This window comes from Miniopterus natalensis, chromosome 12 (assembly GCF_054644295.1).
Source record: "Miniopterus natalensis isolate mMinNat1 chromosome 12, mMinNat1.hap1, whole genome shotgun sequence".
NCBI lineage: Eukaryota > Metazoa > Chordata > Mammalia > Chiroptera > Miniopteridae > Miniopterus > Miniopterus natalensis.
In genome coordinates this window covers 4812686-4883021 of record NC_142092.1, presented here as the reverse complement: position 1 = coordinate 4883021, position 70336 = coordinate 4812686, and the positions used below count along the sequence as shown (strand labels likewise).

At 52.4% G+C, this 70336-nt stretch overlaps 1 protein-coding gene across 4 annotated transcripts; it reads left to right on the top strand.

Annotated features, from left to right (window-relative positions):
* The first annotated feature begins 25324 nt into the window (after window positions 1-25324).
* On the top strand, window positions 25325-62205 carry SYK (spleen associated tyrosine kinase). Of its 4 annotated transcripts, none has more exons than XM_087823115.1 (14): window positions 25325-25729; window positions 27780-27940; window positions 33582-33720; window positions 35723-35804; window positions 36181-36227; window positions 37750-37818; window positions 44308-44317; window positions 45275-45352; window positions 46541-46718; window positions 49519-49728; window positions 50888-51077; window positions 55539-55679; window positions 56610-56722; window positions 60974-62205. In XM_087823115.1, exons 1-14 carry the CDS (start codon window positions 25325-25327, stop codon window positions 61044-61046), a joined length of 1896 nt encoding a protein of 631 aa, XP_087679241.1. In that variant the 3' UTR covers window positions 61047-62205. The 4 variants fall into 4 exon arrangements, with proteins under 4 accessions (XP_087679241.1, XP_087679242.1, XP_087679240.1 ...); XM_087823116.1 differs by lacking the exon at window positions 44308-44317 and adding an exon at window positions 44207-44213; XM_087823114.1 differs by lacking the exon at window positions 44308-44317 and adding an exon at window positions 39620-39622 and having other exon boundaries at window positions 45268-45352.
* The last annotated feature ends 8131 nt before the right edge of the window (window positions 62206-70336 follow it).

Sequence of the window (70336 nt, the reverse complement as noted above, 5' to 3'; positions counted from 1 at the left end):
CTCGTATCTCACCCCACCACTGAGCGGGTCTTTATTTTTGGAGGGTGCCCTAAGATGGGTCTTTTAAGGCTGGATCTGTTGCGTGGCCCTGTCGCAGCCTGTCCCCATGAGCGAGGGGGCAGGTGACCTGTGCACGGGGAGGATGGGCCAGTAACCAGTGGGAGGGGACCAGGCTCCCTGCTCTTTGCTGGCCATGCCTGCTCTGCACAGGAAGGCCTTCCTGCAGAGGGGCCTCTGCCGCTCTTTGGGGAGCCACAGCTGAGGGTTTGGAGAGGGCTTGGCTGTTCCTCCCCACCCCACCCGGGCCCGGCCATGTCCAAGGCGTCTCCCGTCCCCACAGCCGCCCCGCCTGCACTTGCGCTGTGGTTTCCCTCTTCAGCTGGAGCCCTTCTTGCTTTGTGTCCGTGGCGCTCGTTTCCAGGGCATCAGCTTTGCTCCCCGAGTGATCATGGATTTATGTCCTGTTATTGCTTCTGGTGCTGCTTCTTTCTCTGCTTTAAAGCTGCTGCTTGGGCTCGCAGCGGAAGTCCACCGCTTCCTCTTTTGCTTTTTTAGCAACACCAATCAGCTGCTGGCGGGAGCTGCGAGGGGAGTGACGGGTGAGAGGGAGAGGGCTCGAGGGCTCGAGGGCGCAGGGCTGGGTCCCAGCACCCGGCTTCTCCGTTGCCCTGGGAGCTGGGCTCAGGCAGAAAGTGTGTGTGAGGAGAGGGCAGCATTGTGAGGCCTTCTGGTTCCAGGAACCCCCAACGCACACGCGTAGTTTCTCAGCAGCCTGTGAGGACACCCTGAGTGTCAGGGGTGGCCGTGGTCGGGGAGCCCTCTAACCCAACCTGCGGAAAAGCAGGACACCCCGAATGTTGCTGCTAGGCGAGGCCTCAACCAGGTGTTTCTCGTTCAGAGCCAGCATTACCAGGACTCTAATGAGAGTGTAAAGAAGGGCTGCCACCGCACCAGCGCCAGCACCGAGGCGTGAGGGCCTGTGAGCGGCCCCGGGAAGCCGCGAGTGCAGCGTGCGGGGCGCTCTCAGCTGCACGTCAGTTTCCCGCGCTCGCCAGGAGCTCTGGGAAACATAGTTATATAGTTATCTTTATAGCGTTGCGTTGAAAACTTAAACAAATTCAGTATGAGTTGGACCAAAAGAATCCCAAATCAGTGAGAGTTTACTATGAAAACATCCCTTGCGCTCAGAGGAGGCTGACGCGCCCCTGGCCCTCCAGCCGAGCCGGCCCGCGGGCAGCTGCTGGGGAGGACGCGCGGCCAGCGGTGCACACAGCGGCTCCGCACGGCCGCCCTCCCGCCGCGCCTGCCTCACACGGGGCAGGGGGCTGCTTGCTGCACGCGTCACACGTCACTGTCACGGGGCCGGAAGGACAAGGTGTCCCTAAGGGTTGGGCTAGAGCAGGGGGAAGAGGACAGTTTCAAGTTCATTTCCATTCCATGTGGAAACACTGGTGATGCAGGCGGGATTTCGGCAGACATCTGCCTCTCGGTTCGGAGGCTAGGAGCTCGATCCCAGGGTGTCACAGGCTGGTTTCTCCTGAGGCCCTCTTGGCTCTGGATGGCGTCTTCTCCGGGTCCTCACAATATCTTCCCTCGGGGTGTCTTGTTCAAGTTCCCCTTTTATACGGACAGCAGTCATATGGGTCAGGGCCTCCCTGAGGACCTCATTTTAACTTAATCAGCTTTGTGAAAGCCTGTGTCCAAGAGTCCCATTCTGAGAATGGGGTTAGGACACCAACGTACGAACCTGGGGACCATGACGACTCAGCCCGTAGCGGGCTGAGTGGAGTCTGGCCTCCCTCTCGGTGGCCTCGTGCGGGACAGAAGCTGTCGTGCCAGCTGAGGTGAGCGTCACATGGTGATGGAGCACTGCAGACGTAAACACCAAACACACTGAGCAGGCACGATGCCTGAAATACAATTTTTCTACCTAGATCGATGAAAAAAAGCTCTAAAGGAACTTAGGAGAACACCCAGAGAAAACATAAAAAATAGGGGTGATAAGGGGAGACAAATTCTACAAGTTCTACGGCAAAGCTGCAGTGTAGACCCAGATCATTTGTGGAAAGTTAGTGCAAGGCAAGGAGGGCATTTATTTCCCAGCAGCCAGGGGAGGGAGAATGGGCTGCTATCAATTAATTGTCTTGGGAAAATTTGCTAATACTCTGGAAAAACATAAAGCTTTGCTCTTTATACCAAAATAAGTTCCAGGTTGAACAAAGAATAACAATATAACAGTGAAATCATAAAAGTTCTGTAAGAAAAGTTATGTGAGTTTTTGAGTAATTGTGGAGAAAAGAAAGCCCTTCTGAATATGACAGGAATATGAAACCGCAATAGAAGAAAGGCCAGTGAGCATGGTTTCTAAAGCTTTGAGCAAGTCCCCATGTGAATGAAAAATACATATAAATACGTGGGAAAACTGTAAGATACGTGTATTTTTAATGCCTGTGGTAAAGTGTCAATAGACTTAATATGCAGTGAGTTCTTTCAGATCACTGAGAAAAGTAAATACAGTCCAGTGGGAAAATCAGTCAAAGACACTAAACAGCAGTTAGACATGCAGAGGGACCCGAGGTGCTCAAGCACCCCTGCTCCCCGCAGGTGACCAGATGCTGGAAAGCTTTATGCCCAAAAGCTGGGGCACTGCCACGGCTTTTGGGCAAAGTCTTCTGAAGTGTTTGTTTATTTATTTGTTTGTTTTATTGCTGGCACTATTTCTGATGTGCCCATTTCCCCGTTTCAACGCACATGTCCTTTGACTCAGCAGTTTCAATGTTAGGAACCTGTTACACACATGAAATGACAAAGGTGGAGAAACGTGTGCCTGCAGTAATTCATTGCAGTGTTTTATTTTGTAAGGCAACAAAGGAAGAAGAAAAGGAAAGGAACCGTGTGCCCGTGGGGGCTGGTAAGTCCACTAGGGAGCGTCCATGCCCTGGGCCCCCTGTGGTCTCTGTAAAGCGTGGAGTCCTGTGAACCAAATTATGAAGATGCCCAAGTGATACTCAGCTAAAAAGCAAGATGTAACTAATTCATGTTTAAAAATCACATACATGTTCTTAATGATGTAAGCTGCAGTGTTATTTACTACATACAGATGCAGGTCTGCCTGTACAGGTGTGTGTGTGAGAGAGAGAGAGTGTGTTAGTGTTTGGGTATGTGAGTGTGAGTGGGTGTGTGCCTGAGAGTGTGTGCACAGGTGTGTCTGGGTGTGTGACTGTTGTGTGGTTATGCGGCTGTGTGAATGAGTGTGTGTGAGTGTGGGGGGGTATGGGATGTGAGTGGGTGTGTATTTGGGTGGGTTGTGAGTGTGGGGGTGTGAGTGTGTATGAGAGAGAGAGAGGAAGGGAAGGAGGGAGAGAGCGAGAGAGGGAGAGACAGATTGAGAGGGAGACAGAGAAGGAGCCCAAGTCTTTATGTTGTGGACTCCGTTCCTTGGCAGCTGCAGTCAGCAGGTCAGGAGGTCTGTGGAAGCTTCAGAGGAAGGCTGCCAGGTGAGATGCCAGGTGTCCTCAGCACATTCTGTGAGACCTCAGGAGACAGGTGAACGGGGCTGGATTCTCAGAGACAGAACGAGTGCCTGGTCTGATGGAAAACCCACCTATAACATTTCTACACAAGACTATTCGAATGGTTTCCATCCTCAAGAAGAGTGTTCAGCATTTTCCCACTGTAGTTACTTTCTGCCAGACAATTTGCTGTCCGACTGTTCCTCTTTCTCATGAGGACATGAGCAGTCTCATTCTGGCCGGGAACTGGGCCGTGGTTTCTTGGTGTATGTGGCTTGGCTTCTGGGGCTTAGGGCTGCAGCAGATGGCGACATGAGGGCCATTTGGGGATACTCTGTAGCTGTGTCCTCCCTGGCCTGATTCTGTCTACACACACACACACACACACGGGAACACCATGCAACCCTCACGTGTGTTCCTGCATTTATACTTAGTAATAAAACTTTTAGGAGCAGGGCCTTGAAATATAAACATCCAGTTCCAGAAAGTGGCTCTAAAGGCCCTTTCTGGGGGCAACGTAGTTGGCAGAGGCAAACCGGGCACATGGCTGTGAATCCCATCGTTTGTTGAAAGGGCTTAGGCTCTGGCAACTCCACCTGCAAAATGGGGCTGCAGATGCCTGGCCCCAGGGGGTCGTGGAGCTCAGAGACAGGCTGAGCAAAGCCTTGAGCAGACTGGTATGCAAGGAGGAGGCTCTGCCAGATGGCCCTGGTCGGCTGCAGGAGATCAAGGAACTAAATAATCTCTGCTTACCTGAGGACTGAAAAAACAGGTGTTTTAGGGAAAAAATGATTTTAGAAGACCTAGTGGGAGGGTAACGGAAACAGGTGGCTCCCGCCCAACAGTGTCAGCTGACTGAAGCAAGTCTGGTCCCTAAGAGTTCGTTTGGGAACCCTGCTGGGCTTTAGTGCACTGGGAATGTTTCCCTCCCCAGTCTCCTGTTCCCAGTCATCGCATGGACACCCCTCCCCAGGGCTCACTGCACCACTCTTCCTGCAGCGCTAAAACACTTTGTGACCGTTTTGGCCCTGGTCATGCACTTTGAAAAATCCAGCTGGAGCCTGTGCTATAGAAATCCCTGTGCTCTGTGTGCCCAGCATGTGGCATCTTTGCCCATGCAGGCACTCCTAAAGTTCCTTGCTTGCATTTCAATAGGTCAGGTGTGATCTGCAGATACAAAATCTAGACGTCTGGAGTAAAACGTGTCTCTCCTTAATAAAAAGAACACCTGGTATCTCCACGTTTGGCCCAAGTAGGAGAAATGTCGGGGGGGGAGGGGTTCTGGACCACACAGCCTGTTCCTTGGGTGAATTTGTAAGATTCCCTTTGTCCACCTGCAGGCCCTTCGCCTTGGTCCCAGGGAGCACTGTCTGCTACTCCGCCTCTAACACCTGGCCCAGGCGAAAGCAGAGGCCTTTTCCCAGCCTCCAGGCCAAGAATCTAGTGCCGCACTGTCCCTTACATCCCCACAGCCAGGTGTGGCCATTTACATCCAAGCACTTAATACAATTTAAAATGCAGTTCTCAGTCACACTAGCCATACGTTGAGGCAGGAGCCACATGTGGCCTTGGCTTTGTGCGGGGCAAAGTAGACAATCATATGGTCATCTCAGCCTGGTGTTGGGACAGATCCAGATGCCACATTGTACCTGAGCCACACACAGCACGTTCTGGGACTCAGGGAGGGAAGCAAGCTTCTACCCCTCACACCTTTCCTCATCTCAGTGCCACTGAAATGGCATCATAACACTCCCCACTTGTCCAAGTACGGACCCTGAGCATTTCTCTTTCTTAAGGGGATCTGACCATGGGAAATGACTGCAACACCAAGAGACCCCAAGTCTTGTCCACAGGATCTGGCCTGGCTCTTTCATCCTCAGCATAGTGACAGTCTCCTACTCAACACGGCAGCCCCCTCCCCCGCACATGCATACACACAGCATGCGCACACAGCACATACACACAGCATACACATACACAGCACATATGGCATATGCACACAGCATGCACACATACAGCACACACATGCAACACATGCACACAGCACATGCATGCACAGCATGCACCTGCATACACAGCACATGCACACAAGGCACAGACACAATTACAGTCTGGCTCAGTGACAGGAACTAAAGTGGTTCCCAGGGTTTCCCTGGAGGAGCCTAATGGGAACTTAGCCTCGGAGGACGTTAATTAATGTATCTTCAGGCTAAGCACTTGGTTCAGTATGGTTTCTGAAAGAATAAAATAGTTTTTGTTCAAGAGGATTTAGAGGTAATGGAAAAACCTTAGTACTTATTAATTTCTCTGCAGTAAAAATAAGCCCAACATAATTTTCTCAGATTATTTGGGACCCAAGCTTCTGTCCATTTAAAAGGGGGATTTGAAGAGGGAACGCGCCCCTCACGAAGGTGAAATGAGAAGGCGCGAAGCTTATGGTGTGGCCACGTCTGTTCTCTCAAGCACGAGAGACAGGACTGTCATTTCGGGGACTGCGCGCCATGTGCTCACCGGGGAACCTGGAGAAGCGCAGGAGCAAGGGCGAGAGACGGGCGCACCTGTGCGAGGCAGGCCCACCTTGGGAGGAGCCTGTGCTGGCAGAGGCGACGCGGGGACCTGTGCCCTGGCTGGAGGCCTGGCTTCCCCTCTTCTGGGTGGTGGTGAGAGGGGCAGTTTGCTGTCTCTGGAATTCCGGAGCTGCTGAGTGTAGGAAAGATAAAAGACCACAGAGAAGCAGTTTGGAAGGCCTGTGAGTTACGGGCTTCCTTTCATGACTCAACCCGACATCAGGAAGTGGGGCAACACATGTGCCCTTCCTGCAGCGGCCTCAGCAGGGCCGTGGGCACAGGGACACGGGCACGGCCCTCCCCTTGAGTAACTGTGGTAGCAAAATTAGAGAGTCTGAAAATTAGCGTGCGGGTGCGTGCGTGCGAGGGGGTTGTTAACTAAAAGTGCTTTCTTGACTTATGGCTTTGATATTGCTTTCTTCCATCTCTCTGTGAAACCCTCGACTGTTGACCTGGTCTGGGTCTGGCATTCCCCTGCGCCCCTGCCCATTTCGACTCCTTGGCTCCTGGACCTCCACTGTGGGGGCCATCTGGCTGGAGCAGTGATCCTGCGTCCTGGCTGAGGGGAGCATCACTCGGCAGCTGTGAAAATACTGATGTCTGGGCCCCCAGAGGTTCTGAGTGAGGACCGGGTCACCAGCACTTCACAAAACAGCACCCGCGTGACGCAGCCTGCAGAGAGGGGAGAATCCCTGTCCGCCTAGAGCGTCTCTGCTGCAAGTCCGGCTCGTTGATGAGCAGCCACTTTTACAGTTGTCTGTGCATCAGAAACCCCAGGGGCCGGGCCTGTGTGCACAGGGTTCAGAGGCACTGGGGGATTGGGAAGCTGGTGTCCTGGAGGCCGACGCCCTGCTGAGGCCTGATGCTCCGCAGAGCCCGCCTCCTTCCACCCTTCACCCTGCTTTCGTCCCCGCTGAAACGTGCAGCGCCCAGCAGCCCTTGCACCAGCCTCCCTCCGTCCGCTCCTGGGGGGGGGGGGGCCAGGAGGCGCAGGAATTCACTTTCCTTGGTTGGCTCCTGGATAAGAGAATCCAAGAGAAAAACTCTCTTCTATTTCTGGACATTCACTTATTTTAACTCTGAGGGTGTGTTCCTCTTCGTTACTTAAAGTCTCTACTTCGGGGACATCCGTCTTCATATTTTTGATCTCCTTTGTCCTTGTATTTTTCTGTTGAATTCGGTCACTCTCTGTTAATTCCATTTCATTTTTGGAAGCTACTCCATCCTGTCCGCTGTGTTCTTTATGATTTAATGTCTGTTCTCTTGCTGTCGAAGTAACACCACCATTTCTCTCCTCCTTTGTTTCCTGATCCCTGTCAGCCTATTTCTGATGACTTTTCTCACCTCCCGTCCTCACCCCCTAACATCTGCATCTCTGATTGAGCTATTGTTTTATTAACAAAGCGACTGCTGTCTTCAAGTTCTTTGATTTCGTGGCTCCGTGTGTGGCCTTGATTCATCTGCTCCTTGGAAGGGTTCTCTGGCAAATGTGTTGTATGTACCGTGTGTTTCTCCTATTGCGTCTCTCATTTTATTTAGTGTAATTGTACAGACTTGGGGTCAGGGCCTCACCTGGGAAATGGCTCATGTTGGGGAGCAGCCTAGGATGTGTTCCAGCCTATCAGAATATTCTCCTCAGCCTCACCAACGCTGTGTGTGTGTGTGTGTGTGTGTGTGTGTGTGTGACAGAGCAAATGGGTGGAATGTTTCTCTCTTCCCAGAGAGGCAGCTGGCCATTCAGAATCTCCTCTCTACCCTCGAGAAAGTGCTGGCTCCCCAGGGCTGTGCACACCCAGCTCGCAGGCTTAGTCTGAGGTCTGAGGCCCCCTCTGTGGCAGTCTTCCCTGAGGGTCTTCACACTCCAGGTCCGGCCTTTGCTGCTCGGGGCTCTGTTTGCTGTAGGTTTGGGGCTTGAGGTGTCTACTAGTCTCATGGCAGTTCTCTGTCTTGTCCTTGGTGAGTGATTTCAGAAAGAATGGGGTTGTGAAACCTTTATTCTGTCAACACCCAAGCTAGCTGACATTTTGATATTTATTTTACAGAGCAACTTAGAGTCTTTGGTATTTTTCTTGAACAACTAAGTGTCTGCAGGAGCAGTTTAGAACAAACAAATAAGCACAAAACAACTTAAAAATGTCCAAAAAAGTTTACCCAGCTCTCTGCTTCCACTGGCCTCTCTGATCAGTGTGGCCAGCCAGGGCCATGGTGCTGCCGGTTCTCTGATCTGTTCAGCTCGTTGGTTTGGTGGCCACTCCTGCCGGCCAGGACTGCTAGGTGCTGGGGGCACAGCAGCGGCCAGCAGCCTTCCCAGCACTCGTGTGGTTTACAGTCTGGTTGAAAGCAAAAGTAGGACCGAGCACCAGGCCTCGGTCAGGTGCAACCTCGTTTATTTTTCACAGCAGCCAACTTAATAATTTTTTGAAGTACAGAAAAGAGCAGTGCCTCTCATAATTAACAAACTTGTATTTTCTCATTTTTGCCCTTATTTCTCCTAAAATAAGAGCAATCCAGATAAAGTGGAAGAGTAACTTGTGAGGGCCGGAGAGCTGGAGAGAGCAGGGCTGCGCCCGGCACCCAGGCGCCTCTGGGTGTGGAGGCTGCGTACTCTTACTTGGTAGAGAAAACTCCTGTTTCTGAGAGCACCAAGGAACACTTGCTGGAGCCTGGACAAGCTCAGGAGATGCTCTTACAGCCCTGAGGCTCCCTGAGAGTGGAATTTTCCAGCAGTGGTGCCTTCTTACCCTGGTGCTGGTTTTCACAGTAACCTGCACTTTCCCATCATGTGTTTGTGACCAACAGGCCCCTGTGAATACTCTCTGGTTACCCACAGTGGATAAGTGAGTCTGAGACCCACGGTCAGCCCTCTGTCAGTCCATCCTACGCTTGCGCATTCGCAGGCCTGTGCTGTGAACTGGCCTGCTCGCTAGGGTTGGTTTGAGGCCACCTCTGTCCTCGTGGTGAGTGAAGCCCGAGTCACCCACCAAGTGTGCACACGCCCGCTGAGCTGAAACACTAGGATGCCGTGCCCCAGTGTCCTTTCATGTCAACTGAGTGCCACATTTTTGAATGTTTGTGCTTTTTGTGGGTGACTTTGCTGGGAAGTGTTAGATGGGCTTGGTTCACCACAAGGTACAGTGCTGTCGGCATGAGCTCAATGCTAAGTAATGAGCACTGCATATTAAATGAAGTGTCTTCAAACAGAAATAGTTGGTCGAAAGTCTTGTCACCAGGGGCCTCTGGAACCTTGGTCTGTGTTCTCCCAAGAAGCAGCGTCTCTGTGTCTCTGATTCTGTGTTTAGGGCAGCGTCATAGGGCAGCGTTTTCACAAATAATCAGAATGGATGGTGTTTTTTTTTTCTTTTACAAAGTAAAGAAGTAATTTTTAAAACAAAGTCAAATTTGACTGTCTGTATGAGACTTGACTGAAACAGATCGACTATTGTATAGCACAGCACAGACCTCTTAGCCTTGTGTTTCGTGCTAGTTGGCTAAGTTGGCAGATTTTTCTTGAGTTCCTGCTTTGTGCCAGGATGTCAGTGAGCTGGTGCAGAGATGGCATCGGATTAAAGGCAGTCTCATCACTGGATGTTTCTGTGTACTTGTGGCACCAAGCCCAGTGAGTTCTCCTCAGAACAAGGATCTTCTCACTCTCACACCATATTTTTCTCATGAAAGAATAACTTTTCATAGCCAATAGTTCTAAACAGACGTTTTTCTCATAGCCAGAGGCAGGTCTACTTCCAGCTCTATGCGTGGAGACTGGAGATGTGATATACGCACCCCCGGGCAGTGCCAGGCTCACGGGAGCCGGGCCCCGGCCCGCAGAGCTCACGTGCGCGCGGCTGGCCAGGCCGCAGGCCGGAGCCCTCGTCCCGGCAGCGGGCAGCCGCACTGGCGCGGGGGGCAGGTCCACAGCTGGAGCGGCCCGGGGTGCCGGGTACGCCTTGAACGCACCTAAGGCAGAGCTCCCATGTTCCCACCAGAAACATGCAGGCCCAAAGCTGTGGTTTTATGGGATATTTATGGCTCCTGCCGTCCAGATGCCCGTTCCCCAGAAGCGATGCTGCCGGGCAGTGGGTGGGGCCACAGCCAGGCGAGGGAAGGGCATCCTCGGGTGGGGCAGCACGGCTGTTACCAGCAAATGCTGAACCCAGGCCACTCGTGTGATGGACCATGATGATCCTCGGAGGTAAAATGCTGGTCACTTTAGCAGTCGGAGGTTTTAGTGAACAAAATGCTTTAGGTACTGTCATAACAACGGAGAATTCTTTTCTGTGTTTTCCAAGCTTGTCACACACTCTTCTTGGATCCTCCTGTCACCCATGTGCTCAAGGGCAGTGGGTCTACGGTGCAGTGTTCCCCCACTTGTCTGGTGAGATCCGTAAACACGGAGTCGTTACTGCTCACTGTGCCCGCTGCCCGCCGTGGATGTGCCCATGGTGGATGTGCACAGGACTCATGCAGGGGCCTTCCTGCAGTCAGAGCCATAACGGATGGGCCAGGCTCTAAACTCCCTTTAAAGCTCATGCGATGTAGGGGGAGCTTTATGCTTTGTTTTTATATTCCTGCATGAAAAACTTACATTTCTGGTCATGAATATTTTCTAACATGCACGTAGAGAATAGTATAATCACCATGCATGTAGTCATGACTCAGATGTAATCTTCCGCCACATTTTTGTGAAGTGTTTTTTAAAGTAAACTGAGATCATAAAATTTCCCCCCGTAAACACTTCACTATACCTCTCCTAAAAATACATCATGAGAATAGTTACCCCACTACGCAGTTAGCGCAGAACACTGTCATTCTGGGGGATCCTACTGTAGATGCAGGTGAAGAGGAGTGTGGGGCCTGCCTTCCCAGTGGGGGTGAGGAGTCCACCTGAGGAGGTATTCCCAGCCGAGTAGTGCGGGCGAGCCCTGAGTCACCGCCCTGCCTGTTGCAGGGACACCCATCCTCATTGCCAGTCCGAGGCCTGAGGCAGGCACCGGGCTGCAGGCTGTGAGTACCTCAGTGGCTCAGCCACAGAACACCCCCTCTTTGAGGGGGGCTTTACCATAATCTTCGTTTTGCAGATGAGGAAACTGAGCTCTGCTGTGGCTAAGAGCAGCACAGCCAGTGTTTGTCCCCAGGGACTCTGCCTTGGGCTGGGACTTGTGGCCATCACAGACCACCTCTCAGGTTCTCTGTGACCACGGAAGGGCTGTGCCCACGGTGAGGTGCAGAAATGCTGCATGCCCTGTGATGAAGAGAGGAGGGAGCAAGGTCTTCACAGCACTAGGCCCTGGATTTGGTAGTCACTGTAGTTTCCTGGGTTTAGACCTCAAATTTGTTAAAGGCTGTGCATAAGAGAAAGAAGGATAGTAAGACGGTAAGGCCCACGGTGTCTCTGTAATTTGGGACAAGGTTTTGCTTTATTAATTAGCCTAGTAGAAAATAACACTAGATAGTATCTAATTGGGACATATCAAAGTTTGCTAACTGCATTGCATCGGGGGGAGTATGAAAAATGCGTACAGAAAGGGTGTGCACCGCGTGTCGGCGAGTGAGCTCGGGCCCTGGAGGCTGTGGTGCTCTTGTGACCGGCGGTGAAGCAGGGTAGACTGGACCCGAGCGCCTGGGGCGGCCTTGGAGTTGAGATGAGCAAGTGGGGTTCCTGTCTGGAAAAGACTGCAACCTCATTTCATCACTGACTCACTCATTTATTATTAACTTGACAAGTGTCTGTGGACCAGGTAGTCCGGTATGAAATGTTCCTTCCTTCGTTCATTCCTTTGTTCGTACATTTGACATGATTATGGACCATCTGTTATGGGATAATCGTGTCTGGAGCGCGCATTCGCTTTTTCATCTGTCAAGTATTATGGACCATGAGTTGTACAGTGATCATAACTCGACCTTTACCTGCAGAAGAGCAAGGGTGAGAATCGCGGCGGCTTCCCATCACACACAACACAGACCTGAGCTGAGCAGTGAAAGTGAAGGAAAGAAGCGCCAACCTACAGCCTGACATCCAGCTAAATCTTCCTTCAAAAATGAGGGAAAACTAAGACTTCCTTAGACAAACACTGAGAAAATGTATCACTAGCTGACTGGCCCGACAAAAAGTTATTCAGGCAGAAGGGAAATGATACAGGTCTGAAACGACAATCTACCTGAATTTCTCCAGAGAAGGCAAAAATGAAGGTACAATGAAATAGTTTATTTTTCTTAGTTTAAATTGATCTTAAAATATCAGTAAGTGGCGTGGGTGGGGCGTTGTCACAAAGGGCAGGAGGAAGGAACTGGAAACACTCTTCCATGAGGTACCTGCGCTGTGCGTGAAGCGGTAGAGTGTTACTTGAAAATGGAATTTAGGTTTAAAAATGTATATTGTAAACTCCAGGGCAGCCAATAAAAATTTTGAAAAGATATATCTCAGAAGATATAAAATGGAATCATATGAAATGTTTGATTAAAACCAGAGGAGGCAGAAAAAGGAACAAAGAACAAAGGCAATGAATAAAACAGTTACAAACATGGTAGATAGTAATCCCACTAAATCAATAAGGAGTTTAAATGTAAATTGTCTAAGACAACTGATTAAAACACAGAGCTTGTGAAAGTGAAAACAAGACCCAACTCTATGCTGTCTGCGAGAAACCCACTGTAAATGTAAAGACATCCGTAGATTAACAGGAAAGGTGTGGGAAAGTTCCTCCATCCGCGCCAACGCCCAACAGAAGGAAGGCGGGGCAGCTCTATTAATTTCACGCAAAGGGAGAGCATCGGTGGTGAAGAGGGGTGCTGCCTGACTATAAAGGGACAAAGGGGTCAGTTATGGGGGACATCATAATGGAGGCATAACAATATCCAAGGCAAACGCCGACAGGCCCAAACGAGAAAAGACTATTGTAACTGGAGGTTTCCCTTGCCCTCTGCCAGGAGTGGACAGATGAAGTGGTTGGAAAATCAGGGCCATCCAGGGGACCCCACAGACTGTCAGTCCACCTGACCTTGAAAATATTTAACCCAACAATAGGAATACACATTCCTGTAGCTCACGTGGTGTGTTCACCAAGATAGAGCACATTCTTGGAAAACATACCTAAATAAATGAATGAAAAGTGATACAAATCATGTTCTCAGAATACAATGGGATTAAACTAGAAATGAGTAACAGAAAGATAGCTGTGAAGTCTCCAAATATTTGGAAATTAAACAATTTCCAATTATAATAAATACTCTGTGGGTCAAAGAAGTCTGAAGAGAAGTTTAAAAATATTTTGAACTGAATAGGTATGAAAATACAGCTTATCAAAATGTATGGGATGCAGCCAAAGCAGTGTGTAGAAGGAAATTTATAGCATTAAGCACATATATTAGACAAAAGTTATAAAATCAATAACCTGTGCCTCCACCTTAGACAGCTACCAAAGAAAAATGCAAAATGAGCCTAAAACAACAAGAAGAAATAAAATAATTAAAAGTATAGCAAAAACCGTCAAGATTGAAAACAGGAAAAACAATAGAAAAAAATGAAAAAACCCAAAGTTGGTTCTTTGAAAAGATCAATAAAACTAATAACCCTTTAGCCAAAGTAAACAGGAAAAAAAAAGAGAAGACACAAATTACCAATATCAGAAATAAAAGAGAGGTCATCATTCCTGATCCTGTGGACATCAGAAGGACAATAACAGGACACTGTGGACAGTTCTGTCCTCACAAATGTAATAACTTAGGAGAAACAGACTCATTCCTGAAGGGTACAAACTACCAAACTCACAGAGGAAAAGTAGCCTGAATAACTCTGTCTTTTCACTTTAAATCAGTAATTAATAACCTCCTCCCCAAAGCACAGTGCTCACAGGGTTTCATCAGTGAGCTGTACGATACATTTAAGGAGGCAATTATACCAATTTTCAACAATTTTTACTTCCGTAAAATAGAAGCAGAGGGATGGAAGCGTGAGTCTGACTCACACGTAGATGTATCAGAAGCAGAGGGAGGCGTAGAGAAGCACTTTGGGTGTGTGCACATGTACAGGTCAGGCACACACACATACATCCCCTTGCTCTGTCGTCTGAGAGGGCCTAGAATGATGACACCCTCGTGTCAGTGAGCACACCTAGCACCCAGATTTGGTTTCTGATACCACTGTTAATTAAAAGGATTGAGAAAGGAGAGATTCTGGGACTGGAGCAGTAAATATACAAGATGCACCGGGAGAGTCCTGAGTGACAGAAGTAAGGGAGTGCCCAAAACCAAAGGGGACAAGCCCCCCGGGCTGGAGCCACATCACAGGGACACGGGAGCCGCAGGAATGCCCCACGGTGGACCCGGGACCACCAGAGCAATAAAATAAAGTGCTGTTGCACTGTAGCCTACTGTGTGAGATAAATACCCTGGCATTCCTCTTTGATAAGTGATGACTGACTGACTGACTGAGGGGACAGATAAACCTACGGCCCTGGAGAATTCCAGATAACGGAGGACAATTCACACTCAACTCACCTCTCCTCTCCCCCAGGGCGGGCGGCGCAGGGCCTTCCTTCCAGACAGGGCGGAGGACAGGGGACGGGGTGGGGAAGGAACGTCCCAGTGGAGACCAGACAGGCACCACCGCTGCCGGGGTCGCGGTCAGCATCCACTGTGACGAGCCGTGCCGACGGCAAGCACCTCGATACCATGTGAGGACAATGACCCTTCACTTCCATCACCTTCCTCCCCAAACACATACCCCAGCAACCAGGAGGAAAACGTCAGGCAGACTCCAGTGAGGGACGTGCCCAACCCTGACGAGTGCTCATGAGAAACGCGGAGAGTCTAAACCCTGCCGCAGTCACAGGGCCTGGGAGGCACAGCTGCGGCATGTAATACGACATCTGGGTGGGGTCCTGGAGCAGAAAAAACAGACATCAGGTGACAACAAAGGCAATCACAGAACGTTATAAAGTGTGGGTCTTAGTTAATAGTGATCTGTCACTGCCGGCTCACTAATTTTAAGAAGTGTAGCGTAATAGCAGCATAAGATGTTAATAATAGGGAAGCCGCATCTGGGGTCTATGGAGACCCTGTACTATCTTTGCAATTTTCCCGTAACTCTAAATACATCCTAAAATTAGAAGTTAACTTGAAGAGTAGAGATGGAGCAATGTCATCTCTGCCCTGTCGTGGAGACAGCCGTTCACCAGCAATCACAAACATCCAAGTAAAGTAAACTAAAATCAAGCCAGAGCTGTGGTCAGTGCTGCCAGAGAAAGGCACAGGGAGCCCTGCAGGGGCTGGACAGCCTGGGAGCATCGAGCTGCTGTGCAGAGAACGCGCAGTGGGGGTGAGATCTGAGGACGAGCTGTGCGGGGCGTGGGGGTGGGGGTGGGGTGGGCAGGTTTCTCCCTAGGTCGGGGTGGGGTGGGCTCGGTGGGTCCTTAGCAGAGAAGTGGTGTGACCAGCTTTGTTTGAAGAGTGAAGGTGGTTGAAAGGTTGGAAGGTAAGATGAGTGGGACGGTGATGTTACTCCCAGGGCTGAGTTGGAAGGAGCTACCTAGGAGGACCCGCATGCCTGTATCCTGCAGGCACGCGGCTGGCACTCTTCTGTCCGAGTTCTCAGACATGGCCTTGTGAGAGCAGGTTGCTGGGCTCCACTCCCAGAGCCTCTGATTCTGCAAGTCAGGGTGGGGCCCTGAGCGCTTCCAGTCCCTGCAGGTTCCTGGGGATGCTGATGTAGCCGGTGCCAGGGCTGTGCATTGAGGACAACTACTGTAAGGCGACAGGCAGGGGCTCCAGTGTGGCTGGGAAGCCTGAGCTTGCACCTGGTGTGCTGGTCGAGGTGCCTCTTCACTGAGCCTTCCAGGCTGTCACCAAGGCGGGCACTGGCCTCCAGGCTGCCTCTGCCCCCTCCACCTGCGAGTCCTTCGGGAGGTGACCGCCCATCTTGAGCCCGATGTTGTCTGTGAATTTGGAAGAACAGTAGCTGTACTTTCACGGGGTGGTGAAGGTGGACACTGTGAGAGTGAGCACTCATGGAATGGTGCGTGGCCTTCCTTGTTGCCTTCAGCCCCATCATTCTCAGGGCCATCCTAACCAGCACTGAAGATGTGTGCCTGACCTCTTTAGGGTCAAGTTTATTATCTGTAAAATGCAATGCTTTCATCCTAGAGCTGTCACTTTTCAGGCATGGGGTGCAGGTTGGCTCTTGTTAGTTTTTGGAACAAGTCCCCTCACTGCACCCTGGTAAACCTACCCACAGGACTCCTCCAATTTCCTGTGTCCAGAGATGGTTCCTCTCCAGTGACATTTCCTCACTTGTGTGGAATGAAGCCTGGCTGGCCTTCTCCTGGCTGCTTTTCCAAGTGTGGAAGATGACAGAGCTGGAGTAAGAGACTTGAGGGCTTGCTCGCTGTGGAGTATGCAAGTGTGTTAGATGCTTGAGAAGCACTTCTGGACTCAGCCTGAGGGACGTGGCCAGGAGCCCTCTGCAGAGGGGTGCCTCCTGCTGCTCCCCTGAGAAACTGTGTGCCTGGAGACCTGGCCCAGGCTCAGAGAGAGCTTGCCCATCGCCACCCCAGCTTCACCAGTCCCGCTGAAAGTCAGCAGCCTGAGGTCACAGAGAGGCCTTGGTAGGATTGCTCTCCTATTTGGAATTTGATATTACAATGTCCTAGGGCTTTTTAAAAATATGAAATAAGGAAAAAAATGTTGGCATGCCCCACCTAGCAGCCTGAGACCCAGTTCACCTGGTAAGAACACTGGGCGAGGGCACGCGGAGCCCTCAGCATGCTCCTCGACTCGCGCCTACCCGCCTTGCTTCATCTTACCGCGCAGCTAGGAGCCCTTGGAGCGGGAGATCTGCTCGGCTGCTTCCTGGCCAGCTTTGCGCGCGGACGGGGGAGGCCTCTTCCCCGCTGACACGCGTGCGCAGTGGGAAGTGCTCCAGCTTGTGGGGCCCGGCCGCTGCTTCCTCTCTGTTCCCACTGTCCTCCTGTAAGCCCTTCTGTCTGCTTGGTGGGCTGTTTCCTTCCCAGGCTCCATGCTGTCCTGGGTCCTGATCTGGGCCTGCATTTGGGTCAAATATATAGGAACCAGGTAAATCCAGAACCGTGAGCCCCGTGGGAAGGACACTCACGTCTCAGCAGGCTTACGTCTGTGCTCCTGGGTTCTCCCCTGTGCAGCCGGCATGCCCCTGCTAGCTCCTGCCTGCAGCGCGGGGGTCATCCCTTTGCCACCTTAGTTCTTGCCTGCACTTACCACTTGGCCAAGCCATCTTTCTCTCCTTCATATAGCCTTTGCCACCTACTTAAGCACTGGGTATATTTATGTCACCAGTTCATGAAATCTAAGGACACTGTCATGAGCTCCTGTGATATTCTGCATTGAGTCACCCCCAGTTATTCTTTAACTGATTAGAAAAAGTGATAGTGATTTTTTATGCCTATGTTCAGTGAAACTTTCTGTAGATGTCTTCCTCTGCAGGCACCTGTCCTTTTGTGTAGAGCAGGAGGTGTGCTCTCTGCAGCAGGCAAGGGGGCCCTGCAGTCGTGCGGGTGAGGGGAGGGCTGGCACGGAAAACCGTGCCGAGACTGGCGACCTCAGCAGAGCGCCTGCGGACCAGCCTGAAGGCTCTCGTCTCAGAGGGGCCCAGGCTCTCCGTGGAGCCTCTGACCTCTGAGAGGGAGGGTCCTGGGCCGGACCTGGGAGCTCAGCCACCTCCCGCCTGTCCATCTTCCCCATGGGTCTGCCCAGATGAAGAGAAGCTGTTTCCGTGGGTATTCTCTCGTGTATTATTTTCTCTCTCATTTTGATCTTTCCCCAGAGGAGCGTGAGCAATGAGGTGGCTTTCAGGACACAGTGGCCGGGTGACATTCATTGGGGAGATATCCTTGGACCCACTTGGGGTCAACGCCACCTCAGCCCAGTGGATGCACCCCCACCCTCCACTTCTGCTCAGGACGGACATTACCCCTGGCTGGGTGGCTCTGAGGGTTGAAGCATTGGCCTGTGCACCTGCAGGTGGGGGGTTTGATTCCCAGATGGGTCACATAAGGCAGGCAACCATTCCATGTTTCTCTCACACATGGATCTTTCTCTCTGTCTCTCTCCCCCTTCTCTGGGTGAGGATTTGAAAAAATAAAGAGGGACATTTCCAAGTGACACCTAGGAGGGACCTTGATTCATTCATCATTCACTAAGCCCAGCGCTCTTTTTAATAGCCAATCGCCTCATGAGGTGCAGGCCCATGTGGGGGGGCCTGGGGGAGGTGCCGTGCAGAGAGAGCCTCTCTTCCCAGTGCGGTCAGAGCTCAGTTTGCTCTGGGTTCACTTCTCTGAAACTGACCAGCGGCCCCGACCAGCCCGGGCAGAACCCTCTCTCTAGGCCGGCTCTTTCCTCTTTCGTATGCAAACCGATTGAACCCACAGAGCATGTTTTTTCTTTTCCCCAGGGCCTGCCTGACACTTAGTTTTTTTCAGCTTCAAGCTGCAGAGGAAATTTCCAGGCAAATTTTATCAAGGCTGCTTTGCATCAAGGTGGTGTGTGGCTTTGGGCATGAGCAGCTCAGATAGCTTTTGCATTTTCTTAATTTGGTTCACAAACATGGTAGGCCATGGCAGAAGTTGACCCTAGATGTTTTTCCCCCAGAGCACCATCCATGTCTCCCACTGTCACCTCAGTCACATCATATGGGAGGGCCTGTGGTGGGCGATGTGAACGCGGCCAGCAGCCGCCTTACTGTGTTGAGCGTGTGGGAAATGCTCCCTGCAGGAAGTAGAAGGGACTGCACCCTGTGGTTCCGTGGGTCTCGGGAAAAGCAGAAGCCTTGAGTCCTAGGTCTGGGCCTCTGCGAACCAGGACAGACAGGGTTTAAAAAAGAAGTACAAAGGCGGGCTGCCTCTTCTGGCTCCATGCCAAGGTTAAAAGCCCTGAAATGAACACAGATTTAGGGAGCAAGAATACTGCCTTTCAAACAGTCTTACCCCGAGGCAAGTGGCGTGTCCTCCTAGATGAGGCTGCGTCCATTTAGGAGGGGGGAGAGCAGAAAAGTATTTATAGTTGACTCTCACTATTCATGAAATTATTTACAAACTCACCTTCACCCTAATGTATATTTGAAACCCCAAGTGAATGCTCACTGTACTTGTCCGGTCATTTATGGACATGCACAGGGGAGGGGAAAATCTGCATCACCCACAGGGACATTCCCAGCTGAGGCTGAGGGAAGTGACTCGCTGCCTTCTCTTCTCAGCTCACACCACACGTAAGTGTCCTGTTCATGGTCTTTCTGGCATTTGTTGTGCTTTTTGTTGACTTGCTGTTTGAATAGCCCAAGCATAGCACTGAGTGTGGTCTAGCGATGGAGAGTGTAGGGAGACTGGGACAGCCTCAGGGAGGAGACATTCGGGTTAGGTCAGCTGTGATCCGCTGTGCGGGGAGGCTGAGAGGCCTCAGGGAGGGGACACATGGTTAGGTCAGCTGTGATCTCCTGTGCGGGGAGGCTGAGAGGCCTCAGGGAGGGGACACATGGTTAGGTCAGCTGTGATCTCCTGTGCGGGGAGGCTGAGAGGCCTCAGGGAGGGGACACATGGTTAGGTCAGCTGTGATCCGCTGTGTGGGGAGGCTGAGAGGCCTCAGGGAGGGGACACATGGTTAGGTCAGCTGTGATCTCCTGTGCGGGGAGGCTGAGAGGCCTCAGGGAGGGGACACATGGTTAGGTCAGCTGTGATCTCCTGTGCGGGGAGGCTGAGAGGCCTCAGGGAGGGGACACATAGTTAGGTCAGCTGTGATCCGCTGTGTGGGGAGGCTGAGAGGCCTCAGGGAGGGGACACATGGTTAGGTCAGCTGTGATCTCCTGTGCGGGGAGGCTGAGAGGCCTCAGGGAGGGGACACATGGTTAGGTCAGCTGTGATCTCCTGTGCGGGGAGGCTGAGAGGCCTCAGGGAGGGGACACATGGTTAGGTCAGCTGTGATCCGCTGTGTGGGGAGGCTAAGAGGCCTCAGGGAGGGGACACATGGTTAGGTCAGCTGTGATCTCCTGTGCAGGATGGCTGAGAGGCCTCAGGGAGGGGACACATGGTTAGGTCAGCTGTGATCTCCTGTGCGGGACGGCTGAGAGGCCTCAGGGAGGGGACACATGGTTAGGTCAGCTTCACTCGGTGATAACCTGCAGCACTGTTGGCCCTGAGCTCAGCGTGACTAAGTCAACAACATGTATGAAGTAAGTTTATTTAATACAGGAGCACGTAAAACAAGGCTGTATATTGATCGGCTGACTAAAATGTCATGACCTGAGCAGTGACACTGAGTGGGGGAGGCTGCGTGAGAGAGGAGCAGAGCTGGGAGCAGGCAGCCAAAGGCCTCAGGGAAGCAGAACTGAAAGTCCTGTGCACCCTGGGGGCAGCTGAGGATCAGGGCTGCGGGAGCAGAGGCAGGGCCTCGGCTGAGAAAGTTTCTCTGTCAGGCGCACCCTCCCAGGTTGGAACAGGCCCTGGAGCTGGGAGCCTCAGGGACTGGGCCAGTGTGCTCCAGGCTTGTCGACTCCGGCACCATGCTCTCCGCTTGGGCAAAGCAGCCCTGCACGTGGAGAGTTTGTGCTGCAGATGCCCCGTGTTTTCACTGTAGAAACGCTGAAGAGGAGACGTCTGTGGGCCTCCACTTTCAGGTGTTTTGTAAGCACCTGGGCGGCCCCCCAATGTTGAGGGTGCGGTCGACACTCCAGACCTTGGGGCTTACATTTAGGGCCAGAGGGCAGGCTTGTGTGGAACAGTGAAGGAAATGCACACTTTGGTGAGATAAAAAATAAACGAGGGCATGAAACTGCCTCAGACACGGTCCTCGGCATGCACCTCTGAGGTGACAGGAGCTGAGACCACAGGCCCAAGAAGGAGAAACCGGTCAGGTCTGAGGGAGGCAGCTGGGTCAGGCAAGGCCCTCCACGCCAGGACAGGAAGGAGGGCAGGAGGGCTGGACATGAGAGTGTGGGCATAGGTGGGCAGGACGTGGAAGGGGCTCAGACCAAACCATATAGGGTTCGAGGAGGGTTTGGGCGTGACAGGGCTGGGAGATGGCTTGCCAGCCTCACACTGCCTGAGGTGCAAGGAATGCACGAGGAGGGCTGGCAGAGGGAGACCTGGGTAAAACTTCAGCCTCAGAGTGGCATCAGGGAGACGAAGCCAGGGCTTTGGGGTGCATGTTGGAGAAAAGCTGGAGAGAGGTCCCTGGAGACAGCTGGGTCCGCCTCCTTCTAGGCCCCCAGCCCTGCAGCGTGGCCCCTGCCGGAGCTCAGGCTTCCTGAGGGAGCCCTTCCTGGGATGGTCTCATCCCATAGAAACGTCTCTTCTGACTCGGGCTGCACACTGGGGCTGGGTGCAGAGTGAGCAGAACGGAGCCAGGCAGGGGAGTGGGCGGCACAGAGGGAGACGGACCCACTGAGGCGGGCGCTGCCGGGCAACCAAGCAAGCTCGGCCGAGGGGTGACCTCAGACGCGGCCACGGGGGCGTGGGTGACACTGGGAAGAGCAGAGGATGGGCAGAGGACAGAGGGTGGAGGGGCAGAGGCGGGCGGTGGTTTCAGCAGCAGATGCACAGGAAGTCAGCAAGTTTTCTCTCCCCTCTCAGGGTGTATGATCACATGTGTGCTCATAGAACTTTAAAGACAAAACGGACTCTCTGTTCCCCTTATTTTGAAATTGGCTTTCATGTAATCCCAACTCTCTTTGACCACCCGCACGGGCAGGAATGTTCAGCGGCCGGGATAGGCAGGGAGCTGCTCTCCGCTGGGGGCCCCAGGCCAGGGTCAGGCCAGCAGTGAATTGGGTGCGTTAAAGGGCCAGGCCTGTGGAGAAATGCGCGGAGGAGAATGGGACAGGGAGCATGCGGGCCCCCAGGCATCGCAGGCCGACTTCATGCCACAAATATCTTTATGACGAAATGTACATTTAACCTGCATCATAAAAAGGCCCCGGAGAGCAGGCGATGCTGCGGTGTGCGGCGGGGCTCACCCCACAGTGACCCGAGGCCTCGCCTCACTGACGACTGCCTGCCCGCGCAGATGGCCCTCGTCCGGCTCTCAGTGTTGAGCCTCTGAGCAAAGTGGTTCCACACGGGGAGAAGTAGCGAGTGTGGAGGGACAGAGAAACAGGCAGTGCGTCCTAGGCACTGTGAACAGAAAGCATCCCGGTGGGAGCCTGAGCCGCAGGCTTTCCCACGGTCCAAGGAGAAGGCAGGTTTAGTGGTGCTGTCAGCAAGCACCAGTTGCTGGCCTAGTTGACGGGCACCAAGGAGAGTGCACAGCAGGAGGCCGCTGTCTGAACCTGTCCCAACAGTGGCAGGAGCTGTCGAGGTCACAGCTGTGTCCCAATGAAAGCTGAGCTACAGAGCAGAGGCAAACCCTGGACTCGCCACAGCGAGCAAGAGCTAATGTGTACAAAACAGGGCTGAGAACAGCAGGGTGGCAACAGGCTCCTGTGGACAGTGGCTGAAACGGAGGAGGTGACCGTCCCCATCACCACGGTCTGTGTTGTAGAAAGGAGGTTGGACACCAGAAGGCCTGGTGGGCACGTGGGAGCCAGTTCTGAGAAGACCTGAATAGGTATCACAGGGGTTGTTCATCCCCCAAGTCAAAGAGCCCAAGAAAGTGCCCTGAGCTGTAATAACCCAGGTCTACTATCCAAACCTCCACCAACACGCAGGTGTCGCCTTCAGCTCGGGCGTCACCCCAGCAGCCCTACCGCCAGCGCAGCCAGAGTGTCACCTCCCAGCTACGCCAAGAGGTGCCGCTGCTGGAGATGACAGAGGGTTCCCTGGGAGCGTACAGAGTGCCCCATGAGCCTGGGGTCAGGCCCTGGCAAGCTGCCTTGTCCGGCCTGTCTCACCTCGATTTGCTCTGGTGTGGCGCTCACAGCAGGGCCAGCACCAACTATTAGTGACAAACTGGTGAATTTAACAAGTGATAGTTGTGTTAGGATTTATAGAACTTAAAAAGTATTTGTTAGCACTTAAAATATTGTTCTTGAAGACCTACGGTTTTAGTTGAGGCTCATGGTGGCGGCAGCCATGTCAAGGGTGCCTCTGAGGCAGGTCTCTAAGGCGGTGCCCCTGCCAACCCCCTAGCACAGTGAGCAAGAGCCAGGATCTGGAGAGGTAGCTGTGGCCGGGGGGACTGGGCCTGCTGAATGAGGCTGACAGGCATGGAGGGCAGAGGTGGGAGGGACAGGGCCATGCTGCGGAAGGTTGTGGGGCCGCAGGTGAGTGGGGGGGTGACAGGACGGGAAGGCGCGGCCAGCAGCCGGCAGGCCTGCTTGCAGCCTTGCAGCTGGGGTGATGTGGCCCAACCATACAGGTAGTGGGTATGGAGAGAATGGGCTCACACTTAAGACATTTGCCACACAAGCCTGAGAGAGCACCGTCTTCAGAAGGAGGCGGTGTCAGGACAGCACCTGCGCGAGGAAGGCTCAGGCCTGGTGGACATCTCAGCCGCAGGCGCTGTCAGGGACCGGCCTCAGCATCACCGAGACCGTGGGCCCGTGGCCCTGCAGGCCCTGCATTTTCCGAGTTCAGGTGATGTGCACACGTGTGGAAGTTTGAGAAGCGCTGGGCGGCAGGAGAGTCAGGATGCAGCGGGGCTCACGGCGAGGAGGGTGGCTGAGGCCTCAGGAGGCCAGTGCAGGGGCCGAGTGGAGTGCGGGGAAGGCGCCAGCGCCCAGGGCCTCGCTGCGGAGGGCCAGGGCCCACCCACAATGCAGGCACCGGCGGAGGATCTGCCAGAGCAGCAGCAGCAGGAGGGAGCAGAAGAGCAGCCAGGCTGCCGACAGGCGTGCGGCTGACTCCCGCCCCGTGTCTGGGGTGCGTCTCCTCACTGGTGCCCTGAGCCTGAGGTGCGCGTGCTGAGGAGTGAAGTTTCAGAAACCAGACAGAGGACGACAGTCAGCGAGTCAGATGCTAGAAGCAAGCGGGAAAATTATGTACCTGTCTAATCAAATTACAATAAGCCCGTTGTTGTTAGGGGCTCCCTGGGGAGGCTGGTCGGCCCTGTAGCCTGGCAAAGTCTGTTGCCCCTGCTGGCCGCTTGCTTCCTCTCCAGCCGCCTGCCCGTGGTGACGCAGGTTCCCGGAGGCTGTTTCGCAGTATTCTGTGTCGGTGTGCGTGTTAGTGTGTGCGTGTGTGTTGCTGTCTGTGTTTCTCTGTGTCTGTGTGTCAGTGTCTGTGTCCCTGTGTGTCTGTGTGTATGCGTGCCTGTGTCTGTGTTTGTGTCAGGGTCTGTGTGTCTGCGTGTGTCTGTGTTTGCGTGTCAGGGCCTGTGTGTCTGCGTGTGTCTGTGTTTGCGTGTCAGGGTCTGTGTGTCTGCGTGTGTCTGTGTTTGCGTGTCAGGGTCTGTGTGTCTGCGTGTGTCTGTGTTTGCGTGTCAGGGTCTGTGTGTCTGCGTGTGTCTGTGTTTGCGTGTCAGGGCCTGTGTGTCTATGTGTGTCTGTGTTTCTGTGTGTGTCTGTTTGGTGGAGAAGTATCTGCTCCGGGACAGGTGTCCATCAAATGTGAGACCCGCGCTGTTTCCTCAGTGTGGGATGGTACGTGGGGATGCCGGGAGTGATCTGGAGGAGGGCAGGGAGGGGACAGTGCAGCCCGAGTTCAGAGGCCTACGAGGCTGTCGCTCTCCCTGCCTCAGGGCAGAGGCTTGTGGTCCCGTCTCTCTGTAGGCCGTGCGCCCGCCATCTCGGTTTTACGCGGCGTGCACCATGCCCAGAACCTCACCTCCCCGTGTCTGACGGCAGCGTGTGGGACAGGCCCTCGCGTTCCGGGGAAGTGTGTGCAGGGATGTCCTCCCTGCCCGGGGCTCTGACCAGCAGAGAGGGCTCCTCACAGCCGTCTCCGTCTCCAGGGAGTGATGGACATAAACTCATCCGGGCTCCACCCTGGTGCCTGCTCACCGCCAGGGCCCACTCCTAAGCCCTGCTCTTTTCAAAGAATCGTGTCTCTCAGAATCCTCTGTTCCCACTAAAGGAAGAAACAGTCCTGTGGCCACGTTTGTCCAATGCTCTGTTTCCAGGGTCCATACTGAGCGCATGTGTTTGGAAAATCCAGTGACTATGAGGGCAGATGGGTGGACAGCTCGCTAGCCAGGGCTGCACCCCACTCCCGGGAAGGGCTCCCAGATGGGGCCCGGCTCCAGGGTTTGAAGGTTGACAGTTTTACAACTTCCTGCTGCTCGGTGCTGACCTGTGTCCCCCTTTATTTTGCCCAGGTGGACGCCGTGCGCCCTCGGCCGTGAAGGGAGGCAGGCATGGCTACAGGCGTGGCTGACCACCTGCCCTTCTTCTTTGGCAACATCACCCGGGAGGAGGCCGAGGATTACCTGGTCCAGGGTGGCATGAGCGACGGGCTTTACCTGCTGCGCCAGAGCCGCAATTACCTGGGCGGCTTCGCGCTGTCGGTAGCTCACGGGCGCAAAGCGCACCACTACACCATCGAGCGCGAGCTGAACGGCACCTACGCCATCGCCGGCGGCCGGGCGCACGCCAGCCCCGCCGAGCTCTGCCACTACCACTCCCAGGAGTCCGACGGCCTGGTCTGCCTCCTCAAGAAGCCCTTCAGCCGGCCGCCCGGGGTGCAGCCGAAGACAGGACCCTTCGAGGACCTGAAGGAGAACCTCATCCGGGAGTATGTGAAGCAGACCTGGAACCTGCAGGTGAGCGCCGCGCCCTCGCAGCCACAGCCGGCGGCGCTTGCGGGCCTGCAGCTGCACCCCCAGGCGTGGGCCGGCGGGGCTGCCTCAGATAGGCAGCCTCCGCGGTGAACCTGGAGCGAGCAGGCTTCGCTCCAAGGCGGCCTGTCCTCTTCCTGGTCACAGCTGAGAGGGCGGCCCCACCCCAGGGGGTGGGTCTCTCCTCCTCAGGCCTTCAAACGTCTCCTGGGCGTTCTTTACCCCAGGGGGTTGTGCTCCACGGAGGATGGGACCTGGTTTTATAGGCCTGTGACCTCTCTCAGAATGTCTGTGTCAGCACACTTATTTATTAGTCTGCTGTGGCTGCCCGATCGATAATCCCTCGTAGGCACCGTAATTGATTCAACTGGTTCCCGCTGATGGACACTCTCATTGTTTACAAACAGTGCTGTTGGGACCGTCCCTCAGCACCCGTCCTCCTGAGCTGTCAGGCAGCGTCTGCAGGAGAGACCTGAACGGCTGGGTTTGCCACAGTGAAGGGTGTGTGTGTTTAATTTGTGTGTATTGACAGTGTCATCACAAAGGTCCCAGAGGCTGTGATGACTGTCTCCTCCTCAGACTGTGTCAGCCACTCCTCAGAGCTCCGGGTGGGCGCTGTGTTCCGCGGTGCTGTCCAGCACGTTCAGGGCTATGACTGGACACGCTTTTGAGAATTATGTGCCGTGATTCTCTTTTCACTCCTGTGGTACGTTCTGCACTAAATTCAACCTCGCAGACGTGTAGCGATGCTGTGTTCCCAGTGTTTTCATCAGCATCTCTTGCTGTGTGACCGACCATCCCTTTTTAAAGTCAGGAAAATCAGATCCACTGAGTTGTAGTTTACACATCGTAAGGCCATCCTTTATGGGTGTACAAGTCTATGAATTTTGACAAACACACAGTATAACGTGGTCCCGTGGCAGTCAAGATATGCAACAGCTCTATTACCTGTCGAGCACCCTGTGCCAGCCCCAGCCCAGCCCCAGAAGCCCCTCATCTGATTTCTGTCCCATAGTTTTGCTGTTTCCAGATGCCCTATAAACGAACCCACACAGCACAAGGCCCTGCCAGAGTGGCCCCTTCCACTGGGTGCGGTGCACCCGTAAGGCACTGGGGCAGCGAGGCAGGTGGCCGCCTGCAGAGCTCTCTTTGTCCTGGGTGAGTGAGCCCACACCCTTCCACTCTGGCCTCACTTGCTTTGCTTTGCAGGCCTCTCTGGTGGGTGAGGTATCACTGCTTTGGTTTTTTATTTCACTTGTGAGGCATGACAAAATTCCCACCCACACCTGTCTGCCTTCTCCCCTCCTTTCCTCTTCTCGTTGGGGTCAGTTAGATTTTCATTTCATTTCTTGTGATTCTTTGTATAACTTCAAATAGTCAAACTTGGCTCTTCATTTATGACTATGCAGAACATGTGTTTCTCCCCCACTTAGAATGAGGATGCAGATTCACTGCGCAGCCAGCTCTCCCACATTTTGTCTCTGTGCCAGTCATGTCCACAGTGTGGTGTCATCGTGTACTGTCTGTGGTCAACACCACCCGAGTTACAGGCGCAGAGTGTTGGCACGGAGTGTGGCCTTTGAGCAGAGGGCACACGTCTTAATGCTTCTTAATCGTTAGTAGATGATCAGTTCTGTACAGAACAATCAGCTCTCTAGACAACTGACCCAGGGAGGGCATGGCATGTTCTCTTGGCCTCTTGGGTTTTACCAGGTCAGTTCTCAAGCTGCTGGCACTTCTGAAAGGCCAGTACATCTCAGTGTTCTAAAGTCTACCTTGTCTCCACACTGGAGAGTATTTAAATAATCCGTAAAATCTCGCTGGCTTTTTTTTATTGAGTGAATGAACAAACACACACGCTCAACTGTGTTTTGCCATTTCAGAACTCAGAGCAGGCAGGGAGCAGCTTCAGTGCCATACTCACTGCTCTGCCCCCCTCCCCCCCACCCCCTGGCAGGGCCAGGCGCTGGAGCAGGCGCTGGAGCAGGCAGGAAACGGTTTCAGGGCCATGTTCACTGTTCTGCTCTCCCGGCAGGGTCAAGCTCTGGAACAAGCCATCATTAGCCAGAAGCCCCAGCTGGAGAAGCTGATCGCCACCACGGCCCACGAGAAAATGCCCTGGTTCCACGGGAAGATCTCTAGGGATGAGTCTGAGCAAATTGTTCTCATAGGATCCAAGATAAATGGGAAATTTTTGTAAGTAGTGTATTTTCTCCTTTCACCCCACCCACCAGCCAGCTGGGACCGTCAGGGATATCTTGGGCTTTCCATTGCTAGACCCACCCAACCAGGGAGGGGCCCTCTTATGTGGCTTGGGAGGCGTTTCCAGTCAAAGCCACCCCTGCAATTCAGTATTTGTTTTGCCCAGACTGACCCCAAAGTGAGCACTCTTCTTAGGCACTGAGGGACATAACTTAAAGATAGTGCCGTTGAGCTCCGTGTCTGTCTTTAATGGCAAATGCAGGCTGCATAGCAATGCCTGCAGCTCTCCTTTCAGCCCAGAGACAGCACAGTGTGTGCACTCACGTTTCCCATGAGGTCACGGACTTTCCTTCTGTCCTGCCTGGAACTAATGCCAAGAGAGCGGATATTGAAGAAAGTTCATGGGAGGCTCACGGGGAAGGTAGCACTGAATTTTTCCCACCAATTGCATTTTTTAAACTTCTACCAGTTTTATTTGTTGTTGTTTTTGCTATTGTTTCAAATATCCATGAGCATTTTTTGAGAGTATTTTATTGCTTGCTAGTTTTTGTGATTGCATCTTTTGTTTCTTTGAAGATTTCATACATAATTAATCTATATTTTATATTTTTTTAAAAGCTTTTTTTTAAAAAAGAAATATCTTTTTTGATTTCAGAGAGAGAGATAGAAACATCAATGATGAAAGAGTCATCATTGATCGGCTGCCTCCCACATGCCCCTGACTGAGGATTGAGCCCGCAACCCAGGCATGTGTCCTGACCGGGAATTGAATCCTGATCTCCTGGATCCTAGGTCACTGCTCAACCACTGAGCCACACTTGGCTGGGCACATATTCCATATTTGATTATTACGGTACTGAAAGTCCTTGGGGATATCAATCTCCATCTCTCCTGCTCTCTCTCCCTATGCCTCTCTCATAACTCATGTTTCCTTATGTTTTTGGGTGATCTTTTTGAGCTCGTACTTGGTTACTATTCACTTGTAGGTATCTGGAGTGTCCAGGGTTGGGAATGCTGTTCTCCAGAGCTGAAGAGGTTTCCTTTTTCTCTAGTCTGTGCTTGAGTGCAGGACACGGGCTCAGCTGTCCCCTGGCTGCTGGCCCAGGATGCTGTCCCTTTGTCCACTGCAGTGCTAATACTGGTATCAACCCTTAGACCAAACTCACATTTTTTGCTCTTATTTGCCACTCACCTTTCCCTGCTCAATTTTCAACTCACTTTTTGCTCGACACTTAAATTTCAAAAGCAAATGTGGGTGTGGGAAAAATTTTACCCTTGTTCATTGATGAATAAGACAGTGTATGGCTGTCTTGAGCCTTAAATATGAAAATAAAAGCTAAATTCTATCGGCACCTTCGTGAGCTGCCAGCGTTGATCAAAGTTCACCACTTCATTGGACTTGGGTGGTTTTGTAGCTGCAGGTAAGCACAAATAATCCCAACCTGTCTGAAGTAAAAAGTGCAAAGGGGGCAGTGGATGGATGTCAGTATCAGGACCTCTTATCAAGGTCCCCATGAAGCTGACAGAGAAGAGTGACCCAGTTCCGGCCCATGAACTAGTGCCCAGGGAGAGGAAGAGGGGGATCTGTGATGAAGTCTCTAAAAGGCAGATGTGGGAGAGAGCTTGGCCTGGCCCCAGCTTTGGATCTGTGCTCTGTCCTGATCCTGCTTTCACTATTTATATGGAATTCATGTGTGCCTGGATTTTGCTGTGGTGCAAGGCAACAGCATCCAGGTGCTGCATTTCTTATGTCTTTTCTGAGTCATTAGGGCTGGTACCTCTTCTGAGCCAGGGGCTCTCATCTTCATATCAGCATGCACACCGCCCAGCACAACCCACAAACTCTCCTGCCCTGCTCCCAGCTCTCTGTCTCTTTGAGAAGCCGCTGCTGGGCCTCATATGGCAATATTTGACCACCTGATACAGTGTCAGGCCCGGACAGGAGGGTGAATGCTGGCCACAGATGCCCCTGCTGTCATCTGCCAGACCCCCGACCCCAGTGGCCATCATCATATGCATGCTGCCCATCCCAGGTACCCTCCTTCCCCCCCAGCAACCACGCTCTGCTCTGCCCCAGGAAACCACAGATAGGAGAGTGAGATGCCTGGTGGGTGGGATGTGCCCCAGCTGTTCTGTTCCGCCTGCAGCAGACACTGCAATGTCCCGGCACCTTGGCGGGTGAAGGCCACCCTGAGGGTCCCACCACCTCCCGCGTCCTCACTCCCCGCCCCCTAGTGTCAGGGCATCACCACCTTCTCTCTGATCTGGGAGGACCTAGGGGTTCAGCACCCCCGCCCCATGAAACCAGCATTCTCTCCCCAGCCCCGCTCATCACAGGGCCTACAGCTTCCACCTTGGGGGGTGGTGGCTTTCCTGCCCTGGCACCAAGGAGAGTCTCATGCAGCATGACAGTAAGGCAGCTGTGCAGCCCAGCTCCACATCCAGGCAGCGACACCCACGCTCTACAGCTAAACACGGATCTGTTGAACTTGACTCTTCCCAGAGACCATTGGGAAGAGGTGTGCCAGGGCGTGCAAGCGTGCCAAGGCATGGCACGGCGGCTAAAGGCAGCAGCCCGGAGAGAAACCTAAAGGCTGGACTTGGCTCTTCCCCGCTCTGGGGCCTGTGTGACAAACCTGCTGGGGGTGGGGGCAGAGGGGCACTTTCCTGAGAAACAGGGGCCAAGAGGAGGTGCTGCTTTGGCTTCCAAACCAGTGTTTCCCCTATTTTAGATTTAAAATAGCCCAGCCCAAGATCTGCCTGCAGCCAGCAGACACCTCGCAGTTGATGGCCGTTAATGTCACCAGGCCTCTGGTCTTTGCCGCCTACAGCTGTTGGGCCTGTGGGTTTCCCTTTCTGTGCCCTCGTTTCCTGCCAGCTGGGCGCTGCTCAGGCTGCATGTCCACAGCCTGTCCCCATGCTGCCATCCTTAGACTGTGCTCACAGGGTAATTGTCCCCACTGTTGCCCTGGGAATGGGCACAGGCTGGAGCTACAGGAGAGAGACCGTCCTCGGGCCCTGCTCTCTGGGGGCCTCAAAGGAATGTGCGCCTTTGCAGCCGTCGCTGCCCAAAAGCAGACACCTGTTTCCACCTCACACCAGCTTTTTTCATACTGTTTTTATGATGAAATATAAAGCACACAAAAGAGAGTGCCTCCACCTGTGCAATGAATAATTATAGAGCCAACACCACTGGAGTCCAGGAAGCAGACCCCAGGTCTCAGAAGGCCCCTGCTCACATCCGCCCCCGAGGACACCACTTCCTGGGCTCCTGTGTCCAGTGTGCCTTCACTGTCTTCTTCCTGTTTTGTTTTGTTTTTAACTTTTTAATGTTTATTTTACCACCTAAGACCTAGTGTGCACCTCTGAACAAAACCATTTGCTTCGCCTGCTTGGGAACTTCGCGCGTGGGGAACCCTGGAGAGGGTTTTATGCTCGTGAACGTCCTCTGCGCTCCGTGACGGCTGCCTGCCCCTTTCTGCTCTGTGGCTGTCCATCCTGTGAGTGTCTCACTCGCCGGCAGTGAGCACGGGGTGTTCACAGTTTCTGGTGGCTGCAGATACGGTCTGGTGCAGAGTGCAGAAACTCTGTGCACCTGGGGGTGCCCTGCTGACCCACAGGGTATGGATAGGTTCGATTTCAGCAAAAATTCCCAGTCGCGTTTTCCAAAACAGCTAGATTCACACTCCTGCCCGCAATAAACAGAGGCGCTTGTGGCACATTCTCAGCAACACTTAGTGTGATCAAGTCTTGTAAGGTTTGCCCCTGAAAATGTTGTCCCATGGGTCCGTTTTCCCATTGTGGTCCTAATGGGCATTTCCCAGATTTCTAATGAAGTGCCTGCACCCTCTCCCTGGGCAACCTGTCACCCTCTGTCCCAGTTTTATCAAGAAAATGCCAACCCAGGCACGAGGCAAGGTGGAGTGGTGGAGGTCGGACATAAATCTGAAAACCAGAATTCAGATCCCATTTACTGTTCCTGGACTCGGAGGTCAGGATGTGAAGGGCTCTAACTGAAGGACAGAGACATTCGGAGTGGCCTGTGGACACTGCACTCCTACCATCCGTTTGCATGTATCCACATACGTTCTTAATGCTTAGTGTTAAGACTTTATGTAGTTCTTATACCTCTAAACCATGTTACTTGCTTACCACCAATGTTTATATATAAACAAAACCCAACTAGCCATCTATTCCACACTGGAAAGTAGACTCAGTTCTCCCCTGGGTAAAAACATGTTTTGCCTTCTCTGTAGGGTTGGTTCTTAGTTTGACAGCAACCGACTGGCCTTCATGGGCCGCGTGGCTGGGAAGTGTAGCTCAGGCTTTAGGGTGCTGCGACCTGGGAGGGTGGGAGGAAGGGGCTGTTGTCAGGGTGCAGAGGCTCCAGAAGTGGCCTTACCAAGGCCCAGAAGGATCTGTGTGTCCCTCCACCCACGCCAGATGCCCGGAGCCCCAGGGCGTGGAGGGAACCCGTCCATTGTGCACAGCTGAGCACGACCTGAGAACTTTATTTTTAAACCAAGCTCCACCCCACACACCATAGCTAAGCTCTTAAGTCTCGGGTGAGCTTTTGAGATGAATCTATACCACCGAGGACAGGAAGGTATGGCTATATCTGTCCAAAGCCCATCTAGTGTGACCGGTTGTGATTGGAGGAGGCATCACAAATGTCCCCAAAGCTCAGACAGCCCTGGCATGTTGGCACATTCGAACTCTCCCCACAATGTAGTGCACTGGGGCACTTAGCATTTGGGGCCTCCGCTGTTCCCTGGTTTTAGAAAATGTCGGGTGGCGTAGCTGGGTCCCACCTCTGACCCACTCTCTCAGATCTCATGATCCAACTGCTCGGGTTGCTTGAAGGGGAAAATAGGCTGAGGGTGGGGGTGGCGAAACAGCTAAATGGGGGGGTCACTCCATTCCTTTGCAGCCCCCCTCCCAGCCTTGCCAGGAGGCCTGTCTCTTCCCTGGGGGCAGAAGTCCTTTCTCTTGTGCATTGTAGTGTGTGTTCCTGCTGGTTGTTGGACTCACAGGCCTCATTCCCTTGGATAAGGGAAGGGGCATCACCCAGTGACCCCACCGGAATGGGGAAGCAGAGCCAGGCAGTCTCTGATCTTGCCTGTCCCCCCCAGGGGATGGCATTTCCTTCTCTCGGTGACTCCATCTCACCGTGTCATATGCAGCCACACTGAAGGGAGAGTGTGAGGGAGTGAAACAGGACCTGGGAGTGGGAGCCCCAGCAGTTCCTAGTTAAAATGCCCATCAACCCCCCACCGAGCTGGGCTGGGAGCAGCATGGCTGGGACTCTGGCCTCAGTAAGGAGAGGAGGCGGGCGAAAGGGCTGCACGGACCCCACCTGGCCCGGGTCCCGTAGGTCTCTAGGGCTGGTGCCCTGAGCAGCTCTGCCGCCCCAGGTGAGCCTCAGCTTCCCCTGACGCCCCTGGGGCTTCGGGCCTCCTGCGCGTTGGCCACAGGGTTTCTGTGACGAGCTCTTGGCGCCCCGAGCTGTGCGTGGGGCCTCCCTGGGCAGGGTGGGCAAAGCCCTGACCCTGAGGTGGGAGCGCTGCGGCTGCGGCCGGCTCAGGGCGCTGCCGGCGGGGGGAGACCCGGGGTGATGGGCTTCCCTCTCCCCCAGGATCAGGGCGAGGGACAGCGGCGGGTCTTTCGCGCTGTGCCTGCTGCACGAGGGGAAGGTGCTGCACTACCGCATCGACAGGGACAAGACCGGCAAGCTCTCCATCCCCGACGGCAAGAAGTTCGACACGCTCTGGCAGGTGCGTGGGGGGGGCAGCCCGGAGCTGCTAGGGGAGCCTGCGGGCTGCCCGGGGCCTGCCCAGCCAGGGCCCGCCTCCAGTCTCCATGTGCGGCGCACAGCAGCGTCCAGGCTCGAGAGTGTGCTCCAGAGCCCTCGGGACAGGAGTGAGGCTGGAGGCTCTGCGGCTTCCCCCGGGCAGCCGGCGCTGGGAACCTCAGGGGGCGCTGCTCCGGCTGTGCGCAGGAGAGCTCAGCAGGGGCCTGCCTGGGGCCTAGAAACGGCCTTCCAGACACACACGCGCACACGCACGCACACGCGCACGCACGCAAACGCGCACACACACGCACAGCAGGAAGGTGTGTTTGGGAAGGAGCGGGGAGATGCTGGTCACACTCACTCTGTTGGGAAAGGTTAGGTTGAATATAAGTGTCGGCGTCATTCTTGCTGCAAAATGAGTCTCCCCTGAAATGAAGCCGCTTAGGCAGGAAGGCAGCGTCCCTGCGCTGGGACAGCGCCTCCCCGGGGCCGCTCCACTCTAAGGCCCTTACTCTGAACTGTTAGTAGCCCGGAAACAGTCACAGTGTGGGAGTTGCTTCAGCACAGGGAGCACTGAGCCCACGCTCACTGCTGTTTTCCATGGGCCGTCATGAGCATAACTAGCTTGTATTTTAAATCAGGGCTGTGTGCAGAAATGACAGCCTGGCAAGTGAGATTTTAGCAAACGGAGCGGGGCAGAGACAGAGAAAGCCAGAGACTTTGCTGCCCGGACAGCAGCTGCTGCACCGGGCTGTTGCGGGCGAGGGGTGTGTGCGAACGGCCGCACCCAGGCCACCCCAGGAGCCTCCTGTGGTGTCAGCAAGGAGAGGTCCCAACTCAAAATCTCGTCTTTGTAAGTACTGAGACCAGGGATCCTCCTTACCTTTAATGCACTTCAGTAACCACCACCTACTGTGTTTTCTTTCCTAATGCTGTTGTTAGAGAAAGAAACGCTTCTTTCCCAAATGCTGACTATCACAGTATTATTCGTATCAGGTACAACATTGACTTGTCTTTTGACTTGTAGCTCGTTAGCATATGGCTCATTACTGACCACAGACTTTGCTTTATTTTAATGGTATCAATTTGAAAGAGCACTTGGCCCATCTGCAAATTAAAGAGAGGAGTAGAGAACGCTGCCTTGCGCTATTACTTTCCCACCAAAGTCTCTCGACTCTACATGACCTGTTGACGGTGTGGCTGTTTTCTCCAGTGCGTCCCCTCACAGTTGCAGAGTCTGTCACTCCTACAGGGCTGAATGTCTCTGCTTGTTTATTTGTCCCATGTTTATTGATTTCTATGGCATATGATAGTAGTCAGCCCTAATTAAATCCTTTCCATTGTATGTTTTCTAGCCACTGTGCTTAGGAAAGAGCATTAAAAATGCTAGAACTACCTTTCATTTTTACAGGTGTGATTTCATGGGTTTTTCTCAACAGCCCTGCCCCGCCCGGGAGTCTGTGCTGTTTTTGAGCTTTTGTAATTCCTTCACAGCAGTCAGCAAGTGCTTGTTTGGAAGTGCAGTCCCTGAGGAGAGTGGCTTGTGTACTTTAAAGGGTTATTTTAGATAAAGACTATGTGACAGAGATAGTATGTGGCCTAGAAAAGCCTAAAATATCACTGTCTGGCCCTTCACACAAAAAGTTGGCAGACCCCAGCCCAAATGGGGAATCCCTACATGTACACCCAGCACAGCCACCCTGTAGAATAGACTGTCGGAAAACACAGGCATCGGATGGGGGTTTGAATGACGCTGGAGAGATGGGCAGCCTGTGGACTCCTGTCCTGAGTCTGAGGGTGAGAGGATAGGGACGTGTGGAGGGGTCACACAGACCCCTCCTTAACCAAGGAAGTAAGGGCTGTACTTGTCACCAGGGTTGTCCTTGAATCACTTTTAAGTTTGAGAGGGGAGCCAGCGGCGCCAGGTAGTGCTCCCTCTCCTGCCTGCGGCATTTATCACACTGTCTTCCTTTTTTCCCTTTCAGCTGGTCGAACATTATTCTTACAAACCAGATGGTTTGTTAAGAGTTCTCACAGTTCCATGTCAGAAAATCGGCGGGCAAGCGGGTGAGTCACTAAGACCCTGGAATTTCTGTCTTTTAGGAAATAATAATAATCTGATAATAGCCAGCCTTGTTTTAGATCCGGCCCGTTGCAGATTCCGGTGGGACCACGAGGCTTTGTTCTTACTGATTGATTAAAAATGTCAGATTGTTCCAATTTTACATATATCATTGATCAAAAAGTAGCCAGGAACTAACTTTAAAAAAACTAGTGCCAGTCGCATGGGTGAGAAAGTGGAGTAGAGATGATAATAAAAAGAAATGCCTGCGGAGGCTGTCACTTTTCAAGGAGCAGCGCTTTCCCACCACATTGCCGGGCTGAGTGGGAGGGACTGGGTGGTTCTCAGGAGAGAGCAGTAATCTCCACGCTTTCTCACCAGGACATGTTAATTTTGGAGGCCGTTCACTCCCGAGCACCAGTCCTACGGTAAGTGTTACTCGAAAGACCGCCGGAAGTGAAGCAGTTGTGGGTTAGCATAGTGAAAGGCATGTTTGCTACTAGGCGTAGGGGTAGTTGGTTTTTTAATCACACCTGATAAACTGGGGTTGCTGGTGTCAGCTAGAATCAATCTGTTTCCAGCTCCAAGCTGGCCAAGTTACTTTTTTTAGTGGGTTAAATTCTCTCCATTTCCTAAAAGTATACAAAACGACCATGCAACCCAATGTTAAATCAGAAAGAGGCCTCCTGGCAGGTTTGGGAGATGGCAACGTGCTGTGCAGGCTCAGTCTGAACCGTCCCTGTGGGCATGACCCACCTGGGCACGCGCACAGCTGGAGGAACGGGCCTGGTACACAAGGTGTCTCAGTGATGCTTTCGGCCCGATTCGTTTGGCTAAATCGACCACGATGTTGTTATGGGAAGACTTGCCCTCTCCAGAAGGGCTGTTTGCCAGTGGCTGAGCGGAGGAAGGCTTAGGAAGGGGCACTTGATGGCATCAGAGAGAAGCAGAGATGCCAGTGGGAGGCCCGAACCCCCCCCCACTCCCTGTCAGCAGGAGGTGAGACTGCTCCCTGCAGACTGCTAGGAGCTGACACACAGTGTGACTCAAAGCATGAGTTGATTCCCTGCTCCTTTTGGAGGCCCTCGTGTGGACCTTAGGTTCCCTTTAATATCATCCGTGAGGGGTAAAAATCACCCCTTTGTGAGCTGCGTGCTCTGCACCTCACTTGTTGTCTATGAACCCTTAAAAAACCTGCAGAGAGCGGATGCACTTTCGGCCCCCAGTGGGGACCAGTGACTGCGCAGAAGCTGTGTCTACCCTGAGACTGGGAGGCTCTCCGGGGCAGCGCGTGTCACCGGATTGGGAGACCTGGAATTTGCTGAATGTCAGTGAGCTTTAGGATCAACATGTGAACTATAGCACCTCAAGAGGCCATTTTATTTTACTCTTTACGTGGCTCAAGGGCCTGTCAGCTCTGCCTTACCACGTGTGCTCCGCGGGACAGTCCTTTTCCTCGAAGATGGATTGGGCTGAGAGCTGTAAGAGTATCAAGCCCTATATCTAGCCACATACCACCCAGTGGCTTCAAGAGTTAGATGTTTTTGGAAGGACTTTTTGTTGACGGATGAGATGCGCATGCCCTGAGTGTTTCCCTAGTGAGTCCTACAAACACGCGGAGCCCACACCCGAAGGAGGAGCACACTGGGGCTGTCAGACTAACTTTCAGCTTCTGTAGAAGGATTTACCTGGCGTTTTCCACTTAACTATTCTCTATGAAGCATGGGCTATTTAATGCAACGTCCTTTTGTGGAAAATAGTGCCAAAACGATTTTCCAGGTCCCTCTGCACAGGGCCCAGCTTTCCTTGAAGTGTGAACGTTTCCTGATGATCCCAGGAGAATCAGTGAGCACGGCCGGCGGAGCTGGCATTGCGGGTGCAAATCGAGCTAAAGTAGCCTGTGATGTGTTTGCTTTCTGAAACACTGACTCTTCCTCTTATGGTTTCTAGATGTGGTCAGCGGGTGGAATAATCTCAAGGATCAAATCATACTCCTTCCCGAAGCCCGGCCACAAAAAGGTGCTAACGCATCCCCTGCTTACTGTCCCTGACTCCGCGGTAGGACTGCCCCGGCCCGCGCTGCGCTGCCCCCTGGCCGCCCGCCCTCCACGAGCCGCCCCCGCTGCTCGGGCCCCGTCTCTGCCGGACGCGGCCTCGCGGGCAGCCCGCCGGGGCGGGCGCTGTGCTTTCCATGTAGGTCCCGGTCACTTCGCTGCCTCGTCCGTCGCTGTGTGCGTGCCGTCTCTGCTGGGCTGTGTGCTTGAGGCCACCTGCGCCAGCGTGGCAGGTGGGAGCTAAGTGTCGCACTGGAAAGTCTTTCCCAAGGGAGCCGGGTCACCTTTGAGTTCGCAGGACTCTCTGCTGCCGTGTTACGGTGACTGATGCTGTGACCACAGGCTGAGGAAGGGACCCCAGGGTGGGTGTGCTGCCAGCGAGGGCTCTGCTTGTGTGTTTAATAGACATCAGGTGCCTCATAGCTTCCTCACGGCTGTGAATTCCCAGCACAGAGCTTTAAATATAACGGGGACAGATGGGATGAAATTGAAGGATTTACACCAGTTGACATAAACACCCCTTTGTTTCTGAGGGAGTAAGATTGACATATGATGCATTTTTATATTTTGCTATGTGATTGAATTATAAGGGAAATGAAAAGGTTTTTTTAAATGACTTTTATTTGTAATGAAAATCCCTCAAAATCCATATATTATGTATATGGATTGCTTTTTTTCTCTTTTCTACTTTCATCGTTGGTATAAAATTGATTTTTTATTAATAATTCTTCCCATTTTCATATAGTTAGTATTTTCCAAACATTTCAGCTTATCATGAAGCAGATTGTCTGAAGTACTTATGAGAAACAAATAAAAAAGCATAAAAGCCCTGAGGTTTTATTTAGTAAGTGTGTTCCAAGCAGGGAGCCATGCTCCACGGTTTCTTAGCCTTGTGGACCATGGAACGTGGCGACACAGCAGTGAGTTTAAGGTGGTGTTTGAGGGGAAGGAAGGTGACGAACCTGAATGGAATACCTTTATTTTAACACCCCAGCCCCACTGAGTGTAGGGCACCCACAGAAATGTCAGCTATGATGGGCATCGCTTCTGGGGGTGACAGGGAGGGCTACCCATGCCAGGGGCAGTATGTGAGGAGCTGGGGACCAGGTCGCCAAGGAGATACATCCTCTCTGTTAGTTCCTGTTGCCCCGCAATTTGGCCAGGAGGTGATTGAGGCCTTGGCCTTTAAAAGGTCAGCATTGCCCTGATCCAAGACAAAATTCTCCACAGCTGCCACCCCTGGCCCCCCCGGCCTGGACCCCTGGCAGCACTCTCCCCTTCCTCTCGGAGAGGGCTCTGCTCAGTAGCCAGGACGGCACCTCACGGACTCTGGTCCAGTAGGAAATGGCCTGGTGGCACCCCCGTCAGCTGAGCTGACTCCGGTGTGTTCTGATTTGGGGTGCCTTTCAGTCCTGAATCATCCTTTCAAGGTTATGGTTACAAATTCAGATCCAATCAGCCACTTCCCACGTGGGTGGCAGTAAACCCAAGATTCTAGAGTTCTTCATCACATGGGGCTCTGACAAATGACTTGGGTGGGATCCGTCGGCAGCCTCAGAGCCCCTCACTCCCAGCTTTCCATGCCGCTCGCTCACAGGGCTGCCTGGTGGCCGCAGGAGCCCTGTAGACGAGCCCCCGCCGGCTGCCCCTGCTCACTCATCACTCTCTTCATAAGGGCCCAGAGTCTCTATGCCAGCCCATAGCCTGGCCCGGGGCAGTCCCAGAGGGTGGCGCTCACTGCGGGCAGAGCAGACCGCTCATCTCAGCCTGTGGTTTCCAGGTGTGTCAGTTAGAGTTCAACCAGGGGCGGGACCACCCTCACGTATAGGTACATATACAGTGCACACATGCACATACATAATACCTATACACATCTATGTGCACATACACGCCCCATATATAGACTTAGCCCAGGGATTCGCCTCACACAGTTGCAGGAGCTGGGTAAGTGGCCGCCAGGAAGGGGCGATCAGGTCAGGAAGGGGCCTCTCAGGCATGCTGAAGCTGTCACCCACAGCCAGGGGACAGTTTTGGACCCTCCCCACCCTTTTCTCTCTCTCTCAGGAAAGCCTCTACTCTCTTCTAAGGACTCTGGACTGATTAGTTCAGGATAATCTCTTCAATTTAAATTAACTAATTAGGCATTTCAATTACATCTGCCAAATCCCTCCCCAGGAGTGCCCAGATCCTGGTTTGATGCAATCACGGAGGACTTAGGTTCAGGTAGCCAGGTTGACATATCGAAAAGCCTGGAAACAGCAACGCCGCGTTGGGAGGAGAGAGCTCTTCCCCCACCCCCATCACGGTCCCAAGCAGGCTGAAGCCAGCTCAGGCCACACACACTGACGAAAGTAAAATCCAGAAAATACATTTTAGTAGATCTTTAGACGGAAGGAGAACACATCTAAGAAAAGTTGAAGCAAATATTAGGAAGGCTGCCTAAAAATAAAGAATCATGGATAAGAATAATACACCATCAAAAGAAAAAAATACACCAGGAGTATTGGTAATGGTGATACATATACGGTTACTGTCTTTAATATAGAAAGAGAGTCTATAAATCAATCACAGTTTTAACTATCTAACAGGATATTGGCAGAGAATGTCAGTAGGTCGATTATCGTAAAGCAAATATAAATAGCCCTCAAATATCGGCAAAGATGTTCCACTTTAAGTGAGATGTGCAGGTTAAAACGACAGTGCTCTGTCAAGTCCATCTGTGAAGCGATGGGCGGCAAAGGCGTGGTAAGTGAGCTCCCTCACACGTTGTTGAAGTGTGAAATGATACACTCTCTAAGGAAGGCATTTTCACAACATCCATCAAAATTAAATGCAAGTATAACTTAACCACAATTTTATTTCTAAGTATACACATATTCTTGCATTTATGTGTAATCACGATATATGAAGGTGTTTATTCGAACATCGTATAATTGACAGTCTGGAAATAATTTAAAAGTCTATCAATGGAAAATAAATAAAATCATTTACAATAAAATGCATACTGTGGGAGACAGCTGAGATCTAAAACTGTTTCCAAAATCCAGTGTTAATTGCAAACAGCCACTTCATACACATGTATTTGTGCTAATATAGTATAGAATATTCTGGAAGAATGCAGAAAATCCTGGCAACACTAGCTGCCTTGGAAGTAGCAGACAGGGGTGTCAAGGAGATCCACTTTTCATTGGAAACCCTGTTGTAAAATTATTTAATCAATTTTTTAAAAGAAATATTGGGAAGTAATTATTCTGATTAATACTGTGAAAATACTTTTTTGGCAAAAAAGAGAGGGTTTATTTAAATTTATAACAACTTTGAAGTGTGCATTGAATTTCCATAGACGCCAAAAATATCAATAGTTATTAATAAAAGAAAAGAATTGTGTGATTTAAGCTATAGATTGAAAACATTTTAATTGCTCATCAGAAATATTTAAGGAAAACTAATATTTATATTTTCACAAATAGAAGGGGATTTTCCATTATTTAACCAGTTCTGAGAAAAGACGACTGGGCATTATGTCAAATATTTCATTTGCTTAGCTGAGGTGTAAATAACTTTCTTGAATTTGTTAATTTGATCCTTGTAAATCGTTTTTAATAATTCAGGCTCAACAAAAGTGCCTGTTAGAGCTTGAATTAAATCTAACATGTAGGTAGTTAATGAAAAGTAGATTTTGATTTGAAGATGATTATTAATCAGGCAATTTTAAAGTTTATAATAAAATCTTAAGGCAAGTGTATTTTAAACTTTTTTTAGGTATTAGTAACATTTCAATACTTAAAAATGTAACTAAATGTAACTAAAGATCCCCCTGGCCCTGCCTACACGTCCTTGGAGGCCTGGTGGCCGTGACTGCGTGGGGCCCGCCTGTCCGCCTGGAAGCCGGGTGCGCCGCGGTGCGGGCGCCTCGAGGGCGCGGGCGCGGGGGCCGGGAGCAGGCGCAGCGCCCTCTCAGGGCCACGGTCAGGGCGCGCCCTCCCAGGCCCCGCAGCCCATGGGCCTCAGCGGTGCAGGTGTATCCCCGGGCTTCAGCCCACAGCCCGCTCCCGTGTTTTATTCCAGCGAATATTTAAGACACTTAACTACACAGCCCGCGGGGCCGGGTGGGAGCGGGGAGAGAAAAGAAACTCTCGGGCTGCGCCGTTTGGAACGCGGAGGCAGGGCCAGACCCCTGGGAAATGTGTTTTGTATCAGTAGGAAGGGCAAGGTCTAATACCTTTGCTTCCCAGGCGAGGGAAGTTCACTGTGAAGGCCGGTGTTTATCGTGGTGGATCCGAGGGCCTAACGTTGCCCATGTCCTGGCCCAGGAGCTCTGCCTTGGCTGCGGGACCTTGTCTCCTGTGGGACCACTGCCATCCCCCAGGAGCAGGCCCCGTCAGTGGGTGGAGCCGGCGTTCCTGACACCGGCTGGTTCTTTTTGTCATTGCAGTTGTGCCAAGCGTATCTATCTTTATTACTGCTATCGCCCGGTTCAAAATGTCCTTCAAGGACTCTTAGAATTAAGGTCTAGAAGCAGGTGTTCCTAGAACACGCCTAGTACTCCCATTTCAGGAAACTCTGGATTAGCCTGTCGGCTTCCTGAGAGCAGTGTTTTTCTCTTGTTCGTTCCTGAGCCCCCACCTCTTAAACGTAGGCATGCAATGAGTATTTATCAAATCGTTTTCTCCTTGAAGTTAATCCGGAAAAAAAAGAGATCAGGCATTGTAATTGGTAGCCTAACCTAATTTTTATTTTGTTATTGTGGAGTGACCTGTTTTTACCAGAATTTATAAAACTTAAAAGTCACAAATTTCTCTCTGCGCGGTGGAAAGCTAGGGCAGCGAGCGCCACCTAGTGGGGGCTGCCAATTGGACGTCTGTTTTGAGTATCAGCAAAAACCGGGAAGAAGCTTTTGTCAACATGCCTTGTTCTCTAAGCAGAAAAGGAGATGCTGTTGATTGAGGCAGAATAAATCGTCAAATACGCAGCAGACTGAGTAATGGCCAGTGATTTAGTGAACCAACAATATGCTTTTCATTAAATTTTAAGTACGAGCCACTACTGTTATAATCGACGTTCGTGCCTCAAAGTCCACGGGGCCTTCCTTTCCCGAGCCTTGGATCCCAGCGGGTTTTTGTTGTTGCTGCGGTTCTACTAAGTGACATATTTTCCCAGCACTTAGGAAACACGAAACGTGCTTTCTGTACCTTCATTTCACCATAAGGCCACCACTGCCCTTTTAGCTGACCCAGCAGAAAGCCTTTGCTTCTTCCCAAGGACGCCCTCCCAGGCCTGGAGCCCTCCTCTGCCCCAGGGCAGGCAGGAGGCACGGGGGGCCGGGTGGGAGCTGCGGTGGCTACTGGGGGTGGGGTGGGGTGGGGCTCACCCGGCTCTGAAGGCTGGAGCCACGTGGGGGTCTGAGCCACCTCGAGTGAAAACTGGGGGCCCCACCTTCTAGAGGGGACCCTCAGCCCTTTTCTTAGCCGTAGTTCAGAAAGACTGGGGTGAGCACCAGGTGCCCATCCTGAGGACGCATTACTCTGTCCGTGGCTTTAGGTTGCTGGTTGATCACGGCTCATTCGGACTTAGTCCTGATGCCCTGGCTCACTTTTCAGTGTTTTTTACATCCGAGTCCTCTGTCAGATCATTGCATTCTGGCTTAACTGGAATAGCTTCTATGAAGTCCTCCTGCCTGGAGAGCATTCGATCATGGGGTGAGACTGCAGCCCAGGAGATGGTCCTAAGCAGGCAGAGGGCAAGAGGGAGTAAGGTGAAGAGAGGGAGCTGCGCCCCTCTTCGTGTCCTGGTGTCTTGAAGTTTTGTCTTTGGATCTCATAACTTTCCTACCTGCAGGGAAAATGAGAGAAGTTGAAATGATAGGATGTGGACCAAAAAGAGACTTTTTAAAAATTTGCAAACTATTTCTATCTTGGAGTTTGATTTCAGGAGGGAACTGAGCAAAGGGAGCAATGGAGAGCCTTGGGAATTAGCTAGTTTCCCCTGGGACAGTTTTTCAGAGACATGGTAATTATATTACAAATGAGACATGAACTCACAGCACATCCGAGGTGCTTGCCCTTGACTGGGAATTGAACCCGGGACCCTTCAGTCTGTGAGCACAGCAGTGGGCGCCACAGCACTCTAACGCCCCGAATGAGTTACTCTGCCCTGATGTTTCATAGCTACTTCTATGAACAGTTCGGCAAGAAGGCCGAGGTAGTCATAAAAAAAATGGATCCAGTGACGTCCTATTGACACATAAGAGCAGGTGCCCTTTAGCCACGTGCAGCGGGCCTTTGTCACTGCAAGCGGCGGTCCTGGAGCCACGCAGGCAGCTTGAAGAAGGAAGTGAGCGTTTGGGAGACGAGGGGCCGGGTGGTGGCGATGGCGCACTGACTTCGCCATCGCACTTCTGGTTCGGGACCCTGAAGTCAGGAAGCAGTTGGGGATATGCAGTGTGTGCCACAAGATAAGCGACTGTGCACAATTAAGCTTAGTATCTCTGTTTCTTTACATTTCTCCAAAACCTGGTGGTATCTCATTTCTTCGTGGCCAGTGTTTGGGCACTGGCCAGGTCAATAGATACAGAATTTCTACTCACCTCACACCAAAAAAAAAAAAAAATCTTTTGAATCGTGGTTTCCCCATGAATACCTTTGTTTAAGTTGGGGGTGAGGGTGGGTCAGGAAAACTTGAGATAGAGACTTTCAACCGGGAAAGGTTATAGGAATATCAGGATTAGATTTTCCCCAATTATTTCATGATGCAAATTTATGTAAATCAAATAAATAATGGGGAAGGTTGCCATTAACAACAGCCAGCAAAGCTTTGCTTCAGTATCTATGGTTACCTGCTCTGGGTACAGACAGACGGCTCTTCTCAGGTTAGTGGAGTCTTCTGCCTCAGAGTCCGTGACAATGACCATGACGAGGGTGGTTACTGACTGTCCAGGGCTGCCCTCAGATGTCACCCAAATGTTGCTTGGTCTCCACGGAAGCTAAACCAGAGGCTGCAGCTCGGCCCGCGTGGCCGCCTCGGGGCCGGGTGGGTGGGTGAGCGGGTGGGCAGCACTGTTCTGGTGAATAACGTCCCTGGGGCGCGCTAAGGGAAGAGTTCATGAGGAGCGTGGGCCCGGCTGAGGAAAACCCGCAGCGAGGATGCGGGGCTCGAAGGCAGGGAGGGAGCTGTGCCCGCGCAGTCACGGTCACCCCTCCGGGCGCCCGAGACCGCGGCCCCTGGGGTCCTGAGCTGCTTTCGGGATCCAAGCAGTTGCCCGAGGAATGAGTGAGCCGCGTGGGTTTTGTCCTGCTCTCTTCATTCTTCCCCTCGTTCTCTCTGCGTAAGTTAAAAGTGGGTATTTGAAAAGTAATTCCACGTGTCAGTGCAGCAGAGTAGCCGTGAGGAAAGGTGACGGCTCTGTGTGCTTCAGCCCTCAGCTCCAGGGAGCCGGCCGGAGAGCTCCGTGACCTTCAATCCCTACGAGCCCGAGGGGGGCACCTGGGCCGCGGATAGAGGTGAGAGGCGCCCTCAGCCGGACGGGACGGGATGGGACGGGACGGGGCTGCGGGGGGATGGCCCCCAGCCTCCCTCACCATGCGGCGCAGCGAGAGGCTCTTCCCGCAGCCGCTTGGAGCTTCGGCCTCCTGTGGTGCTGACACAGCCCCACGTTCACGTCCAGGGGCTCTGGTCCCAGAGGCCGCGTCCTGGCAGGACGTCTGTGTCCCAGCAGGGGCAATAATGGGGCTGCAGAATGACCTGCTGAGGGAACTGGGGGGTTGTGTGAGGCCCCAGAGGCTGCCGCTCAGGGTGGTCACCCTCCGTGAACCCAGCAGTCCTCTACTGGACTTCTTATAGGAAACGGGGCCTCTGGATGACCTCCATGGGTTCTCTAGGTGACCCAGGTCCATTTTTTATTGGTGATCTTGGTCTGTTCATTGCTATAAACCCACCCTAAAACTTAGTAGCTTAAGACAATAGTCACTTAATGGATCTCTCCCTTAATTGTCTGGTGCAGGTTGGGCATTTGGGCAATGCGCAGCTGGGTGGTGTGGGTCAGGGCCTCCCCCAGTTACACTTTGCCAGCCTGCGGGGGTGGAGGCCACAATGAGGCCGGGGCCTGGGGGCTGACCCCCATCTGCCTGTCTGTACTTATGGGGCTCTGGCCTGGTCTTCCCACCCACACTACTTGGTCCCTCACAGCGTGGAAGGTATCCAGGCAGCGGGACTCCTTGCAGGATGTCTGAAGCTTCAAGAGCCACATTTTCAGCAAATACACCTCTTATGACTTCTCCTGACTATGTCACCAATATCACGTGCTGATTAGTTGACACAGTTACAAAAGCCATGGAGGAGAGGTGACATGGACTGCACCTCTCAATGAAAGGAGGGTCCGAATTTTCAGAAGTGATTAAAGTCACCATAGCCCATGAGGAGCCCCATCCGTATTTGCCCCGGCATGAAAGACCCTGTCGTAATAAACATTTAACACAAGAATGGGGGTCAAGTACAGTGGGCATGGGGGGCTTTTAGCTGCGCCCCTACAAGCTGGGTGAGACCATGCCTCAAGTACTCACAGCACCATAACTACCCAAAGTGAACAAGGTCTTGAAGGGGAAGCTGTGACCACCCGGGAGGTAAGTGGTGGATGATGGGACTTTCGCTAGGGATCCAGCCCCAGACTGTGTTTCTTGACTCTGCTGCAGAGGTCCAGAGAGAAGCCCTGCCCATGGACACAGAAGTGTATGAGAGCCCCTATGCGGACCCCGAGGAGATCCGGCCCAAGGAGGTCTACCTGGACCGGAAGCTGCTGACCCTGGAGGACAAGGAGCTGGGCTCGGGTAACTTCGGCACCGTGAAGAAGGGTTACTACCAGATGAAAAAGTAAGTCGGAGCTTTGCACCAAAGCCATTCGGATAATTACTTATTGATTTATCTTGTAATTTCAAATAACAGTACATATCATACAACAATTAGAATTGCTAAACTACCAGAATCTCTTCCCACTTCCTTTGGTCTTCAGAAGACAACCCACAGAGAATGTTCAGGAAAAACCCTGGTCTCTAAAGTCCTTTGGAACAAACCCTCTCTTTGAATATGTGTGTTTGCATTAGTATATTACCGATATGAATAAAGTTGGTTTTGTTGTTAGATGCTATTTTAAATTTAAGGACATTTTGTAAATTTTTTTTGAGTAGATAATTAACATGATTCAAGGGTCAAGAACATCGATCAAAGTAGGCACAAAACTCTGCTTTCAGTCCTGCTCCTTCCGTGTGTGTGTGTGTGTGTGTATATGTGTGTGTTAAATATATATATTTGAATAGTTTGCTTATTTTAGTGTATATATATGTATGTATACCAGTCATTTTGTAAAATGGGCCTAAATTAGCCCGTATGAAGGTATACATTTTCACAACTGGCTTGTGACAGTTAAATTTCTGGCATAATTATATATGTAAATTAGCATAGATATGATTGTAGACACATAAATTCTCCTGGAGGGCTTGGGGGAAGGGAAGGGAAGGCCCTACAGGTCCCTTTGGGACACAGTAAGGTCTTTATGGCATTGAGTCCCCAGTCGGTACACACGACCCAGCCTTTCCCCAAGTGTCCTCAGTTCCTCTCGGCCTCTCAGCAGGGTGAGCTCCCTGTGCAGGGTCTTGCACAACTTTCTTGTTGGATCCATTTGTAGTTATTTAGTACTTTTGATGTTCATATGTACAGTGTCATTTTTTTAAATTTTATTTGTTTATCCCTGGTGTTGGTTGAATATGGAAATATAACTGGTTTTGCCTGTTGACCTGATACCCAGCAACCTTGCTGAATTCACCTATTATTTCTCACTCATTATTTCTAGTAGGTTACCTGTGCGGCCTTTGACCCAGAAATGTGTCATCTGTGAATAACGACAGTTTTGTTTCATGCTGTTTAACTCTTACACAGGTTATATTTCTTTCCTCCTCACTGGAGTAGCCAGGAACTGCGGCTCAGGGTTGGATAAAGGGGCCGTGCTCCTGCCTCATTCCCGATTTCAGGGGGAAGCTTTCGGGGTCTCACTGTTAGGTTTGTAGCTGCTCTTGTCGGCCTAAGAAAGTTTCCCTTTAGTTCTTACTTTTCCGAGAGGTTTGTTTTGAATCATGAATGTGTATTACATTTTATTGCATACTTTATTTCCACTACTGGGATAAGCATAGTTTTGATCCTGTTGTGTAATGCGGTAAATTATACAGATTTTCTTCTTTTGAATCCTCACCGAGGTTATGTTTATTGATTTGAGAGAGGGACAGACAGTCAGACAGAGACATCGATGTGAGAAAGGAACATCAATCAGTTGCCTCTCATATGCACCCCAACCGATCGAAACCGCAACCCTTTTGTTGCACTGATGATGCTCCAACCAACTGAGCCAGCCGGCCGGGGCTGCACCGATTGATTTTCAAATATGAAACCCATGTTGCATTCCTGGAATATACTCATCTTGTTCATGAATTATATATTCATAGTATCTTTTTTATAATTCACTGCATTTTCTATTATTTCTTGGAGAAACTTTGCATCTATGTGCATGAGGGACATCAGTAAATTATTTTCTTGTAATTCCTTTGTCTGGTTTTGGCATCACGGTAATGCCGGCCATACAAAAAAATTAGTTGGGAAGTTTCCTTCTCTTCTCTGTCCTGGAAGAGACTGTAGGTGTTATTTTCTCCTTAAACATTGGGAAGAATCGAGAGGTTTTTGCTTGTTAACTTTGACCCCTACCTCACACCATACACAGAACCAGTCCGGGTGGGTGGCTGGTGAAATGTGAAGGTAAAACAATAAACTGTCTAGAGACAGCGTAAGACAGTGTTTCCGTGATCTTGGGGGAGGAGGGCTTCTGGTGCTGATGCCGGGGTGCGCCTCCGTCTGTAGGGCTGCCGCGTGTGCCCAGTGTGGAAACACTCCTGCGTCTGCACCGAGGTGTCTATGCCTGTCTGAGTGTATGTCAGACCTGCTCTGCTGTCCCTCCCTTGACCTGCTGTATCCCGTAGTTCTTGTTTTAGTCTCCATTTGGGAGTTCAACAAAAGAGCTATGCTTCCTGCATTGGTGGGAATCGCATCACAGAGATGCAGTTTTCAAAGCAAACATAGTTAATTTCCATTCATTTATGTGAGTCCCACTGTGTCAAATGTTTTCAAGAGTCCCAGCACAACCAAGGTGAAGTTTTTATTAGGAAATAAAAAATAATTAATTTTTTGCAAACTTGCTCAGAATTCACAAAGCTCAGTTTGAAAGTGTTTTGTAAACTATGGGCTTTAACAGCACAAGCTTTTCATTTCTGCACCTATACATCAAAGGGGTGTTGTATTTACATACATTACACATAATCTGAGTGGTAAATCTCAAAGTGTCATAGGGATCCATTCACACCAGAGTTTGTAAGTCTCTTAGAAAGTTATTTAGATATTCGGTTATGTCAGGTGTCTGCTAGGTTGGGACATTCTGCGACCCCAGCCCTACCCCACTGTTTTTAACTAGTGAACTGTTGCTCTTTGTCTGTAAAGTGACGGGACATTGTTGGAAACGGCTCCTACGATGCCAGTCCATTCCACTGCTATCTGTGCCACCACCTCTAAAAGGCATTTATCCAGAAGAGAGCCCCTTTGAAAAGTTTCTTATGTGATACCATTTCCTTTTCAGGGTTGTGAAAACTGTGGCTGTGAAAATCCTGAAAAACGAGGCCAATGACCCGGCTCTGAAGGATGAGCTGCTGGCAGAAGCCAACGTCATGCAGCAGCTGGACAACCCTTACATCGTGCGCATGATCGGGATCTGCGAGGCTGAGTCCTGGATGCTGGTCATGGAGATGGCGGAGCTCGGCCCACTCAACAAATACTTACAGCAGAACAGGTATCTTCAGGCGCCCAGAAGCCTACACCGCGAGGGCAGGTCCCCGCCGCACACACGGGAGCCTGGCTCCTTCTCGAAGCCTCTCTCCTCCCTTCCTTCCTGGGACCTTGCAAGAGGAGGGGAGATCGCTGTACACTTTAGATCCAGTGGTGGGTTTATTTTAGCTCCTTTTGAAAAAAAAAAAAAAGAAAAAAAAGGCAAAACAAAAAACCCTTCTAATTTAACAATTTGGTTTTCATTCCCCTTTGCCCACTCGGTACTGGCCCAGTGATGGACTCGGCTTTAGACTATCTTGGCAGTCAGCATCACCTCACTAGGAAAACCATGCTTTTCACAAGAAATATTTAATACACTGTTTTTTAAATCCTCACCTGAGGATATTTTTTCCATTTCTTTTCAGCGAGAGTGGAAGGGAGAGAGAGAAACATCGATGTGACGGGTTGCCTCCCGCACACACCCTGACCAGGGCCGGGATCAAGTCTGCAACCAAGGTATGTGGCCTTGGCCAGAATCGAACCCGGGACCTTTCAGTCTGCAAGCCGATGCTCTAACCACTGGGCCAAACTGGCCAGGGCAATAAACATTTTATAAGGAGTAGCAGTGACCTCTTGCTTTCTGACTGACCTCTACATTCCCGTGAGCAGTCACTTCTGAACACATCGGCTGCCGTGCTCTCTCCTACAGACGTGGTGGGGATAGGAGAGCACGTGTGGAATAGCTCAGAGAATAGCCCCTGGTTACTGAAACCATTCGCTGCGTTGTGTTTCTACTTAGAGTGCATCTTTCATCTCCATAGAAGGGAGGCGTTAGTCCCACTTCACAGGTGAAAAACTGAGACTCAGGGTTGGTTTTGTCTTCTGTCCAATATTGGAACAAGGATTCCAGCGGAAGCCTGGCTCTCCTTTAGCCAGGTCTGCCCAGCCCACTCTACGGTTTGTCATGCAATTCAAAGCAAACCTTGGAAGTTGCACCAGTTGAACACTGGGAGAACGGTGTGCACTTTTGAACAGCTATAGCTTAACAAGGCTGTTTGTCACCACTGTGAGTCTTGCCTTGAATATGGGAACAAGAGCACCTACCTTCTGTCTGTGAGGAGCGCAGTTGGCTGTTCCGAAACGGGCCACCGTGCACTGTCACTAATGACATGCTTGACTTGCAGGCACGTCAAGGACAAGAACATCATAGAGCTGGTCCACCAGGTTTCTATGGGAATGAAGTATTTGGAGGAGTGCAATTTCGTGCACAGAGATCTGGCTGCAAGAAACGTGTTGCTGGTTACTCAGCATTATGCCAAGATCAGTGATTTCGGACTTTCCAAAGCGCTTCGTGCTGACGAAAACTACTACAAGGTAGGAACAGCTCGGCCAGGGCTCAGGCAGCAGGTGGTGAAGCGGGAAGGCAGGTGGCCCTCTGTGGGGGTTGGTACGGAGGGTCCCGGGGGATAGTTCCCTGTTTAAAATAGCCGCACAAAAAATGCCCTTCTTAGGCTTGACTCTACTGTTAAAAATGGAAATACTGTACATATCGCAACTTGAGATTTACTGAGAGGAGTATCTTCCAAACTGTGTTCCTTGGAACGATGGGGAATCGACAGTTAAGTATCAGAAAGGGAAATTAAGAAAACAATCCCGGTTACAGTTGCAACAAAGGAATAAAAATATGTAGGAATAAATGTAACCAAGGAGGTGAACGACCTGCACTCAAGGACACATCCCCTCGCGCCTGTCGAATGGGTGTTGCCACCCGACAAAGGCCGTGGAGGGGGAGCAGCGCGCCGCTGGTGGGGACGCTGTCGGCACAGCCGCTGCGGGAAGCAGCACGACCGCTCCTCGGAAACTGAGGTGGAGCCCCGAACCCCGCACCCCACGCCTGCTCCGTTTCCTCTGCGGCAGGGGGTCTGTGCGCCCCGTCTGTGGCAGCGTTATTTACCATGGCCAACCTTGGGAACAGCCTGGGTGCCGCCTGCCGGCCAGTGGATAAACGGGTAAAGAAAAGGCGCGCTCACCCACACACCCGCACACACCCACACCCACACCCACCCGCACACATACTCACACACACACACACACACCCGCACACACCCACACCCACCCGCACACATACTCACACTCACACCCACACACACACCCGCACACACACACCCGCACACACCCACACCCACCCGCACACATACACTCACACCCACACACACACACACACCCGCACACACACCCCCCACACACACACACCCGCACACACACCCGCACACATACACTCACACACACACACACCCGCACCCCCCACACACACACCCACACAGACCTGCACACACACCTGCACACACACCTGCACACACACCCACACAGACCTGCACACACACCCACACACCCGCACACCCCCCCACACACACTCAGCTACTGAAAAGAAGGAAATGCCGCCGTTTGCAACAACACAGATGCAACTTGAGAGCATTACACTGAGTGAAATAAGTCTGACAGAAACGGGCAGACACTCCATCATCTTTCCTACATGTGAAACCCACAGAAACTGAGCACACTGAACGAGAGTGGGCTGTGGGGGAGGAACTGGAAGGGGTCTCGGTGTGTCCTGGGGACCTGTTCAGCGTGGTGCCTGCAGTTAACAGGACTGTCGTGGACATGGGAGCTGCTGAGAGAGCAGACAGTAAACGTTCTCAGCCTAACAGCAAGAATGGGGTGTGTCACGTGTCGGGTGTGCAGCGAGCGTGACTGTTGTGACCAGTTCACAATATGTGTGTCCATCAAATCAGCACATTGTGCCGAAGACTAAAGGCCAAGGTAGAACCTGCGAAGAGACTGAGCCCTCAGGGAAGATGGTAACGTGGAGGGTTCTTCTTAAGAAACAAAGTGAAATGAGATGGAAGGAATAAAACGTTGAACAGGATTGAAGAGAAATGACAGCCACGGAGCGGGTGAGCATGGCCTCGGAGGCTCGTGCCACAGCCGAGGCCGGACGCCTGCCCGTGGCCGCAGCTCCACGCAGCGCCCCACTAGGGCACAGACAGCTGTCCTTGTCCCACTGTGCTTTGCAGACATTGCTCTTCTACAGATTGAAGGTTTGTGGCAACCACGGGTCGCCCAGGTCTGTCAGCACCATTTTCCCAACAGCAATAAGCTCACTTTGTGTCTTTGTGTCATATTTTGGCAATTCTTGCAATATTTCTAGCCTTTTCGTTGTTATTTTTGTCACGCTGATCTGTCCACAGTGATGCTTGGTGTTACAGTTGCCATTGCTTTGGGGCGATGTGAGCTGCACCCAGATAAGAGCAAAGCTGGCAAATGTGTGTGTGTTCTTATGGCCCTAGGACCAGTCTCCCCCTCCGTGGCCTCCCTGCTCCCTGAGACACAACAGTACTGAAATCATACCCACTGTTAACCTGCAGTGGCCCTGATGCTGCCACAGATAGAGGATGGGCCTGGGCAGAGCAAAGTGAAAACCTCTGCAAAGGGGTCACTGTCCTAGATCCACTGAGAACGTTCGTGAACACGGGAAGAGGTGAAACACCAACATCCAACATCAGCAGGAGTCTGGAAGAAGCTGATCGGTGACTTCAAAGGGTCCCAGGCTTTAGTAAAGGAAGTACCTGCAGATGTGGTAGAAACAGCGGAACTAGAATTAGCAGTGGAGCCTGCAATGGGATGAGTCGCTGCAATCTCGTGGCAGGACTTTGAGGGATGAGCAGAGAGAGTGGGCACCTGGGACAGAATCGGCTCCTGGCGAAGGTGCTGCGAAGACCATTGACATGACCACAGAGGCTTTAGAATATTAAGTCAACGCGGTGAAGCAGCCATAGTGTTTGAGAGAAACGACTCCAATTCTGAAAGCTCTGTGGGCAAAAGGCTACCACACGGCATGGAGTGCGACAGAGAAATCACTCGTGAAAGGAGAGCCCATAGTGCAGCAAACTTCACTGCTGTCTTAGTTTCAGAAATTGCCAAGCCCCCCCCAACCTTCACCAACCAGCACCCTGATCCGCCAACACTGAGGCAGGGCCCTCCACCCGCAACGACAGGACTCCCTGAAGGCTCGGGTGACTGTTAGAGTATTTCAGCAATGAAGTATTTAATTAAGGTAGGCACATGTTCTCTTAGACTTAATGCTACTGCACATTACTGGGCTACGGCACAGTGTAGACACAGCTTTATACGCCTGGGAAAGCAACCAGCTCCCGCGACTCTGCTGTGGTCTGGAGCTAACTCGCAGTGTCTCTGGGTCTGGCCCTACGTGCGTCAGTAATGCTCATCCTCGCATGACGGGTTATAGCAAGACTCGGGAGCCACTCAATGCCCCTCAGTAGGAGGCTGGTTAAATTAGTTGTGAGAGATTTATATGAAACATACAATTAACTCTTCTAAAATTGACTTTATCTACATGTACTGACAAATATATATAAGATATGTGGTTAAGTAGAAAAATTAAAAAGTAGAGTGCAAAAAGGGTGTGCCTCTAACTGTATGATTCCCCCCGAAGTATATTCCCTATTTACCCTTGACACGTGTTTTTCTGGGAGGACCCAGGCACGGCTACCTAACACGGTCGTCTCTGTGGGCTAGAATTCAAGGTTGTGGTGGACAGACTAACTTTCACCCTATTTAAGATTTGTCAGAGGTTTACCTTTTCATCAGTTCAAATTTCAGAACGAATGGAAATAACACACGACCATACTGTTCACAGCTTTGAAATCAAACCTAAGACTAGTACATAATGAATGCGGCGGAGATGCAATCAGTGTGCCTCTTAGCTGCCACGGCTCCTGTGTCTCAGATCCCTGCCCCCAGCACCCCCCTGATCACTTGGGGTGGGTCACCTCCCTCCCTCTGCCCCGGAAACTGCCCCAGATTGAAGTGACGTCCCAGGAGGCAGCGGCACTTGCCATCACCACGCTGAACCCCGAGCCCGCAGGAAAGGGCTTTGGAGGCACGATTCTGACCCCTTTACTAACACTTTTTAAGTTAGAAAGTTTAAGCCAGTTTAAAACGATGTTAGTGGACAGTCTATCCAGAACAGTCAGTGTTGGCTTAAAACTGTAGACAAGTGCGCTTCTGGGAGCAGGACCATGACGTGATATTGGGCTTGACTCCCGCATCGCAACGAGTCCACGAAGCTGTGAGCCGCCAAAGAAAGAGGTGAGAGAAAATGTCTAAAAGATACAAGAAACTCTATCTCAACCATTTAAAATGTATTTAAAAATGAAAAGTTTAAGATTTTAGGATTTAATGTTAAGATTCAGAGCAAATGCACACACATGCACATGTGCACACATGCACGCGGCGTTTTGTGAGTCATGATTTTACTCTTTTATAAAGTTGAGTTAAATTACCCTTAACATAAATTTTACATCTTAACTATTTTCAGGATTACAGTTCAGTAATGTTAAGGGCTTTGTTTACAGCTAATCTCCAGAATTATTTTCATCTTGCCCAGCCGAAGCTGTGCCCCTCGAGCACTAACCACCCAGGCCCCCTTCACCCTGGGCCTCAGCCCACTCCGTCTCTGTGTCGGGCTCCTTGGGGGCCTCGGGCGAGGACAGCCCCCCTCGTAGGGCATTTGCCTTGTGGTGACTACACTGGCTTGTCTCCCTCAACGTGATGAAAGGCAACCTCTTGGTTCACCCATGTCGTTGTGTGTCAGTCCCCTCCTTCGCCAGGCTGAGTGACTCTCCAGTGTCTGCACAAACCATCTGGTTTGTCTGTTGGTCTGTCCGCGGACATTTGGGTGCTGCCGCCACTTGGCGCTGCTGTGGAGGTGGGTGCCCGGTGTTGTCCTCACGGAGGCTGTCGTCTGCCTTGCAGGCACAGACCCACGGGAAGTGGCCGGTGAAGTGGTACGCCCCTGAGTGCATCAACTACTACAAGTTCTCCAGCAAGAGCGACGTCTGGAGCTTCGGGGTGCTGATGTGGGAGGCGTTCTCCTATGGGCAGAAGCCCTACCGGGTTAGCCACCCTGTTCCGTGTCCTAGCTCTGCGGCCATCAGAACAGATGAGCGCCCCAAAACCGTAGTCCCGGCATCCTTGGGTCTGGCTGTTTTTTGACAGTTAACACAACCTCAGTTTATTCTAAGCTGCAAGAGAAGTATTTCATACTAACTGAATAGTATGTCTTTTTTTCGTTGGAATTACACATGTAAATTTGCAAAAACATACCCAAATCAACATTAATTGAAGTTGAAATAGAAATTATGGCCATTTCCAGTCTCAAATTGGCAGCTCATTATATTTTTTTAGATTTTTAAAATTAAAGTATACATATCAAAAAACGCACAGATGCGAGGATGCAGCTTCATAGACCTTCCCAAATGGAACATGCCCCGGAAACCGGCCCCCAGATGAAGCCACAGAACAGAGCCCATCCCCTCCCCCTGCATGCAGGCCGCCCCGAGGGTAACCACACCTGACTTCTAGATCACAGTTAGGTGCCCGTCTGACTTTTAGATCACAGTTGGGTGCCCGTCTGACTTCTAGATCACAGGTGCCCATCTGACTTCTAGATCACAGTTAGGTAGGTGCCCGTCTGACTTCTAGAGCACAGTTAGGTGCCCGTCTGACTTCTAGATCACAGTTAGGTGCCTGTCTGACTTCTAGATCACAGTTGGGTGCCCGTCTGACTTCTAGATCACAGTTAGGTGCCCGTCTGACTTCTAGATCACAGTTAGGTGCCTGTCTGACTTCTAGAGCACAGTTAGGTGCCCGTCTGACTTCTGGGTCACAGTAGGTGCTCCTGTGTCTGTACTTCCATGACTGAAATTGCACTCCATGTACCCTTTTGTTTCTTGGTGAGGATGGGGAATGGGATGTCCTCCTGGCTTTGTTTTGTTTTGCTGGATGCTGTGTTTAAAAAGCTCAGGTATATTCTGCATGTTTTAGGGGATGAAGGGAAGTGAAGTTTCCGCTATGCTGGAGAAAGGAGAGAGGATGGGGTGCCCTCCTGGGTGTCCGAGGGAGATGTACGAGCTGATGAACCTGTGCTGGACTTACGAGTGAGTACCGCTCCTCCCTGCGATCAATGACGCTCCGAGGCACACAGAATGGCCGGGCATAGGCGAGCATGAACTCCGTCTTTCAGGAGGCAGGACATGCTCCCTTCATGGTGGGGAGAGGGCTTGCCATGCACAACTATTCTTTAGTCTAAAAAATAAGTTTACACGGTTACTCTGATCCAGGATGTTGAAATTTAAATGTAGGTAATATTGGCACCCTCCCTGGGACTTCGCACATCTCCAGAGTAGGGTCCGCTCCCAGGGATGCCCGCAGCCACCAGGGCCCCCTGACCAGCTGGGTGCAGGGCGCGCAACACCTGCCGAAGCAGGGCAAGCCCGGGCTGTTCCCAGCGAGTGAGCCCGTGGGCCTTTACTAGTTCTTGAGTCTGCCTGCAGCTTCATTTGGAAGGTTTCACTTCCTCTGAGAAAAGTGAACTTCAGATCATTCTGAAACAAATGAAAGAAAGCTAGAATTAAAATGAACTCTGGGGGAGATGGTTAAAGTTGGTGTTTTGTTCTTGATGTGAGCACTGAATGTTATTCTCTCCCCTATTCTTTGTGGTGGACTTGGCCAGTGAAGAGCGGAAGGGTGGGTGGGGAGGGCACTTAGGGTGGGGAGAGGTGCTAGGGGATGTGCCCCTGGGGTGAACCAGGGTGGGCAGTGATGCAGCCAAGACCTGCTCAGCATGGCTTGGAGGTGGGGGCACAGTGAGCCTTGAATACCGTTAGCCCCTGGAGCATCTTCCTGCGATGGATTCAGGACCAGATCAGCTCCCCTGCTTTGTCCTCATGGACGCACAGCTCCTCGTGCTGTTATGGTCAGGATGGCCCAGGAGGGGAAGACAAGGAGGAGTCAGCTTGTGGTGTTCGCTGGGGCTGGGGCTGGGGCTGGGGCTGGGGCTGGGGCTGAGGCTGGGGCTGTGGCTGGGGCTGGGGCTGAGGCTGGGGCTGTGGCTGGGGCTGGGGCTGGGGCTGGGGCTGTGTCTGGGGCTGGGGCTGGGGCTGTGTCTGGGGCTGAGGCTGAGGCTGGGGCTGGGGCTGGGGCTGGGGCTGGGGCTGGGGCTGTGTTTGGGGCTGTGTCTGGGGCTAGGGCTGGGGCTGGGGCTGGGGCTGGGGCTGGGGCTCTGTCTGGGGCTCTGTCTGGGGCTCTGTCTGGGGCTGGGGCTGGGGCTGGGGCTGGGGCTGGGGCTGGGGCTGGGGCTGGGCAGAACACTCCTCTTTGAGACAACATTGTTTCTCAGGTTGTTTTCCCGGATGGAGACTTGAGTTGCAGCAGAGTGAGGTTCAGGGGCAGTGGCCTTTCCCATCAGGTCCCCTCGGGAATGCTGCCTAGTGAGTTCCACATAGACATCTAGGAATTAGCAACAGGACAAGTGTCAGCTGAGGAGAAACAGTGAAACAGCGATGGGGCCCGTGCCTAAAATTAGGAATGAGGGCTCCTTATCTAACTTTGATTCTTTCTCAACATGCTATATTTCTGAAGGTTAAAAGTTTTCTACGACAACCTGGGATGTTGAGGCCAGTCAGGGAGACACAGTCAGACACTTTGTCTAAATATAAGTTTGTAGCTAAATGATATGTAGTTGAATGGGGAAAAAACACAAAACATGTGGGGGCCATGGCCGACAAGGAGAACTCAGAAGCACAGGAGCTGGTCTGGCTGCCTGGGCGCTAACTCAGCAAACCCCGCAGAGACCCCAGGCCCTGCCCCTGTGGAGCCTCGGGCGGAGGGAGGGCCAGCAGCAATAAACGACAAGCTATAGATACAAAATCAGTGCCTTCTGCTGTGTGTTCTTGGAAGAAGACGAGCCCGATGGCAGTTCAAAGCCAGAGGACACAGGGCCAGGGAGGCTGCTGCATGTCCGTGTGAGGACCTCCCTGTGCACGCGCTTATTCTAGAAGGAAATGAAGTCGATGCCTGGGGCGTGGAAGCACACGGAGCTTCCAGAGCCCACTCAGCTCAGCCTCCAAGCTTTCCTCCAATGCAAACAGTCAGCCACCTTTACCAAGGTGATAGATTTTTAGATAGCTAGGTAGGTAAGAAGATGGGATAAATGGATAGATAGATCCTTCTATAGATGGAAGGAAGGATGGAAGAGAGGAAGGGTGGGTGAATGATGGATGGACAGATGGATGGTTAGACACATTGATTGATAGATGATGGATGGGTGGATGGAAAGTAGGTAGATAGATAATAGGTAGACAGATGATACATCAGTAAATCAATGCATGATGGATGGATGAATGGATTGATGGGTAAGTAAGGAAGTGGGATAGATATATAACGAATAAATTTAGACAGAAGGACATATACAGGCACACCTTCAGACTGATCGCCGACATCTGCTGACTGCCTTCCACTTCCTGAGGCCTGCACACAGGCACCAGCCGACGCTCCCCTCATGGAGGTCACAGTTCTGGGCTGGCTGCTCCTAGGCCCACAGCAAACAAACTAACCCACATGAACATGTGATGGCACAGGCGGGGGGCGCTACCGAGCACACCACAAGGAGCAGTAGCGGGAACAGAGGATTATGAGGTCACACTTACGTTAGAGCCCATATTGGCCCCTTTATGAAGGGGCTTCCACCTGACAATCGCAGGAAGGGGAGCTTGCTTCGGGAAATGAGAGGGGAGGAGGGTGGTCTGGGCACAAGGGGAGGCGTGGGAAACGCATTCCAGGCTTGGCTGGGCAGGAGCAGCACCCGCAGGACACTGGGTCACCCTCCTCCGCCCAAGCTTGAGGCCATCCTAGGTTCCCCCGGCAACCTTCCCTGCGTAGTAAAGGAGAGGTTCCCTGGGACACCTGACCGGGCCCTCCCAAGGTCCACGCTGTATTGCTGGTTTTCTACCTTAGTGTCCGTGGAGCTTTAGTTCTGGGTGAGTGAGGCCCCCAGCAAGGTTCAGATGTGCGCTTTGTGTATTCAGATCCCATCGCTGGGGCGGAACTTCCTGAGTTCCTTTGGAGCAGAGCAGCTGTCTGTGTGGACACAGGTTTCTACGTGTCTTTGTGCCCTGGGCGTGGCCATCACTTCCCTCTAAGAACCCCCTGGTGGCCTGAGGCATGGCCCCACATGAGGCCTGGGGCCCCGGCGCGACCAGGGGGTTCGCTTGCTCTTGCAGCTGTAGGTGCAGCCATTGCAGCAGGTCCTTAAGTAACATCACTTTGTTATAATAGTGATGAGATGTCACGGGAACCTAACTCCTGCTTATGTCAACTAGCCTCTGGTCAAACTGGTTTCGTTCTATGTGGTTTCACCTGAAGTCACAGGACCATCTGAAGATTTACTGTATTTTGATGCCATGTGACAAGGCAGCCCATTCCAGCTCCGAAGGAACCACTGTGCCCTTATGTTGGCGGTGATTCTGGGGCCCCGGGCATGCGCCTGACTGCTGCCTTACACCGGACCTCATAAAATCGTAGTTGTTGCTAAACAGGTTGAATGTGGACAGTTCAGTTTAACCTCATGTTCTGTTCCACTTATTGGGCAATTTTACCCTCTTGCAGTATAGACAAAAATCTTGCAAAAATAAGAAAACTTATTTCCAAACAACGATAGATTCTTTGAATTTTAAGAAATGCTTGCTTGCAACAGGTCCCGTTCAGTGTGCCTGTGTTAGAGAGCAGAGGTGTCTGCGAGGTTCATTCAGAGATTGCAAGTTGTGGGCAGCTTTTCCCCACCGTTTGCTTCCGTCCTTACGTCACAGGCCGTGCCGTGCTGCGTGTGGTAGGCGAGGCCCGCCTCTCAGCTCCTCCTGACAGATTGCGAGTTCCGAGAGAACCCCTGTCAACAGCACATGCTCAGAAATCCAGAGCCATCCAGTTGGGGTGTGGGGAGGGAAGTTTAAACTATGTTTACTTTATTAACGAGGTTAGAAGTCAAACGTTAGAGGTATGTCTGCAGTGTGCTGACCCCTGAGTCTCTCAGACACATTCATTTTACTAGATCACAAGGAGACAGTGTCTGAGTTAAAAGATCTGGAGTTTGAGTGCAAAGCTTCGCCATCTTCAAGGTGGACACGAGTCACCTGGGGGTCCTGTAGAATGCAGATTGGGTTCTGTAGGTCTGGGCTGGGCCTGACACTCACACAGGCCCTGGTCAGCCGCGCTGGGGAGCGGGACAGGCTGAGAGCCGCAGCTCAGGAGGAAGCCACCAGGGGCGCACATGCGCTGCGACCTCCGAAGGCCTGGCTGCGCCCGTCCCTTGGCCACTTCCAGGACCAGCAGTAACGCCAGTCTTCCCCTTGCAGGGTGGAGAGCAGGCCCGGGTTCACAGCGGTGGAGCTGCGGCTGCGCAATTACTACTATGACGTGGTGAACTAAGACCTCCCGCCTGTTGGCGGCCACCTGTGAGCAGAAGAGTCATCACAGGCAAACGTATTACAGTGCATTGATTTTGAGTCTCCATCTCCCTCCCCCATCGGGAGAGCCAGCCTCATGGGGACATGCCCGTGACTGTGGGTCCCCAAAGCCTGTCCTGGAACTACCCTCTGCAGAACAAGCGCTCCCCAAAGAGCGTGGGATACAGACAGAAGGACAGCAGGGTCAGAGGGACTGTGGATTCCTTCGTGCTTCTCTGTGTGGTTCTCACCGCAGGTTATTTTCAGGGTCTGTGTCCACATTTCCTTGTTGTCTTTCCAGTCCTCTGGCTCCTGGCTGCACCTGAGGCCTGCAGTCTGGAGACAGCCCACGAGGTACTGAGTGCTCACTTGCCCTGCACTGTCAAGGGTCTGCAGGGGCAGTGACACCCACAGGTGATGCCTGCAGTGGAGGGAGGGCAGGAGGGAGGGAGACTCACCCTGCCCCTGCAAAGCTTTTCCGATGGTAAAGTGCTTTGGGGCTTAGAAAAATCAGGTTCTGCCAGTGCCCTTTGTAAGGTGCAGCCAGGTCAAGGGGACCATCTGGATGCTGCTTTTGCTGTGTGCGCTCTGAGCCAGGACGCCCGCGTCTGCACAAGAGGTGTCGCCTGCGAGAAGGATCGGCTTGGCTGGCTGACCTGCTGAAGCCCTCCTGCGGACTCTGAAGACCGTCCTTACTTGTGGACTGTACCTGAATGGAGACCGCAGGAAACAGGCTCATTTCATCTCGAGCGGGACGGAGGACAAGGACAGGCCCATGCTTCTCCTCCCCCGAGGAGAAGGTGCCTCCTGAGCGCCTGCCTTTTTCTGTATTCATGGTGGGGCCACCCTGCTGGCCCAGGGCAGGTAAGGGTGAGTTTCTAAATAAAGTGTTAATTCATAATAAAGTCACAGATCCTGCACCTCCCACAAGTAGGCTTTATTGAGTGTGATTTTGGGCTGACAATACAAAAACCCAACAATTATTTTCTAGTCCCCTAGTCTTAGTTAATCCTTAACTAATGTTCGATCTTATGATGGTCATCAGGCCGTTGGTAGTCAGTTTTGCTTGGCCCTTGGAAACAGAGCTACTCAGCCATCCGTCTTGAGTCAGGACACAACGCCCAGACCTTCTCGTCTTCAGCTCCTCCTAAGACATTTTAAAGGGTGCGCCCCCCACGAGCAGGAGTGGAGGCCCTACTCCTAATGGGAGCTGGGCACGTGGAAATCCGCAGCTGGCTGCTTGCTTGGCCAGAGACTTCGCTCGCAGAACTTCTGTTGAGAAACTTTTAAAACCATCATGTCTTGTAGAATTGTGCTCCCTGGTAGTTTAATGGTTTTGTTAAAGAGAGGATCCCTGTGTGCTGAGCAGATACACAAAACAGTGGCAATACGCACTCAGAGACCCGGGCATTAAAAAGATTAATGACAAACTCTCTGGCCAGGCGATAGATTCAGAATCATAAGAGGAAGGGCTGGACACGGCGGAGATGACCTCTGAGAGAGGCTGTGCCCTCCTTCTTCTGTCCCAGGGTGTGGCTGTCGGAAAGGCTGAAGGCTATGGGGATCTGAGCACATATTCAGCTTCTCCCTGGGACGGGTCCCTCACCCCCTCGCAGCTGCTGCCCCTCCCAGAAGCCTGGGGATGAAGAACCTGTCCCCAGGGAGAGGAGTGGGCCAGAGAGAGGAGGGGCCGGCTTCCCCAGGAGCCCAGCCCGGAGCAGCCACACCGCTGTCCTGTGCCTCCCCCTCCTGTGCCCGCCCCCGGGGTGGGGTCCCTGTGTGTAGCATTCCCACTGCGGCCCTGTGCCAGTCTTTTCTAGTGGAAAGGGTCCTGTGGAAGGCCCTTTCTCCGGGGTTTACAGAGGAGGGCATGGAGGGAAAGGCAGCCCCACTGGAGAGGGGTTATGGTATGAATGGGTTGATTTGGAAGGCAGGGCCTTTGTACCGGCATCGGCCTGTCCTTGATTGTCACATGCCTGCTGCCCTTCTCATGGTTCTAGCCACGTCTTCACAGGGTCTGGGCTCACTCCACTTGCTGCCACCTTCTGGTCCTTGTTTCATGGGAACCGAAGGGCATCGTGGGCAGGCAGCTTGCCCTGGCCAGGCCAGCACCACTGCCTGCTGAGGCCACGAGCACCTTGACCCAAACGGATCAAAGGTCTTCATAACAGAAAGTGTCTATTCTGTGGTTAAAATAATCACTTGTGGTTTTCACCTGAGCGTGTCCCTTCCCCACACTTGCTGTCACCGGCCTGGCTTCTGTTTGTTGGATGGTCACTTCACATTTGCACCAACCGGTTCACAGACTGCAGCTCCGCGTGGATTTAATGTAACACACGGGGTGACTCCCGGACTCTCATCCCCCAGCCTCCCAGAGGGCACACACGACCAGTTCAGCAGTATCCCTCATCCATTTTGGAAGAGTGCTGGACTTGTTTTCAAACTGTGATTTTTAATAAAAATTTAAATTGTGACAATTTCCAATTTCCATGGACTGTGTTGAGTATGAGAGGTCGCTCTGTCAAATAAATAGTGTTAAGCAGTGTCCTCGAAGCAGCAAGATTTTCTTGTTTTTAAACGATAAGCTCCCAGCCATGCCCTAAAGTGATGGAGTATGTGGGCCCCTCGGAGCTGGCCTGTGAGCGTCTGCTGTCCGCAGAAGGAACAGGCCGGTCAAGGAGGTCCCTGGCCGCATACACACATTCATCCCCGGGATTTGCCTGGCGAGGGCCTGACCGCCCATGCTGTCCCCTAACGGAAGATGGCTGACAGAAGACAGAAAAGCCAACAGGGTGAAGAGGGTGTGGTGTGAGCTCTCCCTTCCTCTGCAGACAGCACACAGGCCTGTGGAGTCTGGGAAAGAATTCCATCAGCTCCCCTTGTAACAGAGGTTACACACGCACACACACTCGCAAACACCACAGACACTGCACACAGAGCCTCATTCCAAGTGGCAATTTAAAAGCCAGTGTGGGCAGTTGTCACATGTGCTCGTGGCTGTAGTCATCTCTCTTCCGCCTACTCTGGGCCTGACCCCCAGTTCCTCCCACCCCAGGCCCACTGGAGGCCCCTGGCCCTGGCCCTGGCCCTGGCCTGGCCCTGGTGGGCAGAGGTTTGGAGGAGACCTGGGTTGGCTGACCTCACACTCCCATAGTGAGCCCTGCAAACAGGACAGAGCAGAGATTGGAATGACAGGCTCACCACTGCCCCTGGCCCTCCCCTCCTGGGAGAGTGTGGGTGGTGCGGTGTGCAATGCAGACAGCTGGGTCTCCAGCACTGGCACTCTGCACAATGCAGGTGAGGGTCACCTGCCCTGACACAGGTGCGGCCAGGCACAGAGGCTTGGGCCATATCTTATCAAGTCAGAGGGAGCCACGGTCTGAGCCCCAAGGCCACTGGTAGCCTAGTGGTGGGGACTCTGCAGGCCAGCAGATGGGACCGTGATGGCTCAGGAGAGCAGCTCATTTGGACTCTGGACCCTCCAGCCTGGGGAGGGGCAGAAACCAGTGCTGCTCTATATGTGGTGATTGCTGGAAGCAGTGACTCAGGTGGCCTTAGCCTACGGTGAGCTCGGGCACAGGGAGATGGTAAGACCCACCCATGCTTGCCTTTCCGGGTTAGGAAGGCACAGTAAACCCCTGCTCCTTTCCAGGAGCGAAGGAAGCATTTTAACAGCCAGGATAAGACTTTGCTTTTTCCAGTCCTCCCAGCTTGGGACTCAGAGTGCAGGCTTCAGGTGGCAGTCACTCCCTTCTCCTCCTGCTTGCTGGTGGCCTCAGGATGGAAACTCACGTCTACTTCAGGAATAGCAAGTCCCTTCAATCAGAGCATTTTATCAGGCAGAGCCCAGCAGAGGCCTTGGGCCCCGCCCTACTCTTTTTCCTCCCATCCAAAGAGAAGCCAGAACCTACCCGCCAGGTGTCTTCTAGAGAGTGCGAGTCCGGACACACAGCCCAAGGTACAAGCAGCAGGCTCCCTGATAGCTCCCAGTGCCCTCCCACTGGGGCCCAAGTCTTGACATTTTTCTGACCTCTGACTGCAGAATCACCATTTTGCTCAATGCCTATTAGCAAGACAGACCGGTTTTCTTAGACACCGGACACACCACACCTGCTGCCCATGACGGAAGGATCTCTACAAGAGATGGACACTGGGAGCTTCTGGGAATGTAATTCCGTCTTGCCCCTGAAATCAGCCAGGGAAGCAGTTGTCCATCATGGTCTGATTAGCTGAAAACCTAGCAGGCCATGGTCTCGGACATCAGTGGTTTGTGCATCATGTCCTCCCTTCCTCCCTCTCTCATGCACACACATACATACAGACATGCAAACACGCATACACATACACAAATGCACACACACGTACACTCACACAAACACAAGTTCACATACACATACACAAATACACATACATGCAAACACATGCACACACAAAGCACATATATGGGTATGCATACATGCACACACAAATATCCACATGCACGCACATGTACATGCATACATGTGTGTGCACAGACATGAGCACATGAACTCATGTGCACATGCATACTCACACACAAATGTGCATACACACATACATCCCGATACATGCACTCATAAACACATACATATACACACATACACACAGGCACACACAAGCATACTCATACACATACACATGCATACAAAAACATAGACACACAAAGTACACATACACGTGCACACACGTGCACATGCATACCCATACACAAACACATACATACACAAACACACACATATATATGCACACAAACATACTCATGCAGACACACATGCACACATGCACACAAACATGCACACACACATACAGCACACACAATCATACACACAAACACAGGCACAGACACATAGCCATATGCAAACATACATACATGCATGCATATACACATGCACGAACACATACATATACACATATACACATGCACAAACACATACACATATACCCACGAACATACACACATATATACCCATACACATATACACACATGCACACACATACAGACACACAGAGACAATGCACACATACATACACATACACACATGCATGTACATGAACACATACACACATGCACACACATTCATACACACACATTTAATATATTTTCCCTTGAAAGGAAAAGGACATTTGGATGTAGCAGGATCGTCCAGGCACCTGTGTTTCACTACAAAGAGCTCTTCTGAATCCACTTACTTACGTTCCAGTTGTGTGATATTAACCTAAAAAAAGAAAGAGCACCGTTCCAGAGCCACCCCCACCCTGGGAGCACCCTTGGACACTGAGCACAGCCTGAGCCGCGGCCCTGCCCACAGGCGTCTGCACTCACTCCTGCCGGGGCACTGCGGCCAGGCGGTGCCCTCAGCCCGAGGGCCACTTGGCCAGGGCCGCCTCCCGGGGATTGCTCTAGCTGGGCATTGTTGTACCACAGCCATGAGCCTAAGGCTTCACTCCTTGGCAATCTTTTGGGTCTCTGAATGACTGTTTTCCATGACCATGACCATCATTAAACTATGGAACAATGTGTGAAAGATGCGTGCTGCTCATAACAGAGCAAGTGTCTGGGACGGTTTCTCTCCACAGCTCGGACAGATGGCATTGTTCCTGCAAAGCACCCAGCTGAGCTGTGGACATTCCTTCCTTCCTGCTTGGGGCAGAGAAGTGGCCTGGGCATCACAGGGAACAAGCAGCTAAAGAAACATCCAAAAACCATCCTGCTAAGTTCCAGTCCTTGTCAAGTGAGTCATGCCGAAGAGGAGATTCCACAGGACCATGAGTCCCCGCTTGCCCAGCTTAGGAAACTGAGACATCCAGCAGCGTCCCCGCCGCACCATCAGCACCTGGTGGAGCCTGGCCTCTGGCAGTGGACGCGTCCCCCAGCAGCACGCTGTCGCTGCAGGCATCCATCAGCATGTGGGGGACAGCTGCCCAGTCACCCACCTCACCCCCCTGCTTCTCACTTCTGTCAACACAACCCTGCAGAAGAAAGCACGATGTTTGACAGAGGCAGTCCCAGTGACCGCAACTCCATAGCTCACAAGACAGTGTGCAGGGCAGGGAAATCCTTAGCAGAAAGCTGAGCTGACGTACAGTGAACCCCAGCAGAGCAGACTCCAGGCTTTGCTCGGCCAGAGACAAGCCCGCCTCCCAGACTGTGGAGAAGCTGAGGATCTTCCTCCACGGGACAGTGTGGCCCAGTTAAAAGCACAGCAGCGACCGAATTGCCATTTTAATCAAGTTTTCTCTGCAGTCAAAACATGCAGGTGTTTGTTTGTTCTGGAACAGTCTTGTCTTGAAGTGAGTAAGATGCCTGCTCTGCTGCGAGCTCTCTTGGGGTCACTCGTGCTCTAAGCAGTGATCCCCCACAGGCTGCTTCCTCACTCAAGGCGAGGGTGCCCAACACACCGCTGAGTTCGTTGTATTTGGGTCCCTACTTCTATGGATCGCAATTTGGGAGCACAGGGCCTCGAGACTGCTGGTGGGGGGGTGCCCCTTGTACTGTCCCCAGAAGTGTGTGCGAGTGTGTGAGTCTGAGTGAGAGTGTGTGTGTGTATGTGAGTGTGTGTGAGTGTGTGTGTGTGTGAGTGTGAGTGTGAGTGTGTGTGTGTGTGTGAGTGTGTGTGTATGTGTGTGTGAGTGTGTGTGTGTGAGTGTGTGTGAATGTGTGTGTGTATGTGTGTGTGAGTGTGTGTGTGTGAGTGTGTGTGTGAATGTGTGTGTGTATGTGTGTGAGTGTGTGTGTATGTGAGTGTGTATGTGAGTGTGTGTGTGTATGTGAATGTGTGAGTGTGTGTGAATGTGTGTGTGTATGTGTGTGTGTGTATGTGTGAGTGTGTGTCTGAGTGTGTGTGTATGTGAGTGTGTGTGTGAGTGTGTGAGTGTGTATGAGTGTGTGTGTGAATGTGTGTGTATGTGTGTGAGTGTGTGTATGTGTGAGTGAGTGTCTGAGTGTGTGTGTGAGTGTGTGTGTGTGTATGTGTGAGTGTGACTGTGTGTGTGTGTGTGAGTGTGTATGTGTGAGTGAGTGTGTGAGTGTGTGTGTGTGTGAGTGTGTGTGTGTGAGTGTGTATGTGTGAGTGAGTGTGTGAGTGTGTGTGTCTGAGTGTGTGTGAGTGAGTGTGTGTGTGTGTGAGTGTGTGTGTGGCTATGTTAAACAGGTGCGTTTTTCTTTTTCCAGACTTTTGTACTCCGTAACTCCTTCAACAGGAAAATGACTTTCTGTTACCACCCCGTTGGTCACGGCCTCCCCCTGGGTGCAGTGTGCAGGCCGATTTCCTGCCCACCGGCAGTCACAGCACTTACCCGGCCCGTCGCCGGGTCCTGGGTGTGGTGCACTTTATTTAAGGCTCCCTAAGAACCAAGAGCTTCTGCTCACCGGGAAAGGCTGGGGGCCCTGCTCTGGCGCCTGGGGATGGAGAGCGCGGGTCGGTGCTGGCCCAGCAGCCTCACACACAGGCAGGCGGGCTGGCTCACCGAGGGGGCAGCCTCTTCCGTCCTGCGGCCCTTTCTCGGGAGCCCCCTGAGCCGCCGGTCTAACCTGCGGGAGGCTCCACAGCACAGGCTGCCTCTCTCACTGGTGCCCTGAGGCGAGGGGCCTGCAGGGGGCACCAGCTCCGTCCCCCACACCCGGCAGCCAGCCCTGGCCAGGTGGGCCCCGGGGGTCCCTGGAGGCTTCACCGGGAGGGAAAGCAGACCGGGCCACCTGAGGGGCGCTAGCAGCTGGGGGCCAGTCCTCTCCATGCTCGGCCTCGGAAAGCCCGGAGCACGTGGGCAGCAGGGCAGCCCCCTGACGCTCCGCCGGCCGCACGGAAGGGCCCCTGGCCGCCGGGCAGTGCGTGGCTGCCGAGCGCCAGCTTCACGCTGCTCGGGGAGCGCCCCGCAGTGTCTGTAGGATACTCTCAGGAGCATTTTCTATTTTAAGTCTAAAAACAACCAACTTTTGAGATCACTGTTATTATTAACTCCTCATTTTACAAATGAAAAGGCCAACACTTGGAAAACAGCGCCCAAAACAAGGCCGACCCAGGTTTCTTTGTATAACAGCACCAGTTCCGGGGCCCGCCTGCCCGGCGTCCCCAGGGTGTGGCGTGGGCACAGGGGCCCCAGGCTGTGGCAGTGGGTGAGCCTGCACCAGGAGCTAGGGCTGGCCTCCCATTGCCTGGCTGGCCTGTCACCTGTGCTCCTTCTTATCGGTGCTCCGATGTGGGGACCTGGGAGCCATTTGGGGACCTGGGGCAGGAAGCTGAGAGTCGGAGCCGGACCTGAGTTCCAGCTGCTGGGCTTCTCCATCCGAGGCCCAGTGTTGAGGGCGACCGTGGGCCACCGGCTGCCCCAGCAGTTCCACACTGGCTCCACGGTGGGGCCTCGGCCTCTCTGGGCTGATAGAAGAGCGGATGCTTTCATCTTCACCGGGAAGCGTCACCTCACTTGTGCTGTAGCTGTGGACATTCCCTGGAAGAACAGGGACACCTGGTGCAGGGAGAAATTAACGCAGGTCGGGAACAGAGCTGAGACGGGCTGCATCCTTCACTCTGTCTGCCTGGAGAGGCTGAAAGAGCGGGGACAGGCCAGCGGGGACCTGAGGAGGCACTGGGAGCCTGGCCAGCCAGGAGGACTGAAAGGAACCTGTGGGGTCCAGGCCTTGCCCAGGAGGATAGGAAGAGCCCAGCACCTGTGTCCCCACAGCTTGGAGCAGCCCAGCAGTGAGCAGAACCCACACAGACACCCAGCGGGTCCCCAGGGGTCAGTGCAGACATCCCGGACATCTTGGATGAGTGACTCTCCAACAGGGGGACCAAGTGTATCTCACGAGGTCCCAGCCCAAGGTAGTGCAGGCTGTGGACCTGCTGCTCACAGGCAGTGGTGCAGCTGCCGCTAGAAAGAGAATGTCACCGGTGCCACCAGAGCTGCTCGGGTCCAGCTGTGCACAGAGAGAAGACTTGGCCCAGGGTGTTGGAGCAAAGAGTGCACAAGGGGACACACGCCTGTCACCTGTCACTTTCTGACTCAAACCAGGTGCTCAGTAAAGAGGGTGGTGGCCTTAGTGCACCGGCCGGCTGGGGTAGTTACGCCTGGGGGGACCAGAAACCACGTAAATGGGTGCCAAGGGCCAGGCAACTTGATCACTACCTTGGCTTTCCCTTCCCAGCATCTTAACCATGCCCACAGCTACTCCAGGGCTGCCCAGGGAATGGAGAGACAGCCGCCCTGAGAGGTTACAGATAAAACTCCTCACTTTGGGAAATTTTATTTTAAAATGTG

What these genes read in the sequence shown, in the direction of transcription:
- SYK (XM_087823115.1), top strand. Translation starts at nt 25,325, where the DNA reads ATGGCTACAGGCGTGGCTGACCACCTGCCCTTCTTCTTTGGCAACATC. An exon ending in AAGATAAATGGGAAATTTTT is followed by an intron (nt 27,941 to 33,581) that starts GTAAGTAGTGTA and finishes CCTCTCCCCCAG; the next exon opens with GATCAGGGCGAGGGACAGCG. An exon ending in AACCTGTGCTGGACTTACGA is followed by an intron (nt 56,723 to 60,973) that starts GTGAGTACCGCT and finishes TTCCCCTTGCAG; the next exon opens with GGTGGAGAGCAGGCCCGGGT.